Source organism: Fundulus heteroclitus, unplaced genomic scaffold (genome assembly GCF_011125445.2).
Source record: "Fundulus heteroclitus isolate FHET01 unplaced genomic scaffold, MU-UCD_Fhet_4.1 scaffold_28, whole genome shotgun sequence".
Taxonomy (NCBI): domain Eukaryota; kingdom Metazoa; phylum Chordata; class Actinopteri; order Cyprinodontiformes; family Fundulidae; genus Fundulus; species Fundulus heteroclitus.
This window is the reverse complement of record NW_023396689.1, coordinates 4,374,732-4,431,501: the sequence shown is the minus strand read 5'-3', so window position 1 is coordinate 4,431,501 and position 56,770 is coordinate 4,374,732. Positions and strand designations below refer to the sequence as shown.

At 40.5% G+C, this 56,770-nt stretch overlaps 2 protein-coding genes and 1 long non-coding RNA gene across 8 annotated transcripts; 1 reads left to right on the top strand and 2 right to left on the bottom strand.

Moving 5' to 3' along the window:
• Window positions 1–3,381: 3,381 nt before the first annotated feature.
• tmem129 (transmembrane protein 129, E3 ubiquitin protein ligase) lies at window positions 3,382–51,882 on the bottom strand. Of its 3 annotated transcripts, XM_021313827.2 has the most exons (8): window positions 48,329–48,608; window positions 48,098–48,156; window positions 11,517–11,593; window positions 11,336–11,444; window positions 6,727–6,887; window positions 6,411–6,570; window positions 4,766–4,838; window positions 3,382–4,560 (listed from the first exon to the last, which is right to left on the bottom strand). In XM_021313827.2, exons 1-8 carry the CDS (start codon window positions 48,531–48,533, stop codon window positions 4,376–4,378), a joined length of 1,029 nt encoding a protein of 342 aa, XP_021169502.1. In that variant the 5' UTR covers window positions 48,534–48,608; the 3' UTR covers window positions 3,382–4,375. The 3 variants fall into 3 exon arrangements, with proteins under 3 accessions (XP_021169502.1, XP_035985997.1, XP_012713438.1); XM_036130104.1 differs by lacking the exon at window positions 48,329–48,608 and adding an exon at window positions 51,709–51,882 and having other exon boundaries at window positions 11,336–11,593; XM_012857984.3 differs by having other exon boundaries at window positions 11,336–11,593.
• LOC118559386 lies at window positions 15,402–21,756 on the bottom strand. Its single transcript, XR_004928819.1, has 3 exons — window positions 21,679–21,756; window positions 15,880–15,938; window positions 15,402–15,740 (listed from the first exon to the last, which is right to left on the bottom strand). It is a non-coding gene; the product is annotated as an uncharacterized LOC118559386 (long non-coding RNA).
• LOC118559384 lies at window positions 51,428–56,048 on the top strand. 4 transcript variants are annotated; one of them, XM_036130099.1, is made up of 9 exons: window positions 51,428–51,743; window positions 52,368–52,776; window positions 52,895–53,000; window positions 54,302–54,519; window positions 54,761–54,892; window positions 55,007–55,174; window positions 55,387–55,523; window positions 55,641–55,752; window positions 55,827–56,048. In XM_036130099.1, the coding sequence occupies exons 2-9, from the start codon at window positions 52,372–52,374 to the stop codon at window positions 55,926–55,928; spliced, it is 1,380 nt and encodes a 459-aa protein (XP_035985992.1). In that variant the 5' UTR covers window positions 51,428–51,743; window positions 52,368–52,371; the 3' UTR covers window positions 55,929–56,048. The 4 variants fall into 4 exon arrangements, 3 of the variants coding, with proteins under 3 accessions (XP_035985992.1, XP_035985991.1, XP_035985990.1); XM_036130097.1 differs by lacking the exon at window positions 51,428–51,743 and having other exon boundaries at window positions 52,086–52,776; XM_036130098.1 differs by lacking the exons at window positions 51,428–51,743; window positions 55,641–55,752 and having other exon boundaries at window positions 52,083–52,776.
• The last annotated feature ends 722 nt before the right edge of the window (window positions 56,049–56,770 follow it).

Sequence of the window (56,770 nt, the reverse complement as noted above, 5' to 3'; positions counted from 1 at the left end):
TATTCTCGCCTCAAACGATCTTAAAACGTACTTTTGAACAACAACAGCAGCAGAAAAGGGAATTTTTTTAACTTACCGCTGTGAGCTCTGTTTGCGCTGTCTCAAATCAAGCTGCGGCCGCGGTGCATTCTGGGCAAGCGGTCAGTCTGAAGAACGCACAAGTCTGCTCTGATGCATGCTCGATAAAGAGGGCGGGCGAGAACAACATCCGGGGAATTCGGCGCGTTCTCGATTTGGCGTTCTCAGCATTGGAACAGTGCTCGGGCTGAGGCTGATGACGTATCACGAGTACACGAGCACACGAGAACGCTCAAGAACGCATATTGAGAAACGGCCATATATACGTAGACGCGTCATAGGGCGCAGGTTCGCACGTCAACGTCACCGCCATATTGTATGTGGCAGAAAAAAGTTGAGTTCTGTTATTGTGAATGTGGATCAGAGAAGATGCCTCATTCCTGTGCTGCAATAAACACACACACACACACACACATATATATACATATACACACACACACACATATATATATATATATATATATATATATATATATATATATATATATATATATATATATATATATATATATATACATATACACACACACACACACATATATATATATATATATATATATATATATATATATATATATATATATATATATATATATATATATATATATTTGTGTGTGTATGTGTTATGAGGATCGATTTGTTAAATCTAAACATTGTTGTCTTCATTATTTCATAAAACCGTGTCACTTGTGAACCTTTAGGAACAGACTTTTGGGTGAGTATTAAAAAGGTAAAATTAATAAAATGAGAGAAAAAAGTCCTAGGTCAATAAAGTAAAAATAAACAAACAAACACAAAAGTGATAATGTTATGAGAAAAACGTCATATTATGAGAATTAAGGGGGAACATTTCCAGAATAAACACAGTTTGCAGAATTATTTCACTCCTAGAGTAATAGGGCAAGGTTAGATTATTTTAAATATTTTTATTCTTTAGGAGAATAAATTCAGGAGAATGAAGCTAAAGGGATGCGAAAATAAACTTGTAATATTACAAAAAAATACTACAAATACAAAGTATATTCAGAGATTAAAGTCCCTCTGATACTGTTTAAGTGACTGAGTAACTGCAGATTTGCCACATTTAAGATGGCGGACGCTCTGACGCATCGCAGCATAGGCAGAACCCGCCCAATGACGCGTCTACTCTTATATTATGTCTATGGGTACACGGACCACATTCCCCCTATATTGATAAGTATTTATTTACCTTATTAAAGATGATTCATTTTAAAGTAAGTTTCGAATTTCGTTTGTATTTGCTACAAACAATGAGAAATCAACTATTTAGGTGTTCTTTTTTTCGTGTTGAATTTTAGGAAAACTTCAGGCTTTTGGGTGCTCTTTCTATAATCACCCTTAGATTTTACAGGTACTCTTGGTAGGTGTTTTAGTCCTTAATAATTTAAGTTATACATTCAAAAAACATAAGGAAGTTATTGCCAACTTCTCACTCTACCTTACAGCTTTGTATTAACATTGTTTTTAATGTGTGTTATTGTGTACAGCTGTGGATGTTAAGGGTCGAGCTAATTATAAACAAATTAATTTACTGTTTGGTAGTTGAAGCAATTGTCATATTTGTAGCATCACTAGTCTTTCCTGTGACATGCATCCTATTTTTGTTTTGTCATAATTCATTTTCCAGCCGAAGACGATTTTTTTAGAGTTCTGGCTTAAGAAGTCATCCCTCAAAATAAATACTTGTTCAGTTTATCATAAATAGTAAACATTAAATCATCATTGTGGGGGTTCAAGGTTTCCACTGAGCATGAAGGTTTTGAAATATGTAACCAGCATATAAATAGGTTTAGTAGTAGAGTAGAAATTGCAGTATGTTCCTCTGAGTTACAGTGACATAGACAAAATTGAAGCTGCATGAAATCCTCAAATTTCTACTTTAGCAATTGAGCAAATATACATTGGGTAAAAGCCTCATCCTGTGTTTTATGTGTTTGTTTTCAGATAGAGACAGGGATGGACTGTGACAGAGAGAGTTCCAAAATTATCCAGACAGGCTTTGATAATGATGTTGTTCCACCAGATTGAGAGAGTCCAGTATCATCCACCCTGCTGGTAAGCAGTCAGCAGTGTACTTCCTGAATAAGACCCAGGTCTGGCCAATCAGCTGTCTGCCCATCCACGCTGCTCTATAGTACTGAGAGGACCACTCTAGGTGAAGGAAGGGATCTTGCCACGAAATGGAGACAGGTGCAGATTTACTTCCAGCTATTATTTCATTCAAATGAAAAATGGAGAACAGATAAGCAGATCATGGCTTGTCTGCTAGAAAAAGGGACAAAAGAAAACATAGAGAGGATAACAACAAGAAAAGGGATAAGAAGAGAGGGACAAAAGGTAGAAAAATAATGTATGTTTATTCTATTAAAATTTCTCTATCTGTATAATGGGTCTGTTTTATGTGTCGTCTTCACAGTTCAGAGGGCCCCATGCCTTTCTTTGCCTAGGTCCCCAAATTTCCTAAATCCGCCGCTGCATTGAGCTTCCGGATAAACGAGTACCAGTAGCGCCATCTCCCTACGGGGTGAGTCCAACGTGTGGTTTTTAGACATAGTGTGAGCATCAGATCGCATCAGAGCATGGGGCCATATTGTAAGAACAGATATCGTGAACTGTTAAACCCCGCTGTTTCGTCGTACAGTTTGAGCTGTATATGAGCACGATTAAAAATATCATAGTGTATGCCGGGCTTAACTTTCCCTGCTCCCCCTGCCAAACCTCTGCCTCCAGGTCCATTCGATTGCAAGAAGTTGCTCCAGGGTTCAAGCTGGTTCTCTGGTTGAAAGTGGTTCAAATCGGTGGCGAGGAAGCTTGGTACTGCTGGGAACTCTGCAGGGCCTTCCAACCACGGCTGTATTTGCTGCTGTGTTTGGCTGCAGCGTACTTAGACACTGTCCAGCTGGGGGAAACTGCTTCATACGGTCTCGGCTCACTTTTCCTGCAAAATCACTAAAAGCTGGTTTCTGTAGAGGCTGGTTCCTTACTTTCTCCTAGAGAAAGATGAAGGAGGAGCCTGGATTCGTAGCGGTGGGCACCCTGTGGTGAGGGGCGCTCCCCTTGCGAGTGACCCTGCAACAGTTTCACATTTCCTGTGGCTTTCAGCCAACAGTCCAACATCCACGCTCTGTCTTAGCTGATTTCACATACGAGGGAAAGAGAAGCAAGCAGAGAAATGCAAGACCCCTTACAATGCATAAACACATCCATGATAATAAACAATGATTACATTTTTTATTGATTTATATAAAAAAATACATGCAATAAAAACAAATTATTCCAATGTTTTAGTTTTAGTTGAATTTATTGGTACAATATCCACTTGTCATTATTTTTAGTAAGTAATTACCGACATTGTCTCAGCCCACAGTTGTAAAAGAAAGAAAATAAATTGAAAGAAAGAAAAAAAATTGTGTCCCGTCCCAATCCCAGGCCAGAGTAAAAAATAAAATCCTGTCCCATCCCACTCCTGGTAAAATTACTCCCACTCCCATTCAAAATGACTCCCGCTCCTGCGCCACTCCCATTCTTGTTCTCTACATTAAAGGCATACTATGCAACATTTTTCAGTTAATTAATGTGTTCCATACCGTTTTGGATGATTAAATGAGTCATTTCAGGTCGAACAAAGGTTTTCTTGACCAGTTAACCGTTTCAATTTAAAAAATTTTGATAAAAGAAAGAATGCCCTGAATGTACACGTCGATCGCGGTGGGCAGCTCGGGCTGCATTAAACAATGCTAACTACACTAGGTGGGCTACCAGCTACTTACCTTACAAACAGCATTCTGTAGTATTGTTCCCTGGATGTTAATTTTATTTATGTTAATAACTTCTTGAACTTGAAGAGAAGTTATAGCACAACACTGCACACACGGTTGTGGGTCACTGGGTTACTTAATTTCTCCAGTGCAGACTTTCTCCTCACGAGGTCCAGGAGAGAGCATCTCTCCTGTACAGCTGGCCAGCAGCAGGCGAAAGAGGAAGATTGGCCCAGGCAGCTACGTCTTATAAGTTGTGTTTCCATCAACCTTTTTCAATGCGCATTTTGAAAAATAAAATTTTGCTTATTGCTCCTTTAAATACAGTACAGATGACCTATGGGTATTACAGATAATTTGAGAAAGTGGAATACAGTTTTAGCAAACAGATTAGGCCACATCACATGGCTAGTGTCCTGTTCAGTAATGCTGTATAGCTTCTTAGCTTGATGTGGAAGAAAAAATATGTGGGTTGATTTGAGAGGAAGAAGTCACTTTAATATAGTACTGGGATCTTGTCAGCGGATCAAACAAACATCGAGTATGCAGAATTTTGCTCTGCATGTAGGACATGGGACTTTGCTGGATAACCAAGTGTCCAATCTTTGTTGGTCCTGGTGGCTGGCAAACCATCGACCCAAACATAAGAGGCACCACATGGGCCTGCAAAAACACTGCTGGCACTCTGATTCATTCTCTATTCCTGTAGTCAAGACACAGACACACATGTTAGGTATTACTGACTCAAACATGAACAGAAAGTGTTTCCAATATCTTATGACAAAATTTAGGCTTATACTAGATCTTCTACTATTGCCTAACAAGCCATTCTTTAAAAGCTTGATTGTAAAAAAAAAAATGTTTTGTCCTTTTTAGGAAAAATTATATATGTGTAAGAAAGCTCTTACCTGCTGTTTGACAGAGTCTAAGCAACTTAGTACTTGATGGAACTTGCATGCAGCCAAAACAGGGCTCCACTTCCTGTAGATGCACATTGCTTACAACTCTTAACAGTTGTTAAACAAAAGCTCAGTGGCCGTATTCACAAAGATTATCAGAGTCCTCTCAGACAGCTCCTATCTTAACCTAAAAATCGTAGCTTAAGAGTGATTCAGATAGCTGCTAAGAGCGACTCTGGGTAAGGAAATGACAGACATTTTTATCTTAGAGAGGAGGTGTGGTTGACACGTTGTTAGGTGTGATGCTGTCTTTAATGCTGTGATTGGTTGACGGTACAAGAAAAAACACACAAATGGGCTCATATCAAAGGAGAGGAATCAACCAGTTACACTGGATTGTCACACATCACAATGTTTGAACGCACTTCATTCACATCCTCATCATTATTTTGATTTGCTTATTGTGGAAGCCAAAATGTATGTCATGTTTAATTGTTCACTTGGGGTTGCTGCCAGCTCATGTATATGAGAGCGACAGCAGCAGGTAGAGAGCAGGTGTTTGAATCCGGAAGGGCATACAGGTTTTTGACCGATGTGGCGGAATCTTGTAAAGACTGGGGTCATGTTGCCTTTGGAATTATGGTCTACTGGTCATTGTGCACTATTCATCCCAATTGGAGCAAAATAAACTACAGATAATGCATCAATACGAGCCTATGGATTCAATTGAACACTTCACATTAGGTACCTTAGCTGCCAAGCGCATCATACCAAAGCAACTGATCAACACTTCACTATTTATTACACTGGCTAGTATGCTTATTGTTGTGTTTACTCGCCAGTCATTTTATGACTTCATCTATTTGATATTAATGCGCCCTCACCTGTCAGCATTTTGCTGGGATTGCCAGCTTGTATAAAGCGGTCATATTTGCCAAAATTAACAACATGAAATGGAGGAAAAAAAAGATGGAAAAAAGCAAACAGCAATGCATCTGTCCAGTCAGCTGTGGGAGGAGAATAGGGGAGAATTGAAAAGTAACGGCGCAAATACACGGACTTTGAACGGTATTGCTGCAGATCAATGCTCCTTTTTGTCTGTGCATCTTGGTGCTATTATGCACCAGCCTGGAACATGAGAAGTGCTGTAGCACTCAAAAGCTAAGAGATAGCATCACACAAATGAACTTCTAGATGATATTTTAGGCTACTGACATTTATCCTCACTAAAATGACGTTGGGTAGAGCTGCCTTTAACTCTTTGAGCCGCTGAACCTAATTAATTTCCCCTTATGGGGATGATAAAGTTTATCTTATGTAAATATTATGATTGTATAATTGTTAAGAAAGTTAATGTGCTCATTTCCTTCACTGTTTAGGCAGTGTATCAGCCAAACATCTCTCTCTGTTTCCACCATCTTCCTGCTTAAGACACTCTTAGGCTCACTAAAAGTCCTCCTCTCTACTCCAAACATTTTGCTACGTTAGGAGTCTCTTAAGGCCTATGATGCTTTGTGAATAACTTTTATCTTACCAAGGTAAAATTCTAAGAAAAAATATTTTTCCTAAAACGATGTCACTAAGAGCTACTTTTAGCAATCTTTGTGAATACGGGCACAGATTTGCAAAAGTTGAAACCAATGCAGAATACTACCTGCCCACTGGGGAGTGTGTATCGTTGATTGAGCTCAACCTGGGCTCTGAAGGTTTCCAGAAAGAGCTCACTGACTGTTTGGTGGACCACAACATTGGGAGAAGTTCTGATGGGAGCTTGGAATTTTTCCCTGAAATCTGTATAATCTGTGGAATTAAGACTAAAAACAACAGAAATTATTTCATGGGAAATTATCTATTTTTTCACTACATCAATAATATTTTAATTTGGAACATTTATTGCTTTTGTAGCATTGTGAACAGAGACCAGAATTAGAATAATTGAATGAGTGGTGTACATAGACACAAACACACACCTGATACTGAATGGCCTGACAGCAGGATTGATGCTCTCCACTCTCAGGGTCAGGATCTGTATGGGGGAAGGTGAATCTGGGCTCAGCTGATGCTGCCTGGACTCTGTCACGGTCACATGACAATCACTTTGTAAGGCCATGTAGATATGATATGTGGTCACCTACAAACAGAAAAAGAGAGCGTATTTGAATCAAAATTCTGTTTAACAGATGAGATGGATAATGTCAAAATCCAATATAAAATTGCTCAAAGCACAAATACATTTAAATTTATGAACTTATGATAGGGCTTTTATTTCTATAGTTCCAGCTTCAGAGTTTTGGCTCTGCAGTGGGCAGAATCTAGATCAAACTTCCTGAAAGTGACAGAATTGTAATGGTACAGCTTGTATGCTGTTTGTTTTGCTCTGCTCTGTCCCTGCTACAGTGTCACCCTGTTTTTTCCACTGAATGCGGAAGCTGCCAGCCACCTTTTCCACCAGGAGTGATTCAGAGCGTAGAGCCGGTGCACCGTTGTACTTGGATCACGCGAGGATTGCATCATCATGCGATAGTAGTTGACTTGTAGGCTTTTAATAAAATTAAAATTGTTGTCCATGGAGTCAAGTATCAAGTTAAATCCGCTGGTGGATTGGTGCTGGAGCCGCAGGTAATGGCATATTGATGTTTCACTGTAAAATGCGATCCAAAGCCTGCACATGTAGTCTTTTACTTGTAAACTGAACTAGATTCACTTTGCTTTTCATCAACGGACTTCCTGTCTGAACAATCCACTCTGCTCTAGATTGATGTGGGGCTGGTGCCGGCATTTCAGGGATGCTTCAGAAATGCGCCATGGCATGCTGGGTGGAACTGTCCTGACTGACAGCAACTATCGGCAAAGGTAATTGGAAAAGTTAATTGGAACCCCAGGGCTGCTTTCTCAGCTCGGCTCCTCTAATCAGCTCTGAGCAGTTACAGCTGAAGCGACTCTAATTACTAGGAGTTGTTACAGCTGCTTGTTCTTATAATATATACTAGTCTCTCCCTGTAGGTGTGGGAGAATAAAGAGAGGACCCAAAAACAGTTTTCATATCAAATGAAAATAAAAAGGCTCAAAAACCAGAACAGATAAAGGATTGTCTCTCATAGCCAGTGTGGGGGACTTTATTTCAAAGTACACCTCAAATACAGTGTACTCAAATACAGTCAGACATCTTCATCGCAAAAATCCCACAGCCCCAAGACTTCAGGGTGAAGTTATACTAATCAATTTACATTGCTATCTACGTAGCTACGATGCTTTCCAAACAACCCCCCCCTGGGTGACCCCTGAGCTGAAAGTCCTCCTGAACCAGAAGAAGAGGGTTTTCTACTCAGGGGACAGAGAGGAGCAGCGTAGAGTCCAGCGGGAGCTCCAGTGGAGGATCAGGGCAGCAAAGAAGGACTATGGGAAGAAGAACAACGTCAGAGATGTGTGGAGAGGTCTGAAGAACATCTTCGGCTTTGGTCAGAGGACCAGCAGGGCGGCAGACGGTGACACCAAGTCTGCAGATGAGTTGAACACATTCTTCACCCGGTTTGACTCCCCCCACACTGGCCCCCTCCCTGCCGTCAACTCTCCACACGTCTCCAACTACCAGCCCTCCAGAGACCTACCATCGCCCCCACCGCCACTCCTATCAACGACCGACCCATCCACACCTTCGGTCCTACCTTCCTCCCCCCTCACAGTCACACCAATGCAGGTGAGAGGTCAGCTGACGAGGCTGAAACAGAGGAAAGCCTCAGGACCGGACGGCATCCCCCCCAGGCTGCTGAGGACCTGTGCAGATGAGCTCTGTGAGGTCCTCAGCTACATCTACAACCTGAGCCTCAGCCTGGGGGTGGTGCCCACCCTGTGGAAGACCTCCTGTGTGGTACCGGTTCCTAAAACGCCGCACGCCAGGGAACCAGCCCACTTCAGACCGGTTACTCTGACCTCCCACCTGATGAAGACCATGGAGCGCCTCATCCTAGCTCACCTGCGCACCGTGGTGAGCCCCACCCTGGACCCGCTGCAGTTTGCCTACCGGCCCAACATCGGAGTAGAGGATGCCATCATCTACCTGCTGCAGCGGGCGCTCACCCACCTGGAGACCACCGGGAGCGCTGTGAGAGTCATGCTCTTTGACTTCTCCAGCGCTTTCAACACCATCAGACCGGTGCTGCTGAGGGGGACGCTGGAGGACATCTGGCTGACTGGACCATGGACTACCTCACTAACCGCCCTCAGTACATGCGGCTGCACGGCTGTCAGTCAGAGGTGGCACTCTGCAGCACCGGGCCCCCCAAGGCACCGTTCTGTCTCCGTTTCTCTTCACCCTTTACACCTCGGACATTACTTACAACACGGACAGCTGCCACCTTCAGAAGTTCTCTGATGACTCGGCCATTGTGGGCTGTGTGTCTGAGGGGAATGAGCTGGAGTACCGGTTGGTCATCATGGACTTTGTGGACTGGTGTGAGAAAAACCATCTGTGCTTAAACACCAGTAAGACCAAGGAGATGGTGATCGACTTCAGGAGAAGACCCCCACCTCACTCACCTGTGAACATCCAGGGGCAGGACATAGAAACTGTGGAGAGTTTCAAATACCTGGGTGTTCACGTCAACAATAAACTGGACTGGACTCACAACACCGACGCCCTGTATAAGAAGGGCCAGAGCCGGCTCCACCTCCTGAGGAGACTGAGGTCCTTTGGAGTGAGCAGGCCTCTGCTAAAAACTTTCTATGACTCTGTGGTGGCCTCAGCCCTCCTCTACGCTGTTGTCTGCTGGGCCCCTGGCAGCGCAGAGCGGGACAGGAAGAGGCTGAATAAGTTGGTGAGGAAGGCCACCTCTGTCCTGGGCTGCCCTCTGGACTCTGTGGAGGAAGTGGCTGAGAGGAGGGTGTTGTCCAAGTTCACATCCATCATGGACAACACCTTCCACCCGCTGCATCAGACTGTAGAGGAGCTGAGCAGCTCCTTTAATGACAGACTTAGACATCCAGTCTGTAAAAAGGAGCGCTACCGCAGGTCATTCATTCCTGCTGCTATCAGATTATACAATGCTGCACTGTAACTGTGACCATAACTGTAATAAGTAATGTGCAATAACTAATGTGCAATAATCTAATAAATACACTGTACTACAACCCGCGCAATAGTCCTGATGTAGTGACTGCTGCTATCAACACCTGAACATATGTCAGTACACATGTATGTATGTATGTACAAATGTATACAATGTATATGCACATATATGCGCGTAGGTACGTATGTATGTAGGCGTATAGATATATGTATATATATATATATATATATATATATATATATATATATATGTTTATATATATATATAGACCACTATGAATGTAAATAAGACATCATATGCCCATTCCTATTTCTTTTTTTTTGTATTTTTTGGTATTCTTTTTGATCCATTGTATATATGAAGATTCACTGTATATAACTGAATGCACCTTCCATACTCTGTACCTTCTTGTATGAGCCGATGTGACGAGTGAATTTCTCCATTGTGAGATCAATAAAGACTATCTTATCTTATCTTAGTGACGTATACAGGCACATAATCTTCCTGCAGGACTTTATAAGGCATCTTTCTTTGAGTCTTCAGGTCCATCTGCTGTCTTGCTCTTCAGCTCGGCTTCCATATTTGAATGTAATGTTTTCCTTCTTGGACCAGAGAAGGCCAAACTATTTCCACAGCACTCCTTACACATTTCCTCTGGGTATTCTTGGACCCATTCTAGCAGGACTGCTTGTACTAATATCTTTGAGCCAGTTCCTTACTTTATGAAATAACAAGTCCACTAAATTGGTAGCTATCACACTTGTCGAAAGCCTTCCATGTGAGTAGACCATATAGCATTCCTGGATTGCCTTCCTGGGATTTACCCAGACTGATCTGTCGATTCCTGCCTATTGGCCTTCTGATTCTGGACACCAAACTACCTGCAAGTGCTCAGCCTCAGTTAAATACCCAGCTTTTGGGCACTGCAGATAATAGAAAATTACGCCAGATCCTAATTTGAAAAAGCATTACCAAAAATTAAAAGGTCAAATTAAAAAGAAGGGTGTAAAAAGAGCTTCTTGATGTTGTCTAATACGATAAAATAATACTTTGCATGTGTGCCATGATGACAAGGCAAAAATAAAAAAAAATCCAGTTATCTTTTTTCACGGATTGAACAAAACCAATAGGATACTTTGTCTTCTATGAGAGGCACAAGGTGCCAAAGAATTAAATTAAAACTTGTGTTGTTGCTATGTTTTCCATTATGTGTAGATAACACTGGTTCAGTTATCCAGTGTTTGACCCTACTTATAAGTTAAGTCCCCTTACTAACAAAAACTCATTAAGACAAAAACATTTTTTTTTCAGAAACATCATACAATATACAGGAATAAAACTACTGGCAGCAAAATACAAAATAACTGACAGACTTTCGTAAAACAGAATTAACTATTGTTCAATTTGACTTTAAACGGTAAGTAGACATAAATTAGTTTGAGAAATAATCCAGTCTTTTTCCTTGCAGGAACTGTTTACCTAGTACTTGAGAGATCATTCTTTTTACACTCACCTTCAGTATCCAGCTGTCTGTAACAATAACTTGAGCTCCAGGCACTCCAGTCACGACTTTGTCTATTCGTCTGAACTCTCTGTTGATGTTGGCTGCTACATGACCAGAGCTGGAATAAGGAAGCTGTGCGTGAGCTAAAAGTGTCTTGCTGATGGGATGGTTGTGCCAGTGGCTGCAGTACCAGTAAATGACAAGCACCCAGCTGGCCAATTGAAGGCTCACAGACAGAAAGAAAAAAACTCTCCAGCTGCCACTAACCTGGTGGAACACAACAAAATAGAGCTAGGATTAGATTAAAGTATTTTTTACCAGTCTGAATAATAAACTTGACTTGACTGCATTGTTTGATAGGTAGTGTCAAACTGACATGCATTCTATTGACTTTGAATCTGTCTATGATTGGACTGAATTTTTATTTTTGTAAAGTGCTTTGAGAGAATATTTGTTGCCAATTGGCACTATATAAATAAACTCAACTGAGTTGAATAGATGTTTGCAAACGTTTAATAATTCCTCCTCTCAATCTGTAAAGGTTAAAACAAAGATCTAACATCTCCAATCTAACACATTAAAATAAATCAAAGGTCTTGACTAATGAAATGGCAAACAATTCAACTGATCATTTTAAAGAAATGTTTGCTCAACATTATGAATTTCTCAGATCATAAAATTCAGTGACTGTATACTGGAGCCAGGTAGACTCTCATGTGTAATGTTATTTTATAAAAGGATAGTCTCCTCAAGAACCCTATGAAATGTCACTCCCATTAGTTATGAGGCTAACTACTTGGGAAATGCCCAGACATGAAAGTCACATGGGTCATGAAGCTGAAGTATATTAATTGTTTTTTTCTTTTAACACACAAGGCTGAAGTTGGCATTCGATGCACAGCTACTGTTTTGTCACTTAACAATTCGGCTTTTTTTTACCAACTCTAGACAGCCTTTGATTACTTGTAGTTTAAAAACGTATATTATACAGAATGCTCAAACTTAAACTGTTTCTTTTTACATTAATGAAAGACTACAAAAAAACTCTGTGATAAGTGGAAACTTCTATGCTATTTATGAAAACACAAAACAGTGCCTAATATACTTTCATAATCCTTTGGGATTAATAACGTATTTAGAATTTATTTTAAATTTTAAGCATAATATTAAAAAAGAAAATGATGCTGTGGTGTCACAGGAGTAGTGTGAATGACCCATATAGCTAAATCAAACATTTCTCTTTCCTCAATATGTTCCTCATATGTTGTAACATATGAGGAACATATTGATGGACAGATTCAGCACAGGACTATGGCTCTTTGCTGAAAAACCGTGACAATACCAATGGAGTGATTCAACAATGATTGACCACTGTCCCTCATCAGGGAGCTGTAACGCCAGTTCAGGACGTGACAGACTGCATTTCCCATTAGGCAATGTGGTCAAAATGGCCACCAAATCCCAACATGCAACACGGCCTAAAATGGCCACCGACCGTAGCAACAAGATAACTATGGGAAAGGTATTTAACCCGATCGCACACTGCGATCTGCCTTCTTATTTGGCGCCCCGCCAGACTGGGAAGACACCCACAGCTGTTCATCCCGTTTGGGATTTTCCCCACGTGCCACATGCTCGATTTTCTCGCTGGACCAAGATTTACCGAAGCTACTTCATCCCTGCACTGCCGATGCAGGAGGTCAACTTTAAAAGTACTTTCTGAACCCACTTGAACCAAAGACTGAGAGCCGTTATCTCCCGGTGATTGTAAACGGGACCACACTTTTGGTTTGGCCGAACAAAGCGTCTGAAAAGAGAGAGAGAGAGACGAAGGGACTTCTCCTCCCGTTCCCCGCTGTCCGCTGAGCTGAACCAGTTCCGCGGACTCCAGGACACCAGTCGAGGCATCGTCAGAGTAAAGAAAGATTCCCCCCCCCCCTTTTTTTATTTCTCTTTTCACCTATAAGGTGATTAACTGCTTTAACTGCTGAATATTTTCTGATGTATGTGCATGCATTTTGTAAGTAATTTTGGCTGTGTTGATTTTTGGTTCATGGGTGACTCCGCTACGGGGTTTTTTTTTCCATCTCTTCTCTTCCTCTTTTCCTGTCCTCTTATCAGCTAGTTAAATCTCTTTGTGAAACCTTCCAAAATAGACTTGTACATAAAAGAACAGATGTGTGCATATTAGTCAGAAGTTGTGCATAACAAACATTTGTAAACTCATAATAAATGAAATCTCATTCAAAAGATACAACATACAGTTTAAATAGTTACAACTTCAATAACTAATAAATACAAATTTCAAGTTTAAATTTGTGCTTTACTCTGCATGAACACAAACAGCAGCGGCTGCTTGAGAATACAGATTTTTTCTTTGAGAATACAAATTCACAACAGTAGTCTGACGTCACAGTTTGGAAGGCTGGTTAATGGAGCACAGAGTGCGAAGATAGGAGCCGTGCATGCGTTCTTCAGACTGACCGTCTCAGAATGCACCGCGGCCGCAGCTTGATTCGAGACAGCGCAGAGATCACAGTGGTAAGTTAAACACTCCCTTTTCTGCTGCAGTAAAAGTACGTTTTCAGATCGTTTGAGGCGAGAACATTATACTTTTAAGCTTCCCTATTTACCGAGTTGGTGCGTAATTTAAAAAAAGAGTCTGATTTATTTTTTTGTGTTTATCAGACTGATGCGTGTTGCTTTATTAACTCAATAATTGCTGGAATAAATTGTAAATGTCTCCCAAGGATGACAGCAGCATATAAAATGGGGCTGGACGATAACTTAATAACAATATATATCAATCGAAAGACGTGTGGCACAATAAGGGAAAAAAGGGTCGATAAAAGTTGGTTATAGAGACAGTTTTCCTTCCTTCCTCTTAGCCTATTATATTAGTTGATGCTGCAGTCACTGCTTCCTCTCGACCAATCATAATCGCGGACCCAGGCACACCGTCACAAAGCACCACCCTCTCAAACTACAACACAGAGCATGTGAATATGTCGCAGCAAGGAGTGGCGGAGGAATTTGTCCCAAAACGGGGTTTTTTTAGTTCGCCAGCCTGACAGAAATAAACCACAGTGATTTGTAAAATTTGCAAGGAACCGGTAAAAACAAAGTCTGGTAACGCAACCAACTTGTTTCATCACGTAAGCCGCTCACTCCCGCAGCACCGCGAGCTGTGCCGCGCAGCTCCGCATCATCTCCGCGTCATCTCCTTAGGAATCTTCTGGAAGCTCTTCCAAAACAAAGCAGGTACAGCAGCTAAACTGGGCTCCCTTCTTTGTGATAAAATGACAAAGCGTCCTGGCGGCATAAGGACATCAAGCATGCAGTAAAATGCTTCATAGTGATGGATATGCTGCTGTTGTCTGCAGTTGAAAAACCTGGCTTCAAACAACCACTCGCCACTCTTGATCCGCGATATAAAGTTCCGAGCTGCAAGTTTTTCTCTAACAGCGCTCCCTAACAGCGCTGGTCACTTTAGTTTATTCTTTGTGAGTATTTAATATCACCCAGGTCTCTTAAGTTGAGTTATTTTTCTTTAAAAAAAAATCAGTTATGGTTAAAATAAGAATTTAATTGGGATTGAGTGTTTGTGTGTGATATATTAAAAGTAAGTTATTTAGCAATATTATAAGAGCCAGGTTTTAAATCTTTTTGATAATTATCTATCCATCAATATGAATTTTTTATCAATATGCTTTTTTCTATATCGTCCAGCCCTAATATAAAATCTATAAATAAATAAATTATATAAATGTTTTTCCAATCTAAGTGAGTTTCCTCTGAGTGAGGACATGAAGAATTGAGAGGAAAAAGAGGGAAAGAAAACAATAGTAACAATATATTAAAAAAAAACAGATATTTATTTTAGACAAATGTTTTAACTTTGGAACAGAATGAAGGTGTAACATATTCAACAAATTAACAGTTACTAACGTGGTTTAAAACAAAGAAATAACTTCTATTAACATCTTATACAAATAGACAATACCTACAAACATACAATTAAAAATAGTTGGAATGGAAATTAATTTACTGATTATTATGTATTTTTACAGGTAGTGAAAAAAATTAAATTAAGCAGCATGTGTACATGACTACTACAACTGATCTACGTTAGGTCAGATGTAGTCAGGCTGGAGCAGCCCCCTGTCTTCAGCCACCGGATGGCTGTTCTCCTCTGGGTCAACCTCCTCGTCCTCCACGTCCAGCTGGTCCCATGCCTCTATACTAATATTGTGGAGGATGCAGCAGAGGGCGATTACTTTTGGGGCAAACGTCAGGCAGACCTCCAGCGCCCTTAAGAAGATGGAACGCCACCATGTCTTCAGACCACCAAAGGCACGCCCAAAGATGTTTCTCGCCCTGGTGTGGTGTCTGTTGTAGTGTGCCTCCACCTGGACTGTACCAAATATAAAATTAACTTGTAATTTAGGTAATATGCTGATATGTCTTAATCTTCTATCCAATTAATATAATGTATGTATCAATTGTGTGTCATTGTTGGCTCTATTTAAGGACAAGAAGGTAAGAGATCTTACTGGCAAGCTGTTTCCCTATAGGATGCACCGCAGGCCAGCCAGTAGAGGGTCACCAGCACCTCTAACTCCTGTGGCCTTCCATGGGCCTTCTGGATGGGCTGATGGTGGCCCTTCTTAGCCTGACGGCTGGTTTCAAGTCCCCTTCATTAAAAAATATTTGAAGGATTGGCACAGAAGTGTTTATCCTCACATATTTTGTTTCTGTTTCTTCCTGTAAATAAAAAAATGCCAAATGTTAACATAATTGTTTTTTCAATTCTCACCTTTTCACACCATAAAACTATATGTGGTTAACATGTAGATTATTATAGTTCTCAAGAAAGAACAGGTCAAATGTATAGTAGTAAATGTAACAAATGGCTTCCCTTCTCTGGTATTTCTACCATTTCACTGAAAGAATTAACTCAACTAACTGCACATAATTTATAGATCACTGTAAAGGTGGGCAGACAGAAATAACTTTTCCTTAATGAACAATGCTGTGAAGGTTAGTAGGCGCAACAAAGTAGCTTAACCCTACTCCCTTTACTGTTAATATATAAAAATTATGTTTTCATTTTAATTATTTACAGATAAATAGTCACAATTTCAACGTGATCACATGTTTAATACCATCCTCAATGTTGTTTTTTTAAAGATAAAAGTAGGAAATAGGCTGTCAATCTTAAAAAACCTACCAGTTGGCACAGACGCTCAACGTCTGACTTTTTATTAAAATTACGCACTAACTCTGTAAACAGGCCACATAGGGAAGCTTAAAAGTATAATGTTCTTGCCTCAAACGACCTGAAAATTTACTTTTGAAGAACAAAAGCAGCAGAAAAGGGAGTGTTTAACTTACCACTGTGAGCTCTGTTTGCGCTGTCTGGAATCAAGCTGCGGCCACGGTGCATTCTGAGACGGTCAGTCTGAAGAACGCATGCACGGCTCCTATCTTCGCACTCTGTGCTCCATTAACCAGCCTTGGAAACCGTGACGTCAGACCACTGTTGTGAATTCGTATTCTCAAAGAAAAAATCCGTATTCTCAAGCAGCCGCTGCTGTTTGTGTTCATGAAGAATAAAACACAAATTTAAACTTGAAATTTGTATATATTAGTTATTGAAGTTGTAACTATTTAAACTGTATGTTGTATCTTTTGAATGCAATTTCAAATATTATGAGTTTACAAATGTTTGTTATGCACAACTTTTGACTAATATGGACACAACTATCCTTTTATGTACAAGTCTATTTTGGATATGATCTTACCTCATACGGTCTCCCCTTGAATTTCTCATTCAGGCCGCCCAACCCTAACCCTAACCCTAACCCTACCACCCCACATTAGTGTAAGCGTTTATTACGTCATTAAGACCTCCCTCTCTATGTATTACGCAAGGTTGCAGGTCATGTGTCGTCATAGTCGCCATCTTGGGAGGGTACAGTGTGGTTAAGCTGTAGCTAGCTTGCTGAAAAGCGTCTGAAGCGTCCATCCCCGTTCTCAGAGCTACTTCTGCCTTATGATGCTGCTACGTCAAATGCCGACGTCTTGAATGTGATGTTTAAACAACTGTGAGTTGAACTAACATTTGCTACCTCTCATTTTCATTGCCTGCTATATTTTGTTTAGACTAATTAGGATTCCACAAAATGATAGTGCTATTTATTTCACAATTTCTACTTCTAAAATTAAAATAGGCTTATCCGTGAAGCCTTTGCGTGATGTCACAAACGACGCCTGTGCGCTGACCGGTTGTCAAAACATGGCCGATAGTGTAAACAGGACGAACTCGAGTGAATATCTTATGCCTTTCTCCGCGTATGCGAACTCCCTACCTTCAGATGCGAACGAGAGATATAAGATCAAGTTATTGTACAACGCTGGTACATGTTCCTTGCCCGATCCATATCGTTTAACGGAACAATGGAGCAAAAATCCCGACGAGGTGCCGGACCTAACATTTGGCGAAATTTACCTATATTTGATCGATACACCATCCATTTTCACCAAAGAATCGATGAAAGCCTACAAATCGTTGGAAGCATACAAGTAAGCAATAATACAACTTTATTTTTGTTTCTAATTTTAATTATGTTGAGAAAAATTTTATGTTAACATTTTACTTACGTGTAAAGGTGACGTTCTCTGTAAACAATGATCACGTGATACATAGTGATAGTTTCTCGCTCTCTCGCTTTTTCTCTCTGTATTGTATGTCATATGTAAAGAAATTTAGAGGTTTTATAAATTACTGCGTAAAGAGCATTATTAAATAATGATTGATTCTTAAAATTATTCACTATTAATTTATTTGTAGGTATGGTTTAAGTGGACATGTGCAGGAGGTATTGTCACACCAAATTGATCCAAGCTGTCCCTACATTGCTCTGAAGACCAAGGTTACTCCATCCCAGAGAATACGAGACAAACCACATGAACCATGGGTTTATTTAGAAAAATCTAGTGGAACTGTCTACTGTGCACATTGTACATGCATGGCTGGGTAAATATTTTTAATATCTACTGTGAAATTATGATCACTTTTTTTTAATCACAATTTTCTATTGATCAGCAATAACAAATCATTTCAGGCTTGGAGAAGTATGCAGCCATGTGGCGGCACTTTTGTTCAAGGTGAAGATGGTTGTAAAGATGGGACTGACCCAATCAAGCTCCGCAAGTAAAGCCTGTCAGTGGAATAGCTCTTTTCGAAAAGAGGTAAGCAAATTATAACTTTATTAGTTTCTTGATTCTTTTGAGTTATAGACATTAAATAATAATTTGTCCTTGGTAATGCCATTTAATTCCTACTGTCTGAACTAACAGTTATTATTAAGACATATTTTACAAATATATTTTAAGAAATTGTGCTTAATATTATTACATTTATAATTTTTTCTAGGTAACCCCAGCCACCATCACTGGAATATTCAGTGAAATTAAAGGAAGACGTACTAAGGAAATAGATTCTGTTCATGCACATGGTACAGCCCAACTTCCTCAACAAAGTGTTCTGGATAGCCTTTATTCCATTGCACCCAATGCAGCTTTCTTCACCTCTGTTAACGTGTTATCACCAATTGTAAACGCTGATCTTGTGGGGAGAGAGACAAAATACCCTTAACTTCTTTCAACGCTACTACAAGAATTTCAAAAAGATTCGATAACAGAACTTTGTGCTGAAATGTTAAAGAACTATTCGGTGTCCTCTGCACAAGCCAGCAACTTGGAATATGCGACAAGGAACCAGTCTATCAGTCCATTGTGGTACAAACACCGGACAGGGAGGATTACTGCTTCCAAGGCCCATGATGTTCTCGTTAGACAACCAACAACCAATCCTGACACTCTTGTAAAGAGAATAGTAGGTTACAAGGTGTATGACCTCTCCAACAGTGCTGCTGTCAAGTGGGGAACTAAGACAGAAGATGAATGCAGACAAGCCTACAGTCTTCACCAGAAAGCAGGACATATAAATTTCACCTGTAGGTTATCAGGGTTTGTGATTGACCCAAACCATCCATTCCTCGGAGCCAGCCCTGATGGAGCTGTGAACTGTGATTGTTGTGGCAATGGAATTTTAGAAGTCAAGTGTCCTCTAAACATAGGAATGTTGCTGTTGAGGAAGCAGTCATCACAGATAAGGATTTTTGCCTTGATGCTACTCTACATCTCAAGGAAAACCATAGATACTACACCCAAGTTCAAATGCAGATGTTTTTAACAAAGAGTCAGTATTGTGACTTTGTAGTATTCACTAGAAGTGAGCCTGCAAGCATGTGTATTGTTCGCATTACACTTGATGAAAAGTTCTGTGAAAACCTCATAAACAAATGTGAGAAGTTTATCGAAGACCATGTTGTTCATGAACTTATAACTCGACAGTTAGAAAATGAACGTGTTGTCAACCAAGAACTGGATAGTAATGAAAAAAAACCTGGTGCATTTGTAATTAACCTGAATATGGACGAATGATTAAATGTGATGGTGAGTTATGTCCTTACGAATGGTTCCACTATAAATGTGTGAACATTCGACGAAAACCCCGTGGTCAGTGGTTTTGTGGAAGTTGTGAACCATGATGAGTCACTAAGGACAGCATGAATCTATTCTAAACTGGATCTTTAGTTCAAATACCAGAATTGAAGGACATTTTGAATGACTTGCATTTTTATTCACTTTGTAAATAAATTGAATACATGATTGATATTTAAAATAAATTATTTTTATTGTGAAATTTTGTTTTTATTTCCAGTTGTATACGGTGGCCGACAGGTGCAAACGCCCTGCAACTTCAGAAAACACGTGCAAATAGGCAAAAACGCGATTCAAAAAGAAAACCAATCTCATCAATTTGACAACACCTGTGCAGCATTCAGCAAACGCGCTGCATATACATAAACGCGATTAAAAAAGAAAACCAACTCCACAACGGAAGTGCTCCAGGCCTCTAGGAAGAGCACTAAGTGGAACAGCTGATTTTAGACCCCACGGAGCTTGTTCGTTCTTCAGACTGACCGCTTGCCCAGAATGCACCACGGCCGCAGCTTGATTCAAGACAGCGCAAACAGAGCTCACAGCGGTAAGTTAAAAATTCCCTTTTCTGTTGCTGTTATTGTTCAAAAGTACGTTTTAAGATCGTTTGAGGCGAGAACATTATACATTATACTTCCCTATGTGGCCTGTTTACAGAGTTAGTGCGTAATTTTAATAAAAAGTCCGACGTTGAGCGGAGCAGAGTGACCCGCAGACCTCCGAGGGAAACCCGCAGCCAGTCTGTTACACTTCTGTCGGCCAGATAGTGTGCGTAGTACTGCTGGTTATGATTTATTTGTTTTGTGTTTATCTGACTGACGCGTGTTGCTTTATTAACTCAATATTTGTTGGAATAAATTGTAAATGTCTCCCAAGGACGACAGCAGCATATAAAATTAATAAATAAATAAAATCTACAAATGTTTTTCCTATCTCAGTTTCTTCTGAGTAAGGACACAAATAATTGAGAGGAGAGAGGGGGAAAGAAAACAATAGTAATAATAGTATATGAAAATAACAGACATTTATTTTATACAAATGTTTTATCTTTGGAACAGAATGAAGGTGTAATATATTCAACAAATTAACAGTTACTAACATGGTTTAAAACAAAGAAATAACTCATTAAGATCTTATACAAACAGACAACGCTATAAACTTACCACTTAAAATTGTGGGAATGGAAATGAATTTACTCATTATTTAATGTATCTTCACAGGTGGTGAAAATAATGAAATGAAGCAGCATGTGAACATGACTCCAACTGATCTACGTTAGGTCAGGTGTTGTCATGTCAACTTAAACATGCAGCCAGCTGCAGCAGCTCCCTGTCTTCAGCCGCCGGATGGTCATCCTCTTCTGTTTCGACCTCCTCATCCTACAAGTCAAGCTGGTCCCCTGCCTCTATACAAATACTGTGGAGGATGCAGCAGGCGGTGATTGCTTTTGGGGCAAACGTCAGGCGGACCTCCAGCGCCCTTAAGAAGATGGAACGCCACCGTGTCTTCAGACCACCAAAGGCGCGCTCAATGATGTTTATCAGCCTTGGTGTGGTGTCTGTTGTAGCGTGCCTCCCCTTGACCTGTACCAAATATAAAATTAACTTGTAATTTAGGTAATATGCTGATATGTCTTAATCTTCTGTCCAATTAATATAATCTATGTATCAATTGTGTGTCATTGTTGGCTCTATTTAAGGACAAGAAGATAAGAGATCTTACTGGCAAGCTGTTTCCCTATAGGATGCACCGCAGGCCAGCCAGCAGAGGGTCACCAGCACCTCTATCTCCTGTGGCCATCCATGGACCTTCTGGATGGGCAGCAGCTGAAGGAGGAGGACGATGGTGCCCCTGTTTAGCTTGAAGGCTGGTTTCAGGTCCTCTTCATTAAAAAATATTTGGAGGATTGGCACAGAAGTGTTTATCCTAACATATTTTGTTTCTGTTTCTTCCTGTAAATAAAAAATGCCAAATGTTGCCATAATTGGGGTTTTTTCAGTTGTCACCTTTTCACAGCATAAAACTATACCTGCTTAACATGCAGATTATTATAGTTCTCAAGAAAGAAAAGGTAAAATGTATAGTAAATGTAGCAAATGGCTTCCCTTCTCTGGTATTTTTACCATTTCACTGAAAAAAATGGGCTGAACTAACTGCACATAATTTATAGATTAATCACTGTAAAGGTGGGCAGACATAAAAATATGTTTTTTTCCCCTTTCTTAATGATCAATGCTGTGAAGGTCAGTAGGTGCAATAAAGTAGCTTAACACTACTGTCATACTGCTTCTAATGTTAAAATTGGGTCTTCATTTTAATTATTTATAGAAAAACAGTCACAATTTCAACCTGATCACGTTTTTAATACCATCCTCAATGTTTTTTTAAAGATAAAAGTAGGAAATAGGCTGTCAATCTTAAAATGCCTACCAGTTGGCAATAGATGGGTGAGCAAAGCCTGCCTTCTGAGCCTCCTCTGCCGCATCAATCTTCTCCTTGCTCGGATTTGCCTCCTTAATTGCATCACCTCCTCTTCAGCCTGCTGGTAAAGCTGACCAACAACCGAAGCAACAGCAATATTGCTCGTATTCCTCATTTTGCTTCTACAAAGTGCTGATTTAAAAAAAAAAAAAATTTCAATCGCCTCTACAATTACAACTCCCAACAAATAAATGCCCGCAGTTCTGCAATTTTAGATATTTTTTAGACTTTTTAGAAATTAATAAAAAGTGTGTAGTGTGTATAAATAGTTTTGAATGTTAAAGAAATGCTCAAGAGCTGTGTGTGTGATGACGTCACGAGTATACTTCTGTATACTCGTGTACTCGTTTGTACACGAATTGATGAAGTTGGTTTTCTTTTTGAATCGCGTTTATGTATATGCAGCGTGTTTGCTGAATGCCGCACAGGTGTTGTCAAATTGATGAAGTTGGTTTACTTTTTGAATCGCGTTTATGTATATGCAGCGCGTTTGCTGAATGCCGCACAGGTGTTGTCAAATTGATGAAGTTGGTTTTCTTTATGAATCGCGTTTTTGCCTATTTGCACGTCTTTTCTGAAGTTGCAGGGCGTTTGCACCTGTCGGCCACCGTAGTTGTACACTTATATTGAATGGAAAAGAATACTGATGCTGCCTCCACATGCTGCTTTCTGATTTCTCGCTTTTCTGCCCTTAGAAATCTAGACTGTCTTTGTCCACTATCTGTCTGTCTCCTTGCCTATTTTCTGTTCAGTGTAACAGAAAATAGTTAAATTAAAATAATTTCAAACAAACATGTCACTTCTTGAGTGAGAGAATTTTCTTATTTACATAACTAGTTTAGGTGGCAGGTTGCAGAGTGCAGAACAAATGGTAACTACACTGTCGGCATGTGGGACCATGTGCATTGTCATATTCAAACTCAAGATGTTAAAGTTCTTTAGTCTCTCTATAGCTCTCTCAACATGAATGCGCACATGAGCAATCCTGTGAGACAGTTCAACCTCTTTAGCAGATAATTGGGCCTTTCCCTTGGTAAATGAAGGTATAACAAGTGTTGCACCATGGTTGGCCAAGTCCTCTGAAATTAAAAACCCCCGATCAGCCAAAACCTGGTCACCATTCTGAATGTTGTCCAGAAATACACTTCTGAGTGTGATCATTTTGTCTGATGTTCTCCCACCAAATGCTTTTGAAACAAAAGAAATGGCCCCTGTTGGTGTTATGGAAACCAAAAATTTTATGGTGTTATTATGTTTATAGTTAGACCATGTCTGTGCTCTAGCTGTTAGCTTTCCAGGTCTCTGAATAAAGACTTCAAAACAGTCAATGATGCTGGAACACCTTGGGTATGAGACCTTGAATATGTGTGGCATATTTGCTATCAGGTACTCTCCCTCTGGCCACTGAATAAGGAAACAATGTTTTCTAGCAAGTCTTGGAAGTCCTTGATTAAGAATGTCCAAAATTGTGGTCAACGAAACATTAAACCGATAGGCTAGATCCTGATGCTGCAGATTTAACCTTAGCTTCATGAGAATACACAATAGAACACTCTTGGGTGACATGACTCTGCTTGTAGGTAACACACATTCCACAAATGAAAGCAGCCACAAGAATATTGCCACGAATGGAATGTCAGTGTGAAATTGCAGCTATCACTTTCTGTCACTTGTTCTAAATGTTGCTTGCTTAATAAGGTTGACAAACGCAAATTTTCCTCTTGAAGTCGTCCTAACTCTGCATAGAGCTGCTGAGTTTCCTTCCGGAGGTCACAAATTTTATGCACACAAGAATCATGAATTCATGTAATAAAAAAATAAATATTGTTACATGAGAATCATAATCTCACATCAAAGATCACACTTTTGTAAAGTACTGAATACAAATATTCTAATTTTAAAGAATCAAGGAAGAAAAAAAATTATTAACTGCGACAACCTGAAAAGTCTCTCTTTTCCTGCCTGGCCAGGTCTAAAAGAACTGATGCCGCCTCCACATGCTGCTTTCTGATTTCTCGCTTTTCTGCCCTTAGAAATCTGGACTGTCTTTGTCCACTATCTGTCTGTCTCCTTGCCTCATTATAGCCCAAGTTGATGGAGGGGACATAGTCTGGATTTGACAAATCATTGCTCTTGGCACCTAAAATGTTGAATTGACATTTTACATTGGCACAAAACCCGTCATCATTAACTGTATTAATATAATTTAATGGTATAGTCACTGATGAGAAAGGGGGCTCAGACAGAAAAAAACAAAAACAAATGTACTGTCAGGGGTAATCTGGTGATTTTACCAGAAAATAAATCTTGTATGCTTAATCTAACTAAATTAATAAATCAACCCTTCAATCCCCTTCATAGTCATAGAGCTACATGTACTCATATTCAGTGTGCTCTTTATAGTTATTTTTAAAGCAATGATACGTTACAGATATGTTTAGGACACATCTTAAAAGAAAAAAACCTTACCTATCACAAAATGCAGATGACAAACTCAGTCATGATCTGCCGGCTCCAACGGTTGGCCATTCAATGTTCTCCGCTTTATCGCCGCAATCCAGAGCTTTCTTCTTTGATCTGGTTTCTTGGGAAACCGGTAAAAACTTTTATGATTGTGTTTGTTGAATCTATTAGTACAGCCGATCACGCAGCACGAAACGACCATGACTAATAACCTTAGTTGTTATCACCACAGGTGGCCATTTCTTGTTTTTCTGCCAATCAGTTAGTCACGTGACAGATTTGTGACGTCACGGCGAATAAGCGTATAAAGACAAATAAAACCAAGGAACACTATTTACATTGGTTTTATTGTACAAAGGTTTCCACACTGTCCATTAGTAATTAGTTCAAACCCGAGGCAGAGCTAGACATTCTCATCATCAGGGACTTAGCCCACAACATATTTCATCATTACAAAGGGTAATTTGGTACACCAAAAAAGTAAGAAATTATTTAATCTGTTGATGTGGTCGCAAAATTAATTTAATATAGGCCTTTAAAGTTTAATCTGCTGTTCTTTAGTAGTCGTACTAGTATTTACCAATAGTATATTAATATGTTTTCATTCCAATGATGAAATGGACAACCACTCATGTAACAACTCAGTCTTGGTGTCACCAATCTTACTCAAAGTACAGTATTGGGTCCTCTATGCTGCTTATGTATTAAGATTTACTGCACATTTAAACATTGATAACTCACTATTGTTAGGGAAATAAATAGTTGTCTGAGAAGATGTAGGTAAACACTATTCAAAGTCACTCACAAGGGCACAGTCACAATTTTATGGAAACATCATTAGAAACAGTCCTGGAAACTCCAAGCAGCTGTTCTCCACCATAAATCAACTTCTCAAACCAATAACCCCCCCCACTTACAGAAACTACAGAAGAGCACTGTAATAATTTCCTGGACTTTTTCAAAACAAAAATAGATTCAATCCACTCTTCCTTTTCTGGTTCCTCAGCACCACCCATCCCAATTGAACACTCACAGCTTGTAATCACACAGCCACTACAATGCCTTCCAGAAGTCTCCCAGCATGAGGTTAAAAAGATCATCAAGAGGATGAAACCCACAACCTGTGCCCTTGACCCCTTTCCTACAACTCTAGAAAAAGCAAACGCCCCCGCCCTAAGCCCTCTGATTACCAATGTGATAAACCACTCCCTCCATTCCGGCAATGTTCCACCTGCCCTTAAAACAGCCATAATCAGACCACTCCTGAATAAACCTACCCTCGACCCAGATACACTTTCAAATTACAGGCCCATTTCCAATCTCCCATTCCTCTCTAAAGTACTGGAAAAAATTGTTGCCACCCATCTTCAGGACCATCTCAAACAAAACAATCTTTTTAAGAAATTCCTGTCTGGTTTTCGCTCTGTGACTCTACCAGGGCTGTTTCAGTGCTATGACCAAACGACCTATGAATGGCAGCAGATAAAGGCTCACCTTCCCTCCTCGTACTCCTTGATCTGTCTGCTGCTTTTGACACTGTGGATCATCAAAATCTTCTCAACCGGCTACACAAAACCACTGGACTCTCTGACACTACTCTGAACTGGTTTCAATCATACCTCGCTGACAGAACGGAGTACATCTCAATTGGCAATACAAGTTCATGGCATCACAAAGTCACCTGCGGAGTCCCCAAGGGATCAGTACTGGGGCCCATCCTCTTCATCATCTACATCCTCCCCCTTGGTCATGTCATCAGCCATCATGGAGTCTCATTTCACTTGTACGCTGATGATACACAACTGTACATAAAATCTCATCCTACTGCAGCTTCAACAACAGCATCATCATCTTCAAAACTCACCGCCTGCCTGGAGGAGATAAAGATGAGGATGAAACACAATTTTCTCCAGTTGAACAGCTCCAAAATCGAGGCAATCCTTGTTGGCACATCACACCAAGTCCAGTCATCCTCCATTACCGGTATAACCATCTCTGGCCAGGACAACAACACGGAGGGCAGATGTCTCTATTCAGAAGGCATTTGAAAGCTGTAAAAACCTTTCAAGAGACAGTGAAAAAGCTAAAGCTAGTAACGACAAAGTGATGAAATTTATAGCGTTCGACAACCAGCCTTTTTCTGTCGTCGAGAACCTGGATTTTCATAACTTAATAGCACTTTTGGAGCCACTTCCCTTGTCCCTGCCTGTCCTCAACGATGCTGTCACGACACACATCTACAACTTGATCAACAAAAACAGACTTAATGTAAGTTTTACCACAGACATATGGACGTCAGATGTTAGTCCTGTCTGCATGTTAAGCTTAATGGCTCAGTGGTTGGATCCAGATTTTAACATGCAAAAAGCAATGCTGCACACACAGAGTGCCCCGGGTCGCATACAGAGACGATGATAGGTCAAGCTTTTGAAACAATGCTTGCGCAGTGGAATATATAAAAAAAACAAGTGCATATTGTGCTCAGAGATAATGCACAAACATGATCAAGGCCATGGAGGACTATGGGCTTGCAAGCTTGGGCTGTATGGCACACACTTTACAACTCACGATAAATGAGGTTGTGATCCAAAGAAGAGTTTCCATCTGCAGGAAGATGGTTGGGCATTTCAGACACTCCCAGCTTGTCATCTGCCGTCTTCAAAGCTTACAGAAGCAACTAGGCATGAAACAGACAAGGCTTCAACAAGACGTGCCCACTAGATGGAACAGCACGTTCTACATGCTGAGAAGCTTGTTGGAGCAGAAGCGAGCCCTTGCAACATGTGCAGTAGATTTTGAGTTACCAGCTCATCTGACGCTATACCAATAGACTTTAATTGAAAACATGCTCACTTTTCTAGACCCTTGTGACCAGCTGACAAAAGACATAAGTTCAGCTTCAGCTATTCCAGCTGTCATCCCCTCCATTGAAGCCTTAAATAGGACCGTTGCAAAAGATCATGGAGTTAAAACTTCAAAGAGCACCCTACTCCAAGCTATAGACCAGCGTTTCAGCCACATCTACATGGAGTTCCTGTTTTTTCTCGCTGCACTCTTGGACCCCAGGTACAGGGACTGCTATTTTGACCAAGCAACAAAACGGGAAGCAACAAAAGTGTTGCACGACAAGGTGAGATGTGCAACATTGGCAGAAAACGTTGAGGAACAACAGGAAAAGAAAAGTAAGGCAGATGACAACAAAAATGTTTCCCTGCTGACAATGTATGACGAAATCCTGCAAGAAAGTAACTCTAAAGACTTGAACCAAAGCCAAACAGATCAGCAGGTAATTAATTTATTGTTCAAGTAAACCTTTAGTTATCTCAGATAAAATATATCAAATATAGTAATATTATGTATATAATTTTTTTCTTTGTTTTGTTCTACTGCTTTAGATCCAATGGCGTACCGCGAGCGAGCTATTTTTAGAAACGTAACGTCACGATGACGTCACATCACGTGGTACGCAGTAGGACAAGCTTGCATAGTCCGCCGCTGTTTCGCTGTAAAAGAGACGTGCGTTACCCTTGGTTTTACTCTGTAAACGACTGCTTTTTCCAAATCTAAAACCATGGTTTTTAAACATTGTTGCTATGGAACGTGCAACAGCGACTCGAGGTACGCTGATCGGCCGCATATGAAGGATGTTTTCTTCAACACTGCCAAGGAGAAATGTGTGCGCTGGGTACATCGGTGCAGTCAGCCTACACAACAGTTCAACCCGGAAAAAGTTACCAAATTCACCTACATATGTAGCAAGCCTTTTGTTGGAGGAAAGGGCCCAACCGAAGAACATCCTGACCCAATTCCAGCGACATCAAGTAGTGAACAGGTAAGAGTTTTTTGGTGGCCGACATGTTAATAATGAAGCGCCTGCTACCATGATAGCATATAGGCTATCATGGTAGCAGGCGCTAACTTGATACCCTGCTACCAGGATAGCTTACTCAAAAACATTTCAAATAAGACAAACATTAAACATGTTCCGATCCCTGGACGGTGATTACAAACAAAAAAAACGGCCGATGACGCCATGACCGCCACGCAGGAAAAAAAAACAAAGCTTACCGTTCGATCAACTAGGCCCGTTTTCCAGTCTTTTTAAACCCTCGACACTCAAGCCATCGTTTGAGCTGAAGGTTGGTGTGTTCTTCGACAGTGCAACCAGTAAACCGTGTGCCTGGAACATCGTCTTGGGAAAGTTTAACGGCTGCAAAGTCGGTCATATCGCTGGTTCTGTTGCGCGTGTAATAGCTGGTTGCTACGGGCGTTCTCTACCTGTATGCCCTACCTAAGCGGCAAAAGGGGCGTTGCTCTTGAGTCGGTGACGTCACGTGCGCGGTATGCCATTGATTTTCTCTTTAAGTTTATGCGTTTCTAGTGTTTTTTGCAATGATAATAGTTTTCTCCCCGTAAGTCAACATCGAGAACACTGTTTAAAACAAAGTCAAGAACAATAATTGAGCTACACAGAGAAAAAAAGAAAAATAAGAAAATAAAAAAATTTATAAAAATAAAATTTTTGTCTTTCAGATCAGAAGCTCTCATCATTTTGCTAAAGCTTGAAACTCTGCTCTAGAACATCGTATGACCATCATACTTAACAGACGACAACTCTGTAATTTCCCTCTGGGATTATTAAAGTATTTCTGATTCTGATTCTGAACTCTAGATAAAACATAAAACCTTCTAAGCAGTAAGACCTTCAGTATTCAGTATTTACAATCTAAGTGTCCACTTATTATATTAGCAACTACATTTAAAGTTTTGCTGAAAGCTGAGGCAAAACCTTGAAAAATTTCCAGACGGGATGGCCTGGGAAGGGACAACAACGAATGTTATGACTGATCTAATTCAAGGTAAACATCTGAATGTGGTGTTGTGTCAGTATGTTTTGGCCTTCGACAGGAACTGCAGCAAAACAGATATCAGATGATGTCTGCAGGAGGGGTGAAAGGTAACTTCTAATAATTATTGAAGGACACAAAGTGTCTGCGACCAGATAAATTAAATGTAAAAAATTTTTAAACCATTATATTTATAATTTAAACTGAATTATGTCACACAGATGAACAGAGAGTTAGTAACATGCAAACAAGACATTTAGACAAATACACATACACACACAGGCCTGTTTTTTCACACTATTTTTACACAGATCTGTGGTCTTTAATTTTCTAAATGTTTCGACAAAGTATACATGGCTTGTAATGGAAGTGTGTGTGTGTGTGTGTGTGTGTCGGGGGGGTTAACCGACCCGGATTTTCTTCATTATTAATTTTCACTCCGGCTCCATAAGGATATATCTCTTTATCTTTATCTTCATGGCATGAGGCAACAATTACTGTAATTAGACTGTAGCTGGAGGGCAAAGACAGGGAGCATTTTGAAAGCTATTGACCAATATCAATATTAAACTATGACTACAAAATATACACAAAAACAGCCCTAACCCTATCCAGACATTTATTTCAAAAGTTATAGATGAAGATCAATCAGGCTTCATTAGAGAGCGCCAAACTCAAGACAATATCAGAAGAACTCTCCATATAATAGAAAAAATACAGAAAAGAAACGAAAGTGCTATTCTTTTATGCTTAGACACGGAAAAGGCTTTTGATTCTGTTTGCTTCCTCTATCTTTGCTGTCATAGTTTGGGTTTTGTTTAGTTTTTAATCTTGAAATTGTCTTTATTTAACCTGTTCACCAGCCAGTAATCCAGTCAGTTCAGTCAACCTCTCGGCCATCACCCAAGTGATGGGGTGGTTCAGATATTGGGGTACAGCATCCCAAGAACAATACTGACATATTTTGGTTTGGTAATGGGAGCAGGGATTCAGAAAAAATTTTTGTTGGAAGTAGCAAAAAAAAGCCATCACACGAAAATGGTACAAACAAGAACCCCCTCTGGATGGACATTGTCGAAGAAATTCACAGTATGGAAAGACTTTCTTTTATAATAAGGTTACAACAAACAAAATATTAAGATTTTTGGAACTAATGGAGAATGTATATTAATAATAACTGACCAACTGTTCTGGGAATGTTGTATTGTTTGTTATAATTTGTATCTTTAAAAATAATAAAATACAAGTGAAAAAAGAGGGAAATACAGTGGTGTGAAAAAGTGTTTGCCCCCTTCCTCATTTCCTGTTCCTTTGCATGTTTGTCACACTTAAGTGTTTCGGAACATCAAACTAATTTAAACAATAGTCAAGGACAACACAAGTAAACACAAAATGCAATTTGTAAATGAAGGTGTTTATTATTAAAGGTGAAAAAAATCCAAACCTCATGGCCCTGTGTGAAAAAGTGATTGCCCCCCTTGTTAAAACATACAATACCTGTGGTTGTCCACACCTGAGTTCAATTTCTCTAGCCACACCCAGGCCTGATTATTGCCACACCTGTTCACAATCAAGGCAACACTTAAATAGGAGCTGCTTGACACAGTAAGGTCCACCAGAAGATCCTTAAAAGCTACACATCATGCCGAGACCCAAAGAAATTCAGGAACAATTGAGAAAGAAAGTAATTGAGATCTCTCAGTCTGGAAAGGGTTATAAAGCCATTTCCAAAGCTTTGGGAATCCAGCGAACCACAGTGAGAGCCATTATCCACAAATGGCAAAGACATGGAACAGTGGTGAACCTTCCCAGGAGTGGCCGGCCGCCCAAAATTACCCCAACAGCTCAGCTACGACTCATCCAAGAGGTCACAAAAGACCCCACAACAACGTCCAAAGAACTGCAGGCCTCACTTGCCTCAGTTAAGGTCAGCTTTCATGCCTCCACCATCAGGAAAAGACTGGGCAAAAATGGCCTGCATGGCAGAGTTCCAAGGTGAAAACCACTGCTGAGCAAAAAGAACATCAAAGCTTGTCTCAATTTCTCCAAAACACATCTTGATGATCCCCAAGACTTTTGGGACAACATTCTGTGGACCGATGAGACAAAAGTGGAACTCTTTGGAAGGTGTGTGTCCAAGTATATCTGGCGTAGAAGGAACACTGCATTTCAGAAAAAGAACAGTATGCCAACAGTAAAATATGGTGGTGGTGGTGGTAGTGTGATGGTCTGGGGCTGTTTTGCTGCTTCAGGACCTGGAAGACTTGCCGTGATAAAAGGAACTATGAATTCTGCTGTCTACCAAGAGATCCTGAAGGAGAATGTCCTACCATCTGTTTGTGTACTCAAGCTGAAACAAACTTGGGTTCTGCAGCAGGACAATGATCCTAAACACACCAGCAAGTCCACCACTGAATGGCTGAAGAAAAACAAAATGAAGACTTTGGAGTGGCCTAGCCAAAGTCCTGACCTGAATCCTATTGAGATGTTGTGGTATGACCTTAAAAAGGCCGTTCATGCTCGAAAACCCTCTAATGTAACTGAATTAGGACAATTCTGCAAAGATGAGTGGGCCAAAATTCCTCCAGGACGCTGTAAAAGCCTCATTGCACGTTATCGCAAACGCTTGGTTGCAGTTGTTGCTGCTAAGGGTAGCCCAACCAGTTATTAGGTTTAGGGGGCAATCACTTTTTCACACAGGGCCATGATGGTTTAGATTTTTTTTCACCTTTAATAATAAACACCTTCATTTACAAATTGCATTTTGTGTTTACTTGTGTTGTCCTTGACTATTGTTTAAATTGGTTTGATGTTTTGAAACACTTAAGTGTGACAAACATGCAAAGGAACAGGAAATGAGGAAGGGGGCAAACACTTTTTCACACCACTGTAGTGTGTAGTCACCCACTATATTTAATAATGTAAATAATCGCCTATATTGCACAATTTGGCGCTAAAAAGATGGATACAGTACTAATAAAACTCTGGGCGTTCAGACGCTTCATTTGGCCAAAACAAAAGCGTGGTGCTCTTCAGGGCAGTCAAACTTTTTTACAGTAGCAGGCCACACACTATCAGGTAGGAGGGTGCACTTATGCCGGTGCCCGAGCCCCGGAGGGGAGAAATTTGAAAAATAGAGTCTCCCTGATGTATTTTGGACGCTTTCAAGACAGGTGATTATTTAAACAATAGAGTCAGAGTGCATGTTTCAAATTGAATAAAAGGCAAAAAATGTGAATGATCAATTCTTCAAAAACAACCTTTGTTTTTTATTATTATTCTTAAAACATTATTTTTTCACATTATGTTATCATCATGTTTTAACAAGGTAAGGTAATCTCCATTTGCATAAAATTAGTTTAATTTGAATTACTAGCACCACATTAAACAGATCAGATTAGGTGAGGTTTATTCATCTTATTATCATTATTATTATTATTCACAGTTCTGTTCTAAAAACGATCGTAACATTTCTTCACGAACAAAGCCGAATTTTTATGATAAAAATACAGGGTTGGAATTTGAAATTGAATTTACATGTTGAATTTATTTCAGTCATATCGCTCTTTCGAAATCTCTTATCTCAGTTTAATTTCACTTGCACTCATCACACACACACGATATCATATCATCGGCGAGGATTTTAGAGACAAACACAAAATGCATCCCCTGAAAAACTTTGATAATTTGTTGCTGTAATATTATATTATATGTAATATTATAGATTTTTCAGAATAAACAGCTAACAGATGTGCATAATCAAAAAATATCAGAAATACAATTATAGAGCATTCAGTATTGTAAGAAAGCCCACGCTGTTTCTGGAAAAATACATTACTGTATGAGTTGAGTTCTATTCCGTTTTATGCCGTTTTAAGTTTGAAATGTCCCATGCTCCTAAATGCACCATAGCTTTCTGACGCTCGCGAAGGCATCACACTGGTCTATGAACGCTGTGCTGTGTAAATGCACGTTTGATCTTCCGCTTAAGACAAAGCTTTGCAGTTTCAAAACTCACGTCGGCTCTCACGGTTTATTGTTGTGTGTGAATGACAAGAGACCACAACAAATAAATCGGCTGTACCTCGGAGAAAAACTTTGGATTTAATGTTGTTCATAACACCCGTAGCCCTGCGCCAGACAGGCGACCTGTCCAGGGTGAACCCCGCCTCTCACCCGGTGAACGCTGGAGATAGGCACCAGCAACCCCCGCGACCCCATGAGGGATTAAGCGGATCAGAAAATGGATGGATGGATGGATGCATAACACCAGTAATTTTGTAAACGAATCTGCCAAATAACAACAGTTTTTTTCCCACAAGAGGTTTAATAAAACGTTTTGATATCATTAATTTAAGAACAAGTAACTGCGTTGGTCACATTTTAATCCGTTTTCCTCGTCGATATTCAGTTGTACAGAGCGAGGCGCGCTCCCGCGACAGGGAATGCATATCTCAGCAGGGATGCACTTTTAGGCATAACACCGGTCTGTGTTTTGATCGGAAAAGTAGAATCTCGGTTGGAACAAGGAACCCAATTACTCGTTAATGTTGCTCTCAGTGGAGACAGATGGAAAGGTGATTTTTGGGATGTATAATTGGGGAAATGTAGGCGGCAGCAAGAGCTGCTATAGACGGCGATTTGCCGCCGTTTACCGGCTACTTTTGACTGCCCTGCCTCTTTCAAACACCGGGAGATCAAACGGCTCTCAGTCTTCGATCGAAGTGGGTTTGAAAGTACTTTTAAAGTCGACCTCCTGCTATGATTAAACAGGGATGAAGTTTGCTTCGAAAATCTTCGGTCCAGCAAAGAATTATCGAGCACGTGGTGTGTGGGGGTTGAAACCCACAGGGTGAAACAGCTGCGTGCCTTCTCGTACTGGCGGATCGCCAAGAAGAAGGCAGAACGCTGTGTGTGATCGGAATAAATACCTTTCCCCTAGTAATGTTATCGCTCCGTTTTCGTTGTTAGGGGTGGCAGCCATTTTGGGCCGTGTTGCATGATGGGAGTTGGTGGCCATTTTGACCACCTTGCATCATGGGTGGTGCAGTCTGTCACGTCTGAACTTGCGTAGCATGGAGCACCTTGCCATAAAGCAAAGGTGATATCTAACTGGCTCAGGGAACAAAACATAGATATTTTGGGTCCATGGCCTGGAAACTCCCCTGATCTTAATCCCATTGAAAACTTGTGGTCAATCATCAAAAGACGGGTGGAAAAACGAAAACCTAAGAATTCTGACAAAATCCAAGCATTGATTGTGCAAGAATGGACTGCTATCAGTCAGGATTTGGTCCAGAAGTTGATTGAGAGTGTTATGCTATAATAACGTCATGATGAATAATTGATCCCAGATTGAATTCTGAACAGTGGAAGAGTTTAACAAAGGAACTCCACTCTGGCTGCAACATGAGACCCTCAAGGCTTGGAAGGCCCTTCTTCCCAGTAGGGGTTCTCTCTTGCTATAACACCTTCCTCCCATAGACACAGACAGTCTCTCTTCAGCTCTTCACTTCTGCAGACTTCTTCAGCTCTTCTCTTCTGCGACCCGCTCTCCTCTCCAAGCTGCTCAGACTATGGGCCCTGCACGGGCCCATGGCCAATACACAAGCTATGCTTGACCCAGGGTCTGCTGAACTCATCTGCTGTTTCAATTGAATGACCAAAGGGAAGCGGAGGACCTGACTGAATCCAGACAAACAACACACGAAATACAAAGCTAAGTCTGCTGTTTCACATCATCACCGGTAGCAGGAGCAAAGATCCTGCATGCAAAACAGCTCGGTTGTATTTGTCCTCAGCCTTTACCAGGAAGCTAACCCAGATGGAGCTGAAAGCTGTGGAATTCTGAGAAAAAACCCCTGCTCAAATCAAACTGCAACCGGATCAGAGGCTGCCTGGAGGACCTACAGGCCTCCATTCCCTCCACACGCTGTGGTTAGCCCACATGCTGCCGCAGAGCTAACGCTAGCCCGCCAACAACTTCCCTCCTTCAACGCTCCTTTTCTGGCCAAACTGGACAGAACTGACACGAGACAAAGACAGGTTTGGGCAGCGAGCTGAGGGAGAAGTTAAAAGGTTTATTGGGAAATGTCTTGTAAACCGTTGTACACATGGTGCTTTAAAACAAAGGGCTAACGAAATAGCTCACGCTAGCCTTCCGTTTATGGTACTGCTAATATCATTTGAGTGTATTTTATGGTTTTAACAGGAGGGTTACCTCCACAAGGGTACATTAATGTTTACGTTATCCAGCCCACTCATTATGACTAAAAATAAAACTAAAGCCTTTATTTGTTAGTGCCGAACGCCCGCTAGGCAAACTGCTATTAGCCTTGCTAACATCTGGTTTCGGACATTTCAAAAGGAGTTCGCTTAAAGCACAAAGCTTAATCGTTCGGCTCCGCCATCCTTCGATGGTGCTATGAGCCTTATCACCGCATTACTATCGAATATTAATGTTGGTAAAGGCAATTTTGATAACTTTATGTTGTAACCTCTTAGCCACCGACTTGCTACAGTGACCCCCGACGCCCGGAGGGAGAATCGCATTAACAAACTCGGTCGTAAGGGTTTAAATTATTTTACTGAGCAAATCAGTCTTCAGAATATTATTTACTCATAATAATGTTATGGTTAATTTGTGCTTTGCATTGTGAATGGGTTGAAACACATGTCAAATGTTGTTCTGAATTAGTTAAGCTAATTTAACCACAATTCACATTCTTCAAGGTGAACTTTGGTTCTTTAACTTAAACAAAATATTATTTCATCAAATAATGCTTGTTTAACTTGGGCTTTGCATTGTGAATGGGTTGAAACACATGCCAAATGTTTTTTTTTTAACTCCATTCCATGCTTTTTGGAATCAGATCTTTAGTGAACAAGGATTCACTGAATTAATCTGATTATGATCAACCACTTTTGTTTTGTCTTTTGTTTGTTTTGCATGTAAATAGTTCCTTAGCTTAGCTTGTTTTTATCTTCATTTTGCTTAGTAGTTTAGTTAAGTTTCACTAGCCTAGTAGAGAGGATTTGTTAATTGATATATTGTGTTAATTCAGATAAACAGCATTACATAGCGATGTTCTCTGGATGTTCATTTTATTTCTGTTATTAAATTCTTGGACTTGAAAAGAAGTTGTCACTCCTTTATTTTAGGTGTGTGCAGGTTTTGCTGTTAAAAGATCGCTAGTGCTCGAATTCATCCCTTTTCAACCATTGTCTTGATATCAGCTTAAGAGCTGATCATCACCAGACAATACTTAACAGACAGAGAGTTATTTATGAAACATTAAATAACTTTAAACAGTGTATAATTGCACAACAAGAGCATGCCAGGGAGAATTGCAGAGGTCCTGAAGAAGAGTGGTCAACACTGCAAATATTGACTTGCTGCATTAACTCATTCTGCCATTAAAAGCTTTTGTTACTCATAATATGATTGCAATTGTATTTCTGTTCGTATGTGATGACAACATCTGACATACACACATGAAAACCAGAGGGCAGCAGATCATGTGAAAATATAATATTTGTATCATTCTCAATAATTTTGGCCATGACTGTAGATATAGTTTTACCTTCTGTGTTTTCAGGGATGCCACTGGAACTCAATCCACATTCGATGAAGTAAAGGTCCTCTGTTTTGTACTTCTGTGGCTACTCTGTGCTGTCTAACCTGCACACCGTGGATGCTCCCTCCAGAATAGAGGTTTCCAAATCCTGTCCTCCAGAGCCTCCCGACCCAGAAATTTCAGCATGCATCCTTTCTCCAACAGACCTGAATGGACTGAATGGCTCATTAGCAAGCATCTGCAGAGCTGAACACCATGGATCTCTGTAGTTAAATTGTAGAGGCATCCCTGTATCACTAACTCAGCTGAATCAAATAATCCTTTCTGGAAGAACAGTTGTGGATATGGAGTTGTTAATCAATGTCAGATTCATCTCAGTTGTCAAGTAAAATAAAAATACGTTGGTACTCTCCTTCAGTTTTTTTTCTGCAATCTGGACTTATGTACTTTTCTGTGGTCTTTTCACTTTTAGACACTGGATCTGAACAGACTGTCAGGACTCTGGGGCTGACACCATCTGCAGCTTTGTTCTGGTTCAGTCTGTCCACCTGCCTCTCCACCTGCCTCTTCAACTGACTTCTGGATACAGAAAAGTGGGAAGGGGAAGCAAAGGAAGCAACAGCATCTCCTAATTTGCTTGAAGGCAAACTTGTGGACGTAGAAGAATCCATGACTGAGTTGGAAGATGGAACATCTGAGGTTTGACAGGAAAGTTGTGGGTCAACAGGGCATGGGACGTCTGTTTGGCTGGGGGCAGGAGAGGAGGTGATGAACTTGTTCCTGAACTGAACCATTGAAGAATGTGTTTTAAGTAATTGGCTGTGTCCAGACTTCCATCTATACAATCCTCCATTTGCTTGAAGCCTGTGATCTTCTTAATCCCTGACCACACATCTCTGATATTGTTCCTCTGCAGTTTATTTTCCAGCTTCTTCCTGTACTTATCCTTGCTGTCCCTAATCCTGACTGAGTTGCTTCTGTATACTCTTTAATAACTTCCTGTCTCACTCTCCAAAGGATCATTTTTCTTGTTTAACAGTTCCTTTAACTCTCTGGTGATCCAGTGTTTATTATTAGGGAAGCATCTCACTGTTCTGGTGGGGATGGTGTTGTCAACACAGATGTTTATATAGTCCGTCACACTCTCAGTCATGGCATTGACGTCTTCTCCATGTGGCTAGCAAAGAGAAATCCAAACAGATGCTTCAAAACAAGTCTGTAGGGCTTCTTCGGCTTCCTGCGACTACTTTCTGACAGTCGTCTTCCTAATAGGTAGTCTCTTAACAAGAGGTTTATATTTAGAGCAGAGAAAAACAAGATTGTGATCAGATTTCCCCAGAAAAAAGTCTTGTTTGGGAGATATATGAATACTTGACATTAGCATAAACCAAATCTAATGTCGTTTACTCGGGTGGAGCAGCTGAAAAACTGGTGAAACACTGGCAGTGTTGAAGAGAGTGAGACATTATTAAAATCACCAGATATTGCCACAAATGCTTTGGGATGTTGTCTGTATCCTGGCAGCAACTGAACTGATGACTTCACATGCATTATTGGTAACAGCTGAGGTTGGAATGTAAACAGCTGCCAAAATAACACTGGTGAACTCAGTAAATAATATGAAAGAGTTTAATGTCTGGACTGCGAAGATGACACATCACAGCAACATGTTCCGGATGACACCATCTGTCATGATTTTGTCGAGGATGAACCCGGACACAGCACGCACACACAGAGTAGGATTAAGAGAGTTTATTGCAGGTGGATGGTGGTGACATGAGGAACCAGAGTTTGTTACCAGGCGGAGGTGAAAGATGCAGGAGCTGGCTGGCAGGTACAGAGTCCATGAGACAGAGGGGAGCTGGGCTGCTGCAGGACCAGGGACGAAACCAGAGACCAGGACGAAGACGGAGAAACTGAAGCCAGCAGCGCAGCCACACAAAAAACAAAACTTGACGGGCCGGGAACCAAGGCGGGGGAACAGGAGCAGACAGACAAGATGGAGAGCAAACGAACACTACGAGCCAGCGACGAGGAAACAACTGAGGTGAGTTTATAAAGGGAGCCTGACAGGTGACGGGAATGAAGACTAATTAGAGTCCAGACAGGTATGACTATTGGCTGTGGGAGGGAGAGCTGGGTGAACTACAAAATAACCAGAAGCCAGACAACTTAAACCATGACACTACCCCCCCCCCCCTCAAGGCCGGAGACCGGACGGCCCAGAACCTCTTACCCTGGGTGGGTGGAGGGGGTCTAAGAATGGCGGGCACAAGTCAAAAACAGGAAACTAAGGAACCAAAAGGTCAAGAACACTGGGGAACCAAGGGGCTAGAGAACACTGGGGAACCAAGGGGCTAGAGAACACTGGGGAACCAAGGGGCTAGAGAACACTGGGGAACCAAGGGGCCAGAGAACACTGGGGAACCAAGGGGCCAGAGAACACTGGGGAACCAAGGGGCCAGAGAATACGGAGGAACCAAAGGGGCCAGAGAACACGGAGGAACCAAAGGGGCTAGGAAACACAGACGTACCCAAGCAGGCACACGCCGGAGCACAACCAGGGCGCGCCACACCTGGGAAAGGTACGGGCGCTTGCCAGCGCCAAAGGGAAGGAACGGGCGCAACACAGCGCCAAAGGGAAGAAACGGGCGCAACACAGCGCCAAAAGGGGAAAGACTGACGCACGGAAACACTAGGGCTCAACAGACGTACGGGAACGCTGGCGCACAACTAGTGTACCCAAACGCCAGGGGAAAGGAACGGGAGTATGGAAACGCCAAAGGGACAAGACAGGCGTACGGAAACGCCAAAGGGACAAAACAGAAGTACGGAAACGCCAGAGGGACATAACAGGCGTACGGAAACGCCAGAGGGACAAGACAGGCAGACTGATACGCTAGGGCTCAACAGCGTACGGAAACGCTGGAGCACAACTAGCGTACAGAAGAGCCAGGGGAGAAGATGGGCGTACGGAAATGCCAGGGGAAAGTACAGGCGGACCATAACGCTAGGGCTCAACAGCGTATAGAAACGCTGGAGCACAACTAGCGTATGGAAATGCCAGGGGAAGCAAGAATGGGGGGCGTCCTAACACGCCAGGGAACATGAACGGAGGGCATCCTAACACGCCAAGGAACACGAACGGAGGGCGTCCTAACACGCCAAGGAACACAAACGGAGGGCGTGCTAACACGCCAAGGAACAGGGAGTGCGCCGAGCAGCAACAGGCCGAGCGCGCCAGAGGGCTCAGCCAGCGACATGGGAGCGCCGGAGGGCTCTGGCGTGGCCTTCGCGTGCTGGGCAGCGATAGGCCGGCACACCAGAGGGCTCAGCCGGCGACTAGGAAGCGCCGGAGGGCTCTGGCGGCGGCTTGCGTGCGCTGGGCAGCGACAGGCTGGCACACCAGAGGGCTCAGCCGGTGACATTGGAGCGTCGGAGGGCTCTGGCGGCGGCTTCATGCGCTGGGCAGCGATAGGCCGGCACACCAGAGGGCTCAGCCGGCGACTAGGAAGCGCCGGAGGGCTCTGGCGGCGGCTTGCGTGCGCTGGGCAGCGACAGGCTGGCACACCAGAGGGCTCAGCCGGCGACATTGGAGCGTCGGAGGGCTCTGGCGGCGGCTTTATGCGCTGGGCAGTGACAGGCTGGGCACACCAGAGAGCTCAGCCCGCGACTTTAGAGCGCCGGACGGCTCTGATGGCGCCTAAACACCGAGGAAGACAAGACAAAGAGGACTAGGACAGGGACTACAAGGCTAAGACAGAGACTATAAGACTAAGACAGAGACTACAAGACTAAGACAGAGACTACGAGACTAAGACAGGGACTACAGGGTAAAAAGATAAATCACAGGGACTAGGTATAACAGGGGAACTAGGAGGCAAAAACTAAAAAGACAGAAACTACAGGGCTTAGACGAGAACTACCGGGCTTAGACGACTGAAAAACTAAAGCAAGAGCTAGAAGATTAAAGCAAAACTAGAAAACTCAAGAAAAACTAGAAAACTAAGATAGAACTAGAAGCCTAGAGACTAAAGCGAAACTAGAAAATTAAGGCTAAACTAGAACATAAAGCTGGACTAAAAAGCAAAGCAAGACAAAAACTAAAGAACTCTAAGAAATCTAAGAAGCACTGAAATACTCTAAAACTAAGGAATGCTAAGTAACTCAAAACTAAGACAGAAACTAGGGAACTTGGACAGAAACTAGAAGACTAACTAGAAAACAAGAGAACTAGAAAATAAAGCTAAACTAGGAAACTAAAGATCTAAGGCAGGAACTTGAGAACGCAGGAACTTGAGAACGCAGGAAACACAGGAACTTGAGAACATAAACAGGGACTTGAGAACGACGAACTTGAGAACGACGAACTTGAGAACGTAGACAAGGACTTGAGAACGTAGACAGGGACTTGAGATGCAGACAGGAACTTGAGAACGCTGGACAGCGTCGGAGGCGAGCTCCGCGGAGAGCGATCCTTCCGGCGGAACGGAACCAGTGGCGAAGGCACCCACGGAGACATTGAACTGAGGCGGAGCAGATCCTGCCAGCTACTGCATCGTGACTCTGTGTGTGCTCGGGTTCATCCTGTGGCTGGCTCGTACTGTCATGATTTTGTCGAGGATGAACCCGGACACAGCACGCACACACAGAGTAGGATTAAGAGAGTTTATTACAGGTGGATGGTGGTGACATGAGGAACCAGAGTTTGTTACCAGGCGGAGGTGAAAGATGCAGGAGCTGGCTGGCAGGTACAGAGTCCATGAGACAGAGGGGAGCTGGGCTGCTGCAGGACCAGGGACAAAACCAGAGACCAGGACGAAGACGGAGAAACTGAAGCCAGCAGCGCAGCCACACAAAAAACAAAACTTGACGGGCCGGGAACCAAGGCGGGGGAACAGGAGCAGACAGACACGATGGAGAGCAAACGAACACTACGAGCCAGTGACGAGGAAACAACTGAGGTGAGTTTATAAAGGGAGCCTGACAGGTGACGGGAATGAAGACTAATTAGAGTCCAGACAGGTGTGACTAATGGCTGTGGGAGGGAGAGCTGGGTGAACTACAAAATAACCAGAAGCCAGACAACTTAAACCATGACACCATCTGCCATTCAAAAGCACTGCTAGTCCAACATCTTTCCTATTCCCGCTGCTATTTAAATCTCCGAGTCCATTCCATATAATCATTCTGAGTCCTCGTCAGAACTTGAAGCTTGTTAGCTAACAAGCTCACGTTACCCAATATGATGGAAGGAAGAGATGCTTTGAATTTCCTCCTTCTCTCTCTCCTCTTTGCTCCTGCTCTGCACCCACGGTGCCTCCTTTTCAACTCCTCGGCATAGTCTTGGACATTTTGGACTTTTTTGTCCCACTCCCCTTAGCTTTCTGCCATCTGTCACCATCCTATCAACTCAGTCCATTCCTCAGTCACCAGCCACCAGACATCAGCCCAAACGAGTTTCACCTGCTGTCACTTATCTGTATGGGGGCAATATTGTTGCAATATTATTTGCAAATGTGTGTCGAGAGTTGTGTATCTGTATCTCAATTTGTGTGTGTGCAGTGGGATTTAAAAATGTGCAAATAAATCTGTAAATGTGTGAGAAAATTTGTGTGTCTGTACAACAATCAGCAAAAGTGTAAAACAACTTGTGTGTAATCCGATTTGCAAATGTGTAAAAAATCCACAAATCTGCATTCAGATCTACAAGTGGATGCTAATATTTGCAAATGTGTACTAAGATTTGTAAATGTGTACTAAGATCTGCAAATGTGTAGATCAATCTGTAAGCACACTCAGACACACTTATGTCTGAAGTACTTTCACTTCAAGACCCAGAAATACAGACAAATCATTGGTTACAAGTCAAGCGGTTTCTCTTTTTGAAATCTGATCGATTCGACAGTTATTTATAGTTAACAACTACGCTCTGGATATACCTGCAGCACTGTAGTACCGCCTGTGGCTCTGTTTACACAATGAAAACAGGTTTGCGTTGCTTTTGTACTGCCTATTTACACACTACAAGGTTTAACATTTGCTAAAGATGACTTTCAGCTATAGCTGTGGGTTTGTTCCGAAAAGCTTGCAGCCGAAACAGTACTCCGCTAGCCGTTTTCTTCTTCTGGGCAATTTGACGTGGAGTTTCAAAGATCACAGCACTACAAGTAGTGCGGCACGGGAATTACACTGTTTAAGTACTGTGTAAACAGGGTATATGACTGCAAATGTACCTTAATGAATTTTAATGAAATGTAATCAAAATAACTTTTAATTCAACACTAGTAAGGCTAATGAAAAATATCTGTATTCTACACAATGAATAAAGCTAGATATAACTACATTGAAGGGAAGCTAGATATAGCTACATTTATTCACATTTTATTGCATCAAAACAAATGAGGAATACAGAGCTTTCTAATATGACTAGCATTCACGAACAAGTGAATAATAGCTGTTTATATCAGCTCCATTAATGAACCTAGTCCATTAATGGAGCTGATATATTCCAAAAACAAAACGACCCAACCAGGGTTGGCGCAGGGAGGCTCAGGACGGAGGGCTAGAGTCCAACAACAAAAAACGACCCAACCAAGGAGGGCGGAGTGAGGCTTAGGACAGGGGGCTAGAGTCCAACAACAAACATTACTGAACCAGGGTGGCGGAGGGAGGCTCAGGACGGGGGGGTGGGGGGGGGGGGGGGGGAGGGGGGCGCTAGAGTCCAACAACAGAAAATAACCCAACCAGGGCAAACAGAGGAAGACTCGGAGAAAAATGTGGAGAGCCCGAGCGGCCAACCAGGAGGCAGACGGCCCCGGGAGAGCCCGAGCGGCTGCTTGAAAGCGCTGGACAGCGGCGTCTGGAGAGCTCGAGCGACATCTGGAGAGCTTGAGCGGCGTCTGGAGCAATTGGTAACAATTTTAAACAGCAGCTATTCTCCTTTTGATGGGAATTTTGTAAAAGTACTTTTTTAAATTCCCATAAACTAATACATTAAGGTAGGTGAACCAGGTTTACAGGCTACATTAAAAATACAGCCAAAGATTAAAAGAATATCCTGAATGTGCTGTTTTACATCTTAGAATGCCAGTGCATTTGATCTGACACTCAAAATTTAAATGTATATACTTAAAAAACTTTGAATTTGGAATATTTAGCTTCTCAAATTTAGCAACAGGAATGTGCTCGATTTGTAGAAAGGATAAATAAATTGTTATTTTCACTTTGTTTAAAATAAAAAACTTGAAAGCACAATAACAAAATCTCTGCTGTGTTTACAGGTTGGCATCTATGAGGCTGAATGCCCAATGTCTTCAGAGGACCATTCACATGTGATTCAGAGTAGAGCTGGTGCTCCTCCACGTCGAGAGGAGCCAATTGAGGTACCTCACTGGTGGGGTGTTCCGGGCACGTCCCACCAGGAGGAGGCCCAGGGGAAGACCCAGGACATGCTGGAGGGACTATGTCTCCCGGCTGGCCTGGGAACGCCTTGGGATTCCCCCGGAGGAGCAGGCCCAAGTGGCTGGAAGAGGGACGTCTGGGCCTCCCTACTGAAGCTGCTACCCCCGCGACCCGACCCCGGATAAGCGGAAGAAGACGGACGGACGGACGGACGGTCATACGCCCTGTTTACGCAGTACTTAAACGGTGTAATTTCCATGCCGCACCACTAGTAGTGCTGTGATCTTTGAAACTCCATGTTAAATTCCCCAGAAGAAGAAAACAAAGGCTAGCGGAGTACTGTTTTGGCTGCAAACTTTTCGGAATAAACCCACAGCTATAGCTGAAAGTCACCTTAAGCAACAGTTAAACCTTGCAGTGTGTAAATGGACAGTACAAAAGCAACGCAAACTTATTTTCATCGTGTAAACAGAGCCACAGGCGGTACCTCAGTGCAGAGGGGTATCCAGAGCATAGTTGTTAACTATAAATATTAACTGTCGAATCGATCAGATTTCAAGTAGGCTACTTGCTTTATATGCATGACTTACCTTGTCACTCCTCAGTGAAGAAATACATTCCTCCAACAAATGACGATTTCTTAAAAAGAAATAAAGGGCCTCCCTCTGTCTCTCCATCTTCTCCCATGACACTCAAATATCCCGCAAGCTGATGCCGTTGTTATAAGAAGTAAATTATCTTGTTTTAACAAGAAAAGTCTCCCATTAAAACGATAAACTTTGGTCGTTAAAATTAGAAAGTTATCCCGTTATAATAAGTTACCATGTCACTCATTTGGCAGCAAAACGCTTCAGAAACCGCTTGACTTGTAACCAATGATTTGTCTGTATTTCTGGACCTTGAAGAGAAAATACTTCACACATAAGTGTCTCTGTGTGTACTTAAAGATTGATCTACACATTTGCAAATCTTAGTACACATTTACAAATCTTAGTACACATTTGCAAATCTTAGCACACATTTGTGAATATGAATATGTGGATTTTTTACACATTTGCAAATCGGATTACACACACAAGTTGTTTTACACATTTTCAGATTGTTGGTGAAGATTCTCAGTCTCATTCTCAGTCAAAAACTTACAATACAGCTAGAGGCATGGACCGCGGAACGCATTTCAAATTAGTCGGGCCCATCAGTCCGGCGCGCATGCACGAAAAACCCGGATGAAAACAATAGCAGTGAACTACCCTAAAGTCCCTTTTTATTAAAGGGACTTTAAACTACCCTATACTCCCAATACCACTACCCATCACATACGCACGCGCTCGCATACATCATTTGTAGAGCAACAGGGTAGACCTGTTGCTGTACAAAGGCCTTGTATCTAAGCCGTTACAAGGCCTTTGTTGGGCAGTACTATAAAGCTTGCTACTCCACACTACTCCAGACATTTGAATTGAGAAAGCTTTCTGGATAGGAAGCAAAACGTCTTCAAACTTCGGAAAAAAGTCCAGTTCTTTTGTTTTTTTTTACTTTTTTGGAATTTGCAGATTATTGTACAGACACACAAATCTTCTCACACATTTACAGCTTTATTTACACATTTTCAAATCCCACTGCGCACACACAAATTGAGATACACACACACACACATTTGCAAATAATATTGCAACAATATTACACTCATATATCAGTCCCAACTCTGCTCACCTGTTCCCCAGCCTTCATATACCTGTCTCAGTCACCCATTCACTGCCAGATCGTCTTGTCTCCTCTCATGTGCTCTGCTGTCATAACGAACCCAGTCCTGTGTCCTCAACCTGCTGGATGTGGAAACTTTGCCTGTGTTCAGCCCTCACTGAAGTTTTACAGTGTCTGCCTGCTGCTAGTCTGCCGTTCCTTGGGCCCTGCTTCCTGCTCTGCCTGCTCTGGTGAGCTTTTGTCCTGCATTATCTGCTGCGACTGTGGCTTGATGGGTTGAGTAGTCGTCTGGCAATCAGAAGGTTGTGTATGTTCGATTCCAGCTTCCCCTTGCCACATGTCGATGTGCCCGTGGGCACTTAAACCCAAGTTGCCTACCTGTGAGCTGCATCTCAGTGTATAAATGTGTGTGCGTTAGTGAGAGTGACTGGATGAATGTGGCTATAGTGTACAGCGCTTTGGGTGGTCAGCATGACTGGAAAAACGCTATATAAATTCAGTCCATTTACCGCTCGAATTGAACCATTGTCCTGATATCAGCTTAACAGCTGATCATCACCAGACAATACCTAACAGAGAGTTATTTATGAAACATTAAATAACTTTAAACAGTGTATAATTGCACAACACTGCAACTCGTGGTCTCCTTGTGTATTCTACATCTCAACAAACCTTTTAAAACACACCCTATTGGCTGGATTTCGGGTTTACACCTCAACCTTGACATCTCTGGGATTTCTGGCTTCAGTTGTGGTATTATTTCAGCCTTTCCAATGTCAATCCGCTGCTCCTTGTTGTAAACCAACCTGTTGCTATAGTTATACATCATAACAAAATTGCAGAAAATGAAAAATATTGCCAAAAATTGGTTCAAGTACAAAGTATCCAGCACAAAAAGCAATGGCTGTCCAAAAAACGCAAATTTCTTTCCCTCCAGAAAAGCAGGAAAGAACGTTTGAAAAGGAAAAATACAGAGCTACTCCAACCCTGAGCGGCGCAATTCTAGAATTCCAGATTTTCTGTTAAATGTCATGTTTCCAATTTGTAATATACCCCGTGTTGCATGCTCCAGGATTTCCATATTTAAATGTTCTTCCTCCTAGTCTGAGTGTGCTATAGCTGGGTTATCCAAATGCAAAGTAAAAAATAGATTAAACGAAAAGTAGTATTCGCAGAACACATTTTTGTATATAACATCTGGAAGATTATTGGCAAACAAAAACATTAACTCTGTTGCAATCTTTTGTTTAGCGAAAATAAAAGGTTATCCATAAACAAGGAGTAATATTATCTTTGTCTACCTAAAAGACTTTCAGGTATACTTGAAATATCTGAAATATGTTGAAACATGTAAAGGCTTGTTTGAGGTGTTAACAGAATTTTCCAGACTTACATCATTTTAAAGTATATATCCCCTTGTGAGTTTGATTGCTTGCCTCTTTTTATTTTTTATTTAGATAAAAAATACAAAACATGTACAAAGAGGTAACACTGCTGCTTTTCAGCAGTGTTACCTCTTTGTACATGTTTTGTTAAACAAATTTATTAATAACATTTTTTGCACCACTCTATAATCTGATGCCGATGAATACATAAAACCTGACCGATTGTGAATATTAGAAGACTAACATAATATTATGTGCGCCCCCGCCTGAATCCGCGCCAGTAATAATGAGCTATATATTGTCTATTTTGAACCCTAGAGAGACAAGAACGGCACTAACCTGGTGAATATTTATCAGGTTCTCTTCTGGGTCAGCAACACACATTCCCAAGTAGTAACCTGGGAAAAATAAGATATGGTATATGGTTTACTCCATACAGTTCAAGGTTAGATAATACTTTTGCTAGATTAAATCTAATTCTTCAGCTACACAACTAGGTCGTTTACAAGGTTATCAGATCAATATTACATTTGTATCCAGTGACAGTGCCATATCACAGGCACAGCTAACCTAGAGGCAGGGCACTGTGGATCAGTATAGTGAGACTGGTCCTCCTCAAATGGTGCTCGATGAAGCCAATATCCTCACTGCCCAGCCAGGGCGAAAACACATTTTGGATGGTTAAACCTGCAGCACGGAATTCGTTCGGAGTAAAGATGAGGCAAATGGCAAACACGGTGTAAGCCAAAGTGAAAGATAATTCCGAATTCTCCATACTCCCTGGATAATACTTGTATTTACTGTTCTTCTACGTGTTTCTCTTCTTCTTCTTAAATTGGCAAACACATTTTCAGTGTGCATTACCGCCACCAACTGGTGGGGAGTGGGGGTTCTCACAGACATCATATACGTAGACGCGCCATAGGGCGCAGGTTCGCACCTCAACGTCACCGCCATATTGTATGTGGCAGAAAAAAGTTGAGTTCTGTTATTGTGAACGTGAATCAGAGAAGATGCCTCATTCCTGTGCTGCATGGAAATGTATTCTGGCTGATTTCACTACTTGTATCCGCCTTCTATAAACTAAGGCTGCACGATGTTGCAAAACCGGACACACTAAAGCTGCAGAGTGGCAACACAGGCTATATATATATATATATATATATATATATATATATATATATATATATATATATATATATATATATATATATATATATATATATATATGTGTGTGTGTGTGTGTGTGTGTGTGTGTGTGTGCTATGAATATATAAGGATCAATTTGTTAAATCTAAACATTGTGGTCTTCATTATTTCATAAAACCGTGTCACATGTGAACCTTTAGGAACAGACTTTTTGGGTGAGTATTAAAGAGGTAAAATTAATAATATGAGGGGGAAAAAGCCCTAGTAGGTCAATAAAGTAAAAAAAAAAAACACAAAAGTGATAATGTTATGAGAAAACCGTCATATTATGAGAATTAAGAGGGAACATTTACAGAATAGTCACAATTTGCAGAATTATTTCATTCCTGGAGTAATAGGGTCAGGTTAGATTATTTTAATTATTTTTATTCTTTACGAGAATACATTTAGGAGAATGAAGCTAAAGGGATACGAAAATAAACTTGTAATATTACAAAAACAAAAATACTACGAATACAAAGTATATTCAAAGATTAAAGTCCCACTGATACTGTTTAAGTGACTGAGTAACTGCAGATTTGCCACATTTAAGATGGCGGACGCTCTGACGCATCGCACCATAGGCAGAACCCGCCCAATGACGTGTCTACGGATATAATGTCTATGATATAATGTCTATGGGGGTTTTCAGCAGAGATGTTGGCAATTATTTTGGCATTACAATGGGTGCTGGAGGCGAAGCCTAGAAATGTAGTTATCTGTTCAGATTCATTGTCTTGCCTGACTAGTTTTAAAAGTGGAAAATCTGAAAGCAGTCAAGATCTTCTAGATGAAGTCAGTTATTTAATATATGGTATAAAGCAACAAAAAATAAGTATTCAATTCACATGGGTTCCAGCACATAAAAGAATTTTAGGTAATGAAAAAGTAGATAAATTAGCTAAAGAAGCAGTTAAGGCAAGAGAAATTGAATATGATGTCCCGCTAAGTAGAAAATAAATAAAAGTAATTATTAAAGATAAAATAAATAATATATGGCAGGAGAGATGGAATTTAGAAGAAAAATGAAGACATTTATATAAAATACAGAAAGATATTATCATAAAATATAATAGTATAATGAATAGAAGAGAGAAAATATGGATAAACAGGTTGAGGATAGGGCATACTAGTTTAAATGCTGGTTTAAAAATAATAGGGAAACATGTTTTGATTTATTGTAGAAAATATATAAAAGAGAGGAAAGAACTGGAAAGGGTATTGGGGAGTTCAGTAAAGATGGCTGATTTACTAGGGAAACATCAATCAGATAAAATAATTAAAGCACTTATTAAATATTTAAAAGATACAGAATTAGCTGGGAGGATTTAGTGTGTATGTGTGTGTGAGGTAAGTATAGATATAATTTAGTTTCATTAAGAAATAAGCAGGGTGCGATTTGCTGGGGGGGATTCCCCCCCCCTCTGGTTGTGACGTCCCCCCCTCTGGTCATTCGTGTTTTATCCCTGGGGGGGATACATTACTCCCCCTTCTGATCTGAATAAGTAATATTATCAGGGGTTTAATGTTCTCCGTCGCTGTGAGGGACTTTTGTCATTTGGAAAATAAGCGCAAAATGTTCCATGTAGACTTTTTATTCAAGATTTTAAACAGAAGCTGCACTTAACCAATGAAATCTGGCAGAGCTAGGACATTAGCAAATCAGAAGGAGAGTAGTCTTTGCAAAGCGGAAATCCACCAGTCTGAGGTTTATCGGTGTTCAATCATTTTAACTTTTAAAAGAAAATCTCAAACTGACCACAGATGCATGAATGAAAGTAGGGGTAGTCAAAGGTTTTCTTTGGATTTATGTAAACCAGCAGGTCAGAAAGTTCAGTGCATAAAACAGCTGACAACAACTTCCCGCTTCGGATGTTATCATCCCATAGAATGGCGATTATCAGTGGTTATCAGCCCCATTGAATAGCCTCAGTTGGTCCCTGCTCTGCCTGCTATCAGGCTGTTATTAACCATTCTATCGGTGATAACAGCCGCTTGTCGCGAATAGAACCTTTTTTTTTTTTTTTTTTTACCTTTTTTTAAAAACCTTTATTTATAATGTATCTGCGAATTTGAACAGGATATTAAGAATTTACTAAAAATTCAAAAGCCAAACGTATCATAAGATTTTAATTAGGTATTGTAATAATCGTTACAGTATTTAAAAACAACTCACTAAAATCTAAAACCGGAGTTTTTTTTTTCCTGTTTTGTTTATTTTTGTTCGCTTTTTTAAAGACTTATATTTCCAATATGCCTTTTATTTCTTTGGATTTTTTCAAAATAAATGCCAAAATTTAACATACTTGGTTAATTTTATTGGATCGTGTTCTCTCAATACATGCCGTGTTTTTTCTTCCGGTCGTGCAATTTCATATATATATATATATATATATATATATATATATATATATATATATATATATATATATATATATATATATAATGAAATGAAAAGGTATATTCTAGAGTCATGGAGTTATGTAGTGTTATGAGTTGTCCAACCTCATAGCCTTCCACTAGGTGGCTGTATGTACATCCGAAGTTGCTTGCAATCCATTAATAATGATAAGAAGAAGTTAGGGTTGGCCCTAATCTTATTTTTAATTAAAAAAAATAAAAATACGGATGGATTTGCTCATATGATTATATGAAAATCTGTGTTTGTACCATATGAAAATGTTTAATATTTGTATTAGTAGTAATAATAATAAATTACGGATTGCAACCGACAAAAGATTAGAGAAGAAGAAGAAGCTTACGTCATTCGACGCGACACTTTCCACGGTCGGAGCTGGTGAGTAGACCCTGAATCTGTCAAATAAAAATGTAGTAAAAAACCTCAAAAGACCGAAGGTCTACATTTATAAATCTGCTCAGGGTTTCCCGCAGCGCTATCTTGGCGAGGCGGCCGCCTCGCCAAACTCACGCTACCGCCTCGCCAACATTCCAAAAAAAAAAAAAAAAAAAAAAAAAAAAAAGTGACGCTAACACGCGGTTTTTTGTTGCTTTCGCGCGTGCGTGAATGGCAGGGAAAAAACCCAGGGATACCCCCCCCCCCCCCCCCCGCTCCGCAAGCCGGTCCGCGGAAAACGTGTCGTCCACCCCCCCCCCCCCCCCCCCCCCGCTCCGCAAGTCGGCCCGCCTCGCATAAGCAAATTACTGCGGGAAACACTGCTGCTGATGGTAGTTCTATGAGTTAATGTTAGCGAGTATGTGGCACAGCATGTGTTTGTACAGATTTAGACACGTTTTTACCACTATTTGGTAGAAAAAAGGCTACTAAAAGCCAGTCAGGTTCAAATGTAGCTGTCCTTCATACCTTTAATAACAATGTGCTAAAATTTTGTTTTTATATTATGATTTTATGCTTCTCGGTGTTACAGCATTTCTGTCTTCTTTCTGTTTTCTCCCACTTTAGAACCATGCCTAAATATAAGAGCAGTGTCCGTTGTAAGACCAAAAAAATAAAACTAACTCGGAAAACCATCGGTGCTCGGGCGAAATCTTCCTACATTCCCTCACATGCAGGCTCATCTGACACCAACACTGTTTTTCCCTCATCACATGACATTTGTACTGAAAACTCAGAGGAAGAAGGGACCGCGTATACCAGGGCAAAAAGGAAGGAGCTGAGCCTATGGGATACACTAAAAGATCAGGTCTTGGAAGAGTCCTATAAGTCCTCCGCTCCTTTCTCTGACATGTGCTCTGTGTGCAAGAAACCTGGAGTATACCGCTGTCTGGAATGCAGCAGAAGCAGTGTTTTTTGCAAGGATTGTGTCTACACAGTACACATAAATTCTTTGCACCTCCCTGAAAAGTGGAATGTAAGTTCATTTTTGTTGAATGTACTAATAAATATTGTAATTGATATGTATAGAATGAGAATGAGTTCTTAATTGCATAAAATTCGATTTTTCTCTGTCCTTTTTTGTGTCTCTTTAGAAAACCTGCTATGAGGCTGCTTTCCAGCAGTTGGTGTTGCATTTAAGTGGGGATCACAGTACCCATGTTGTTTACTCCAGAGATGTAAAGACTTTTGTCAACACAGGTATGTTTTTACACTGTAATATATATACACTGTAATATATATATATATATATATATATATATATATATATATATATATATATATATATATATATATATATATATATATATATATATATATATATACTGCTCAAAAAAATAAAGGGAACACTCAAATAAGACATCCTAGATCTGAATGAATGAAATATTCTCATTGAATACTTTGTTCTGTACAAAGTTGAATGTGGACAACAGCAGGTGAAATTGATTGTCAATCAGTGTTGCTTCCTAAGTGGACAGTTTGATTTCACAGAAGTTTGATTTACTTGGAGTTATATTGTGGTGTTTAAGTGTTCCTTTTATTTTTTTGAGCAGTGTGTGTGTGTGTATATATATATATATATATATATATATATATATATATATATATATATATATATATATATATATATATATATATATATTATATATTATATATTCTACAAAATTCTAAATCTTATTTAGTAAAATTTATGTTTTCACTTTATGAGTATCAATCTTGTCCCATGTGAATATATGTTTATGTGACTTTTTATTGTGGAATAACTTTTTATTCTTCTTTGTTGTTATTTATACTTGGATACACAAATATAGAAAACTACATAAATACATAGATTGGAGGGGAAGCTCAGTTAAAGACAACACATGTTAAGTTAAACACAGTTAAAGTGGCAAGTCTGCGTTGGTTTGTACATGTTTAAAGACGGGATATATCATCCATCCATTGCCTTCTGCTTATCTGGGGTCAGGTCACCCAAGTAACAGCATAATTAAGGATTCCCAGACTTCCCTCTACCCAGCCAATTGGGCCAGCTCCTCGGGTGTAATCCCAATACATCCTACACCAGTGGTGCCCAAAGTCGGTCCTCGAAGGCCAGCATTTTGCAGATTTTAGTTCTGTCCCTGGTTTAATGCACTTGGATCCAGTGATGGCTCAGTAGAAGAACATTGACCTGCTGGAAAGGTTGTTACCACCACCACAGAGAGAACTAAAACATGCAGAATGAAGGTGCTCGAGGACGAATTTTGGTCACCCCTGTCCTATTCCATCTTAGAAGCATAGATGTGGCTCGGTGGTCCCTAAAGGGAGCAGTAATAAAAAGATCAACTCCTCATATAGATATCATGTATTTGTTATACAACTTATAAAATCGAAGTATAAGTATAACACATATTGTGGACTGATTTAATTCTGAGTTCTATAAAACAGTGTATTTATTCACTCTGTGAGATAAAAAATGGAATGATTCTTCAGTAATCTTTTTTCTTTCTTTGTCTTTTTAGGTCATCTCATTAATTGCACAGTTTCTTTTTGTAAATGCGAACCTGAGGTCTGCACTCTTCTGAAATATGGCCTTTGGCCTGCTTCACCGGAGAAGCCACAGACTGCTTTTTCAATGGCTCTTCTTGAGCTATTTGTCCATCTTTCTTTGGAGTGCCAGATCTCTGTAGAGGGATTCATCAACACCTTACGGTGGAAAAACAATCTTACTGTTATGGAGGTAGTGAGAAAAAGATGTCCTAGTAAATATGTCAACAATATTGCAACTTTTTTATTCTGTTTAATATATTAAATATTTCTTTAAATTAATGTCACTGATGGCATTTCCAGTAGACTAGATGTATTATTTACTGCTTTCTCATTTAGAATTTTTTTTTTTACAGTATTTATTTATTTATTTTACTTATGTACCTTTGGAATTAATAGATTAAACATAAGTACTGTGACTCTTTTTACTACAGGTTAATATGCTGTACAGAGCCCTAGTAGGAGAGTCTATTTCCCAGTTTCGCCATTATCACTTCCGACGAAGGTCACTAGTTGGCCTTTGTGACCAATTTGATGATGGCACAGTGTGCCCGGCATGCATAAAGGTTGGACACACTGAGATAGATTTGTAATATACTTTTAGAAGACCTTAGTACAATTGACAAATGTCATTTTGAGAGCTTTGAGACTTATCCTTATTCTTGCTGTTTATTTTTCAGACTGATGGCACTGTAATTGTGGCTTTGGATGCCAACTTTGGCCTTGTACGAAAAAAGAGCTCTGGAAGTAGTATCACTGAGCCATTGCAGGGTAACAGAATGTTTGTCAGGGATGAAGATGTTGAAGAGTATGTCAGGTCAAATCCTGACAACTGTCAACCAACAGAGGTGAGTAAATATCATATCTCATTTTCTATTCTGGTAACTTTCTTATTTATTTTTAGTCAATGCTTTTTAAAAAATACCCTTAAAAGGAATTTTATGACAGATATATATCTTTCAAATTTTAAAATATTTTCACGTTCATTTATTTTGACACAATTTGTATATTCCTCACGTTTTATGCGTTTCACTGAGAACCTCTTTCCTTTATTTTTTAGAACTGTAGCAAGTTTAAAGCTGGCAATGCACTTCGTTCCCAAAACCAGCAAAAAAAATTAGACATAACTGGTGTATTTGGAGCATCATGTCGCCACGAGGTTCCACTGATATTTCTTAACATGACACATGGAGAAAGGTGAGTTTTTAAAGTGTATTTGGATGACTTTAACATAACATCATCCAATTATTTGAAAGACTCTTGGATTATTTTTTATACATTATCTTATGCTGTTATCAAACTATTTTTTAACAGACTTGCATATCCTAAATATGTCATCACAGAGCTGATGAAAAAATATAAAGAAAAAAACATTAATCTGCATGTCCTTTATGACATTGCATGTGTCCTGTCCAGACATTTCCGTGTGAGTATAATTCTTAATGTCCGAGTTCTTTATAATATAACAACAATAGTGACACACTGTCTGTCATTGAACAGAAAACTGGAGAAGGAATCCCAAAAGGACTTTCCCTGGCGGTACCAGCATTTCATGTGTATGGGCATAAACTGCAGTGTCAGGTATTTTTTGGGTTGTTCTAAAGTTAGTCTACCAAATTCAACATCTTGTTACATCATATATACATATTGTTCACCCTGTTGCTATAAAGCAGCATGACAATTGAAAATGAGCTTAATTGTTTCAAATACCATGATATATTCCTTTTCTCTTTTTTTGAATTATTGGCAGTAATAGATTTTGACCTACAAACTGAGATTTCCTTATGCGAACTTTAGTGTCATGTTGAATATCTTGTGTAGAATTGGCTGCCACTACTTGTGTTCACAAAATCCAAATTGAGATAAACACTATTTCAGATGTTGACTTTTTATTATGTTTAACATACTTCAATAAATCACTATTGTATCATGTTTTCATATTGTGTTGATTGTATTATTTTTACTAGTATTTATATTTCTTCTTTCTTTACAGATGGACAGGGAGTTGCTATAAGGCTGTCCAAGCAAGTGAATGCCTGTAACAGGAAACTGAAGAACATTGTTACAGAGTACAATAATCTGCAGTGGCCTCCACAAACTGGCATCTTTCCATCACATTTAGAATTTCTAGAATTATGTGATGCCTCCTCCCAGCTGTACACATTGTTTGATGAACAAGTGAGTAGAATTGATCTAAAGGTTTTATTCAACTTTCTACATGCTGTTATTCACTTTATGTTGCTACTATGCTTTAACAAGGTTCCACTTGCAATTGTTCTCTTATTTTAAAGATTGAAGATCATGGTGTTGTTCCAAAGAACCTAAAAAGTCGAGCAATAGAAGCCCTGCATTTGAAGACTAGAGCAACTGAAGAAAAGCTTCTACTTAAGAGAGAGATGAACACTGTCATTCTTCACCTTCATCAACAACATGGACATTTAAGT

Coding starts and splice junctions, on each gene's coding strand:
- tmem129 (XM_012857984.3), bottom strand. CDS start 48,533: ATGGAGAATTCGGAATTATCTTTCACTTTGGCTTACACCGTGTTTGCC. Junction 6,571..6,726: donor GTCAGGCCATTCAGTATCAG/GTGTGTGTTTGT, acceptor TGTTGTTTTTAG/TCTTAATTCCACAGATTATA. Junction 4,839..6,410: donor ACACACTCCCCAGTGGGCAG/GTAGTATTCTGC, acceptor GTGCATCTACAG/GAAGTGGAGCCCTGTTTTGG.
- LOC118559384 (XM_036130097.1), top strand. CDS start 52,306: ATGATTTTATGCTTCTCGGTGTTACAGCATTTCTGTCTTCTTTCTGTT. Junction 52,777..52,894: donor ACCTCCCTGAAAAGTGGAAT/GTAAGTTCATTT, acceptor GTGTCTCTTTAG/AAAACCTGCTATGAGGCTGC. Junction 55,175..55,386: donor ACAACTGTCAACCAACAGAG/GTGAGTAAATAT, acceptor TTTATTTTTTAG/AACTGTAGCAAGTTTAAAGC.